This window comes from Pollachius pollachius, assembly GCF_949987615.1.
Source record: "Pollachius pollachius genome assembly, chromosome: 4".
Lineage (NCBI taxonomy): Eukaryota > Metazoa > Chordata > Actinopteri > Gadiformes > Gadidae > Pollachius > Pollachius pollachius.
The window spans coordinates 2,421,661-2,492,676 of NC_136937.1; the positions used below are offsets into that span (position 1 = coordinate 2,421,661).

Below are 71,016 nucleotides of genomic sequence, written 5' to 3' on the forward strand. Positions count from 1 at the left end.
TGCAAAGACATGGCCCCAATTTACACGGTCGAGAAACAGGGGTTTCGTGAGTTGGTGCGAACACTCGACCCAAGGTACTCAATGCCAAGCCGAAAATACTTCACTCGAGTCCAGTTGCCTCATTTATATCAAGAGTGTCGGGCCAAAGTAGAGGAGGAAATCCACAAGGTATTGTACTACGCTATAACAACAGATATGTGGTCGAGCCGAACGACACATCCCTACATGAGCCTGACGATACACTTTGTTCGAGACTGGACACTCTGCAATCGGTGTTTACAGACAAGCTATTTCCCAGATGACCACACGGGAGAAATTATAGCCAGAGGTCTCAGGGAAGCTCTTGAGTCGAGGGGACTGCGTGACGATCACCTAGTCTGTGTCACCATGGATAACGCCACAAACCAACCACTATTTTAATTTAAAAATGATATTTTATTGTTACTGTATTTTATAGAGGTGCGCACTAGGGGGTGGGAAAAATCATGACTTGATTGTTTGCAAAGTCAGGGGGAGTATTCTGTATTTTAAGCTTTTAAACTGGCTTTTAAATGCTCAGAAACTCAATTGCAGACATAGTTTACCATGTATGGCTGTTACTATAAAAATTCTTATTCTTGCTGAAATATATTTTTATATTGTTTTAGACCAGGGGTGTCAAACTCATTTTGGTTCAGGGGCCACATACAGCCCATCTGATCTCAAGTGGGCCGGACCAGTAAAATAATGGTAAAATAATAGCTAAATAACCTACGTCAACTCCAAATCATAAGCTTTGTTTTTCAGTACTATGCTTTATTATTCAGCCTACATTTGTAGCCTACATAATCACGGATCACAAGGATCTATATTAGCACAACACATTTATTCACAGATAGGCCAATGGAATTGAAATAACATGCATTTCGCATTCATTAACAACTGGTTTATTTTTATAGAGTTGAGTGAATATATTTTTACATCTGAACACCTGAACCAACTCACCACACTAAACAAACTCAAGTGGGAGCTATGAAGAAAGCTATCATACTGCCTTGAAAATGTTAATGTGCATATATAAATAAAATAAACAAACATAAAAGTTATAGCAGTGCATGAGCTATGAGATTAGGCTACATCAGATCAAACTGTTTTGTAGGCTACTGAAGCTGAGAATGATATGCCATATTCATTGTCGTTTACCATGAAACCTGAGTAAACCTATAAGATCTGTATTCATCAGAGTGCAAACATTTCTGATAGAGCATCACAAGAATTAGGCACAGGCCTACTTGCTGATTAACTTTTTTTTTTCTCACTGCAGTCTATTTGCTGCTGGCTCCTGAAACTTGGCATCTTTTAGCCTTTACAAGTGCATCAATATCAGGTGTCAAATCCTGAGTAGCAGCACATTTCACAATGTCATTCAAGTGTGTGTTTGTTAACCTTGAGCGGTGCTTTGTTTTATTTTGGTTCATTACAGAGAACACCTGTTCACAAAGATAGGTAGTCCCAAACATGGATAAAACCTTTGCAGCCAGGGATGTTAATTTGGGGTACCCTGGCAAGAGATAATGATAAAATGTGCCCAAGCCCACCGACGCAAATTTCTCCTTCATATTGGTATCACACTGCAAGTCAATTATCTCGAGTTGGATGTCAGCTGGCATGTCAGAAGGCTTGACTGTAAATGGTGAGAGAAAAATGGTGAATCCCTTCTCTAGTTCACTGAAGACCTTAAACCTCTGCTTGATCTCCTGTAGCAATCCTGTTGTCTTGTCTTTGTATTGATCCATATCAGCATTACGTCTGGTCGCACGCACAGCGGTTAGACATGGGAAATGGGCGGTGTCACCGCTAGATCGAGTGACAGTTTTAACTTGAATGCGCGTATGCTGTATGCGTTATACTGAGGTAAGATACTGTTAAGATTATTCAGGTGCTGTGTAATATCTCGGAAATTTATGCTATAGAAGTCGCGGGCCTGATCCAATCATCTCGGGCTGTATGTTTGACACCCCTGTTTTAGACACTCACCATGGCTAGATGAAGACGGTGACCAAAACATTGTAAGCGTGTCCAGTCATTCAGCCGAAGTGCAAGGATGTTGTTTGTGGCGTTATCCGTGGTGACACAGACTAGGTGATCCTCACGCAGTCCCCACGACTCAAGAGCTTTTTGGTTGGTTTTAATATTTTTGAATACCAAAAAAGTTTTTTGTATTTACCTTTTTATATTTATTCATTCATATTTTATATTTTGTTGCATGCATAATTTGCACAAAGGTTCTAAATAAAAGGAGAAAAATAATTATGAGTAAGTTATCTTTATTTGTAGAGTATATAATTCAAAATGTAATTCGAAATAGGCCTTTCCATGTGGTCATTTTATGTAAACTATTTATTTTTCATTGAATTTACAGAAAATGTGCTATATCGTGATATATATCGCTATCGGGATATGAATGACCTATATCGGGATATGATATTTTGGTCATATTGCCCAGCCCTAGTATTAGCAGTGATTCAACGACATTATACAAATTAAGGCAAGATAAATACACAGTAAATGTATGCATCGTTTTAGTTGCACTTATATGTTTCTCATTTGAACAACATGTTCATGTATCATGTACATCATGACTGCAACCCAATCCATTTCTGTCAAACCTAGTATGTTGACTCTGTGTCGCCTCTGTACCATAGCAAAGAGAAAGAAAAAAGTGTGTTATTTCCCTTGAGACAGATCTGGACTACAGGAAGTCTGTCTCCAGGGGTAATGGAAGTATGAAGAGTGGAGTGTTTTGGCTAATGTTGTTAAATAGTCAGCAAATATAGTGGCTTCATGAGAAATACGCAAATCAGACGTATTTTGAAATATCATGTTACTTGGCTGATGTGAACCGCTTGTTCTTGTAATCCGGATTTCTCTTGTCTTTAGTAAGTGATGGATTTAGTATGTATGTTGAAGCCTATTTAAAAATGTTTTATCTGATAGACCTTTAATGCATCAGCTTGTTTGCTTAAGATGATTAAATAGTTGAAAGGCAAACTACAGTTAAGTGTTTGTCTGAAATGTCTTTCCAGGAGAATCCCAGGACCTGTCCTCCTTCCCCTTTGAGCCTTTCGCGTTACCGACGTGATGTGGGTACTGTAGTCCAAACAATCAGGGCCGAAGACACTGTTTTATTTAAAAGTTCTTTATTTAAATGGGAAATAAGAATTAACAGCTTAGGATATCACAAAGGCCGCGTCTTAATACACAAATTTATATAGATAGATGTTTTCATAAATTTCATATGTAGGCTACATCGTCTGTATATTTTTTAACAATATCCTTTTGACCACGCAATGCGATGGCGTGCAATTCTCTATCTGGACACTGGGTTGAGACATTTACTTTAATAAAAAACATACAAAAGAAAGATATATTAATCAAATACAATCAACAGAAATCAAATGTAATGCAGTACTTCAACTAAAACAAAAATAAATTTGACCAGAAATACATACAGAAAGAAATCTGTAATTTATCTGTTGTTTCGAGTTTCATTTAGGCAATCAAAGTTGAAATGAAAAAAACATTTATCTATGAATGGGCCACACACATTTTTCATATTGGACTGCAGTCATCATTTTAACAAAGGAACCAAATCGTCTGCGATCAGAGACGCGCTTTTGGTTAACTCTAGGGCCATATCCTTCAGGATCCGGTGGTCCGCCACCTGTAGCATTGACCGAAGGTTGACCCAGAACACCTGCTGCTTTCGCTCATCCTTGGGCCACTCCAGGTACGTCTGCTGCATCAGCAATCTCCTCAGTTTCAAGAACTTCTTGGGCAGAGAGTTGGTCGGAATCGGCTCCAACAGGATGAAGACCAGGGAGTCTTGCTGGGCGTCCAGAGCTCTATGCTGGGCAAAGAAGAGTTCGTAGTTGCACCATTCACTCTGCACAAAGTGGTTGGACAGCACAAACAGCGTCTTGTAGCTCGCCTCCACGCAGTTGATGATGTTGTCCACGATCCACTGGCCGGGCACAAAGTCTCGCTCGTGGATGCACAGGGAGAGTCCGGCCCCTTCCAGGGACGGCACCAGCTTGCTCTCCACCCAGGCGGAGTCTTGGTGGCTGTAGGAGATGAACGAGTGGTACCGAAACATTGTGTTGTTCAGCAGGTGGGCCTGCTTCTGGCCTCTCCTCTTCACACGGATCCACACCCACAGCATCTTGGTGTACCACACTCCGTCACAGGCGTAGAACGCAGAGCAAAGAGCCAGCACGATGAGCATCGTCACGGGCAACGCCACGGCAGCCTGAAGCCAGGCCTCACAGGACATCCTGCTGGTTCTGTACTCGGACATCGGCAGGTCAGCCACAGATGGGGGAGTGCTGCAGGTATAATCCATGGGCCAGTCGGGCAGCAAGGATTTGTTCAGAGCAGTTATGAACCAAAAGGAGTCACAGGAGCAGACAAAGGGGTTCCCTCCAGCTTTGAGAGTCCTGAGACTTGGAAGACCCGCCAGAGACTCCCGGGAGATGGATGTAATAGTATTCTGGTCTATGTACAGACTGACCAAGGTGCTGGACAGATCCGTAGGGATGACCTTAATGCTGTTGGAGCTCAGGAAAAGGTGGGTCAACATGGGGAATTGCAAAAGGTCTTCTTGTGTTAGGGCTGTGATGCCTGTCTTTGACAGGTCAATTCGCTGTAAATACTGGGACAGGAAGGAAAATACTTTGTTCCCCAGGTAGTTGTTGCTCAGGCTCAGCGATGTGATGTGGATGGGCCAAAAGCACGGCTTATCCAAAAAAATGGAGTTGAAACTCAAGTCAAAAGACTCCAGGTACTTCATCTGGTGGGTCTGCTGAGAGATGAAGGAAAGGTCAACAAAGCGGTTTTTGCTCAAAGACAGGTGCCTTAGTTTGGGAAACACTGAGGTATAGGAGCACCCAGGCCACCAGAACCCTGTGTCAGACAGTAGGTTGTTTGAGAGGTCCAGGGTTTCCAGGGACGGCAAGGAGGACATAATGTTGCAAGGTACAATGTTCATTCCTGTGCCTGAGAACTTCAAATAGTCCATCCTGGAATATATGTCTACACTCATTTCTATAGTGGGGTATCTGTATTGGTAATGATTTACTCCATCAAATATAATGGAATTTATGACCATTGTGTGATTCAGAGTGGGGAACTTAAATCCATCAGGTGTATCTTCGTTGTAGGTTATGTTTGCAAATGTAATCATTCTAACATTAGAAAGAAAAACATTCTTTAAAAATATCACCATGAAACTGCTGTTCATCCAAGTGTTTACAATGGTTAAATGCATTACTAGTGGCATGGTTCTCAGGTTCCTGAAAGGGTCCCCGGTCACATTGCAGAGGTTAGGAAGCACGTTGACCAACTTTAAATCGGTTGTTTGCGTTTCGTTCACATCTTCCAGCAGGTTTTCAAATAAAGCAAGGTTCTCACAAAAAGGCACTTTGAGGGTTATCTTCTGGAGGGATTTCATCTTCGCGAGAGAACCTCGATCGTACCGTTGCCACTCAACACCTCCTCCAAGGATGAGATGATGCAATGAGCTATCCGAGAGGGAATCAAAATCATTGAAGTCCACTTGTAAAGCATTTACACTCCCCAAGTAGAGGGTAGACAGATTTGCCAACATCTCAAATGTGGCCGGTAATTGATAGCTGTCATATTGGTTGCCGGCCAAGTCAAGGATCTTCAGCAGTGGCAGCGATAGATCAGGGATATAATCTAACAAATTGTGAGATATGTTCAGGAACTTCAGTTTTGGGGTCAGAATAAATAAGCCAGGATTTATCAGCCTCAGAGCACAGCTAGTCACCTTCAGGAAGCAGAGTTGTGAGAGTCTTTGGAAGGGAGCTGCTTGCAGTTTCACAAGGGGGTTGTGAGAAAGGTCCAGGTACTGCAAGTCATTATTCAGATCCAAAGGAACATTGGTAAGATTCTGACCGGAGAGGTTCTGAGCTCGTCGTCTGGAAGTGACGCATAGTGCATACCCTTGGTCCTCTATCAGCTCGGCCAGGCAGAAGGTCCTCCAAGACAAGAGAGCTGCTGTCCACAATAGCTGTGCCACTTGCACACTGTAAACATTAAAAAAAGTCAGTAAACTGTTAATCATTATTGTATCAGAATATTTAACAAATTAACTTTGTATTAATATTAGCACCCACAAATAGCCGTTTTAATCCATGTAAATCATTTCATCACAGTGAAAAACAAATATTAAACCGTTTACCTTTTTCTGGCCATATCTCATAGATCCCAAAGCCATACAAGAAACAGCTACAAAGTCTTTCGTTGGTGCAATGGGAAGGAACAGATTTATATCTACCGTTTTATAACGAGGTGTGATAGTTAATTGCCATCAGCTTATTTCCTTTTTCTTTTGTTAACATTGAGCAATTCCTCTTCAGCTACAAATTCATTTCTGCATTCCTTTGTATTTATTCAGGGTGAAGGCTTGGTTAGAATCAAACACAAAAGATATTGATAAAGGTTGAAAGTGAATATAAAAATAGCTAAAGAAGTCAAAGAAAATACTGTATTAGCTAGGGCTGGGCGATATGACGATATATATCGTGTGACGATACAAAAAACGTCTATCGTTTCATATGATGCTCTATCGTTTATATCGTCTTGCCGCAAATCACACTCTTCATGGTAATATTTTTCGTCATTTGGACGACGCTTTACATTCTTCCACACGGCACGTGAAGGCAACACAAACAAACACGGAGGAGAGTGAACGTGACAATTCTGAACAGGAGAATGACTCCGACAACCAGCCAAGACAAAGTGAGCTTGTACCTAAAAGAGGGGCTACTTCTATCGCATGGACGTTGTTTTGGTTTGAAAAGTTGGACACGGACCAGAAAAAGGTACTTTGTAAAGTATGCCCCAAACCGGTCCCCTCACCAGACTCAAACACCACCAACCTATTTTACCCCCTACGAAAGAATCACGACAAACAGTACGGAGAGAGTCTACGGATGAAATCCAAAAAAATACAGTCGTCGAGTGCTCAAAACAAACCCCAGACCGTGCAAGAAGCTTTTGCCCACGGCACACCATATGACAAAGATTCCCGACGATGGAAGGAGATAACGGCTGCCATTGCAATTTACATCTGCAAAGACATGGCCCCAATTTACACGGTCGAGAAACAGGGGTTTCGTGAGTTGGTGCGAATACTCGACCCAAGGTACTCAATGCCAAGCCGAAAATACTTCACTCGAGTCCAGTTGCCTCATTTATATCAAGAGTGTCGGGCCAAAGTAGAGGAGGAAATCCACAAGGTATTGTACTACGCTATAACAACAGATATGTGGTCGAGCCGAACGACACATCCCTACATGAGCCTGACGATACACTTTGTTCGAGACTGGACACTCTGCAATCGGTGTTTACAGACAAGCTATTTCCCAGATGACCACACGGGAGAAATTATAGCCAGAGGTCTCAGGGAAGCTCTTGAGTCGTGGGGACTGCGTGAGGATCACCTAGTCTGTGTCACCATGGATAACGCCACAAACCAACCACTATTTTAATTTAAAAATGATATTTTATTGTTACTGTATTTTATAGAGGTGCGCACTAGGGGGTGGGAAAAATCATGACTTGATTGTTTGCAAAGTCAGGGGGAGTATTCTGTATTTTAAGCTTTTAAACTGGCTTTTAAATGCTCAGAAACTCAATTGCAGACATAGTTTACCATGTATGGCTGTTACTATAAAAATTCTTATTCTTGCTGAAATATATTTTTACATTGTTTTAGACCAGGGGTGTCAAACTCATTTTGGTTCAGGGGCCACATACAGCCCATCTGATCTCAAGTGGGCCGGACCAGTAAAATAATGGTAAAATAATAGCATAATAACCTACGTCAACTCCAAATCATAAGCTTTGTTTTTCAGTACTATGCTTTATTATTCAGCCTACATTTGTAGCCTACATAATCACGGATCACAAGGATCTATATTAGCACAACACATTTATTCACAGATAGGCCAATGGAATTGAAATAACATGCATTTCACATTCATTAACAACTGGTTTATTTTTATAGAGTTGAGTGAATATATTTTTACATCTGAACACCTGAACCAACTCACCACACTAAACAAACTCAAGTGGGAGCTATGAAGAAAGCTATCATACTGCCTTGAAAATGTTAATGTGCATATATAAATAAAATAAACAAACATAAAAGTTATAGCAGTGCATGAGCTATGAGATTAGGCTACATCAGATCAAACTGTTTTGTAGGCTACTGAAGCTGAGAATGATATGCTGCACAATATTCATTGTCGTTTACCATGAAACCTGAGTAAACCTATAAGATCTGTATTCATCAGAGTGCAAACATTTCTGATAGAGCATCACAAGAATTAGGCACAGGCCTACTTGCTGATTAACTTTTTTTTTTCTCACTGCAGTCTATTTGCTGCTGGCTCCTGAAACTTGGCATCTTTTAGCCTTTACAAGTGCATCAATATCAGGTGTCAAATCCTGAGTAGCAGCACATTTCACAATGTCATTCAAGTGTGTGTTTGTTAACCTTGAGCGGTGCTTTGTTTTATTTTGGTTCATTACAGAGAACACCTGTTCACAAAGATAGGTAGTCCCAAACATGGATAAAACCTTTGCAGCCAGGGATGTTAATTTGGGGTACCCTGGCAAGAGATAATGATAAAATGTGCCCAAGCCCACCGACGCAAATTTCTCCTTCATATTGGTATCACACTGCAAGTCAATTATCTCGAGTTGGATGTCAGCTGGCATGTCAGAAGGCTTGACTGTAAATGGTGAGCGAAAAATGGTAAATCCCTTCTCTAGTTCACTGAAGACCTTAAACCTCTGCTTGATCTCCTGTAGCAATCCTGTTATCTTGTCTTTGTATTGATCCATATCAGCATTACGTCTGGTCGCACGCACAGCGGTTAGACATGGGAAATGGGCGGTGTCACCGCTAGATCGAGTGACAGTTTTAACTTGAATGCGCGTATGCTGTATGCGTTATACTGAGGTAAGATACTGTTAAGATTATTCAGGTGCTGTGTAATATCTCGGAAATGTATGCTATACAAGTCGCGGGCCTGATCCAATCATCTCGGGCTGTATGTTTGACACCCCTGTTTTAGACACTCACCATGGCTAGATGAAGACGGTGACCAAAACATTGTAAGCGCGTCCAGTCATTCAGCCGAAGTGCAAGGATATTGTTTGTGGCGTTATCCGTGGTGACACAGACTAGGCGATCCTCACGCAGTCCCCACGACTCAAGAGCTTTTTGGTTGGTTTAAATATTTTTGAAAACCAAAAAAGTGTTTTCTATTTACCTTTTTATATTTATTCATTCATATTTTATATTTTGTTGCATGCATAATTTGCACAAAGGTTCTAAATAAAAGGAGAAAAATAATTATGAGTAAGTTATCTTTATTTGTAGAGTATATAATTCAAAATGTAATTCGAAATAGGCCTTTCCATGTGGTCATTTTATGTAAAGTATTTATTTTTCATTGAATTTACAGAAAATGTGCTATATCGTGATATATATCGCTATCGGGATATGAATGACCTATATCGGGATATGATATTTTGGTCATATCGCCCAGCCCTAGTATTAGCAGTGATTCAACGACATTATACAAATTAAGGCAAGATAAATACACAGTAAATGTATGCATCGTTTTAGTTGCACTTATATGTTTCTCATTTGAACAACATGTTCATGTATCATGTACATCATGACTGCAACCCAATCCATTTCTGTCAAACCTAGTATGTTGATTCTGTGTCACCTCTGTACCATAGCAAAGAGAAAGAAAAAAGTGTGTTATTTCCCTTGAGACAGATCTGGACTACAGGAAGTCTGTCTCCAGGGGTAATGGAAGTATGAAGAGTGGAGTGTTTTGGCTAGTGTTGTTAAATAGTCAGCAAATATAGTGGCTTCATGAGACATACGCAAATCAGACGTATTTTGAAATATCATGTTACTTGGCTGATGTGAACCGCTTGTTCTTGTAATCCGGATTTCTCTTGTCTTTAGTAAGTGATGGATTTAGTATGTATGTTGAAGCCTATTTAAAAATGTTTTATCTGATAGACCTTTAATGCATCAGCTTGTTTGCTTAAGATGATTAAATAGTTGAAAGGCAAACTACAGTTAAGTGTTTGTCTGAAATGTCTTTCCAGGAGAATCCCAGGACCTGTCCTCCTTCCCCTTTGAGCCTTTCGCGTTACCGACGTGATGTGGGTACTGTAGTCCAAACAATCAGGGCCGAAGACACTGTTTCATTTAAAAGTTCTTTATTTAAATGGGAAATAAGAATTAACAGCTTAGGATATCACAAAGGCCGCGTCTTTATACACAAATTTATATAGATAGATGTTTTCATAAATTTCATATGTAGGCTACATCGTCTGTATATTTTTTAACAATATCCTTTTGACCACGCAATGCGATGGCGTGCAATTCTCTATCTGGACACTGGGTTGAGACATTTACTTTAATAAAAAACATACAAAAGAAAGATATATTATTCAAATACAATCAACAGAAATCAAATGTAATGCAGTACTTCAACTAAAACAAAAATAAATTTGACCAGAAATACATACAGAAAGAAATCTGTAATTTATCAGTTGTTTCGAGTTTCATTTAGGCAATCAAAGTTGAAATGAAAAAAACATTTATCTATGAATGGGCCACACACATTTTTCATATTGGACTGCAGTCATCATTTTAACAAAGGAACCAAATCGTCTGCGATCAGAGACGCGCTTTTGGTTAACTCTAGGGCCATATCCTTCAGGATCCGGTGGTCCGCCACCTGTAGCATTGACCGAAGGTTGACCCAGAACACCTGCTGCTTTCGCTCATCCTTGGGCCACTCCAGGTACGTCTGCTGCATCAGCAATCTCCTCAGTTTCAAGAACTTCTTGGGCAGAGAGTAGGTCGGAATCGGCTCCAACAGGATGAAGACCAGGGAGTCTTGCTGGGCATCAATAGCTCTATGCTGGGCAAAGAAGAGTTCGTAGTTACACCATTCACTCTGCACAAAGTGGTTGGACAGCACAAACAGCGTCTTGTAGCTCGCCTCCACGCAGTTGATAATGTTGTCCACGATCCACTGGCCGGGCACAAAGTCTCGCTCGTGGATGCACAGGGAGAGTCCAGCCCCTTCCAGGGACGGCACCAGCTTGCTCTCCACCCAGGCGGAGTCTTGGTGGCTGTAGGAGATGAACGAGTGGTACCGAAACGTCGAGTTGTTCAGCAGGTTGGCCTGCTTCTGGCCTCTCCTCTTCACGCGGATCCACACCCACAGCATCTTGGTGTACCACACTCCGTCACAGGCGTAGAACACAGAGCAAAGAGCCAGCATGATGAGCATCGTCACGGGCAACGCCACGGCAGCCTGAAGCCAGGCCTCACAGGACATCCTGCTGGTTCTGTACTCTGACATCGGCAGGTCAGCCACAGATGGGGGAGTGCTGCAGGTATAATCCATGGGCCAGTCGGGCAGCAAGGATTTGTTCAGAGCAGTTATGAACCAAAAGGAGTCACAGGAGCAGACAAAGGGGTTCCCTCCAGCTTTAAGAGTCCTGAGACTTGGAAGACCCGCCAGAGACTCCCGGGAGATGGATGTAATAGTATTCTGGTCTATGTACAGACTGACCAAGGTGGGGGACAGATCCGTAGGGATGACCTTAATGCTGTTGGAGCTCAGGAAAAGGTGGGTCAACATGGGGAATTGCAAAAGGTCTTCTTGTGTTAGGGCTGTGATGCCTGTCTTTGACAGATCAATTTGCTGTAAATACTGGGACAGGAAGAAAAATACTTTGTTCCCCAGGTTGTTGTTGCTCAGGCTCAGCGATGTGATGTGGATGGGCCAAAAGCACGGCTTATCCAAAAAAATGGAGTTGAAACTCAAGTCAAGAGATTCCAGGTACTGCATCTGGTGGGTCTGCTGAGAGATGAAGGAAAGGTCAACAAAGCGGTTTTTGCTCAAAGAGAGGTGCCTTAGTTTGGGAAACACTGAGGTATAGGAGCACCCAGGCCACCAGAACCCTGTGTCAGACAGTAGGTTGTTTGAGAGGTCCAGGGTTTCCAGTGACGGCAAGGAGGACATAACGTTGCAAGGTACAATGTTCATTCCTGTGCCTGAGAACCTCAAATACTCCAACTTGGAATATATGTCCACACTCATTTCGAAAGTGGGGTATTTGTATTGATAATGGTTAACACTATCAAATATAACTGAACTTATGACCATTGTGTGATTCAGAGTGGGGAACTTAAATCCATCAGGTGTATCTTCATTGTAGGTTATGTTTGCAAATGTAATCATTACAACATTGGAAAGAAAAACATTCTTTAAAAATATCATCATGAAACTGCTGTTAATCCAAGTGTTTAAAATGGTTAAATTTTTTACAAGTGGCATGGTTCTCAGGTTCCTGAAAGGGTCCCCGGTCACATTGCAGAGGTCAGGAAGTACGTTGACCAACTCTAAATCGGTTGTTTGTGTTTCGTTCACATCTTCCAGCAGGTTTTCAAATAAATCAAGGTTCTCACAAAAGGGCACTTTGAGGGTTATCTTCTGGAGGGATTTCATCTTCGCGAGAGAACCTCGATCGTACCGTTGCCACTCAACACCTCCTCCAAGGATGAGATGTTGCAACGAGCTACCCGAGAGGGAATCAAAATCATTGAAGTTCACATGTGAAGCATTTTCACTTCCCAAGTAAAGGGCAGACAGATTTGCCAACATCTCAAATGTGGCCGGTAATTGATAACTGTCATATTGGTTGCCGGCCAAGTCAAGGATCTTCAGCAGTGGCAGGGATAGATCAGGGATGTAATCTAACAAATTGTTAGATATGTTCAAGAATTTCAGTTTTGGGGTCTGATCGAATAAGCCAGGATTTATCAGCCTCAGACCACAGCTGGTAGCCTTCAGGAAGCAGAGTTGTGAGAGTCTTTGGAAGGGAGCTGCTTGCAGTTTCCCAAGGGGGTTGTGAGAAATGTCCAGGTACTGCGTCCCATTATTCAGATCCAAAGGAACATTGGTAAGATTCTGACCGGAGAGGTTCTGAACTTGTCGTCTGGAAGTGACGCATAGTGCTAACCCTTGGTCCTCTATCAGCTCGGCCAGGCAGAAGGTCCTCCAAGACAAGAGAGCTGTTGTCCATAATAGCAATGCCACTTGCACACTGTAAATATATATTTTTAAAAAAATCAGTGAACTGTTAATCATTATTGTAGCAGAATACTTAACAATTTAACTTTGGATTAATATTTGCACCACCGAATTTCATCATAGTTAAAAAAGTACTTTTACCTTTTTATGGCCATATCTCCTAGATCCCAGAACCATTCACAAAACAGCTACAACGTCTTTGGTTGGTGGTTTGGGAGTGAGTGAATTTCTATCTTCCCTTTTTTAAATGTGCACAAAACAACCCTTTTGGCTCATTTCCCTTTTCCTTTTTTAACATTGAGCAATTCATCTTAAATTGGGCTGCAAAGAAACATTTTAGAATTTCCCAGATTTGTTTTGATGAATCGTTTGCATTCCTTTGCATGCTATTTAGTGAGGGTGATGGATTGGTTAGAAACAAAAGCAAAAGCAATTGGATAAGGATTAAAGGACATGAAAAAATGACGAAAGAAGTCAAAGAAAATAATGTATTAGCAGTGATTCAACAACATTATACAAAATAAAGCAATATCAATGTACAGTAAATGTATTGTATAATGTTGAATATTATAATGTATTTCTCATTTGAACTTCATTTGAACTGTATTTACATCATGAATGAACTTAATCTATTTCTTTCAAATGTTAAAAGACCTTTCCTTAGGCATTAGATCTTTTGGAGAGTATGCTAGAACTTCCTTAGAATTTAGAATAGATTACATTAAATTGGATAAGATAGAATAAGATAAGATTCAAATACACTTTCATTTGATTCATCAGATTACATAACAGTGGATCAGATGAGTCTAGATGAGTCCAAATAAACAAATAAGACACATCAATAAAAAAGTTAATAATAATAATAACGCTTTTAAGTGTCTGCGGCTATAGAGCTCCTGATTCTGGTTCAATTATCATTGCTCACAGTGCTTCTTTGTCGAGTATCTTCAGAAATTAATCGTCTATATCAGGGGTCTCAAGCTCAACTTACCTGGGGGCCGCTGGAGGTAGAGTCTGGGTCAGGCTGGGCCGCATCAAATATTCCACAGAAAAAAGGAGCACAACTGACCCAATCTAAGTTAATGATTGGGCTATAATTAGATCACGTTGGCTATGTAATCGCTGACAACAGGGGACATTTCATAGTGCTTGGTGGAATACGGGACATTTTAGCGTCCTTTGGCTTTTATCTGTACTCAGGACACGCAACTCAAAATTGGGACTGTCCAGGCAATACCCGGACATCTGGTCACCCTATCAGAAGTGATAAAAAAGCGTGGCAAGCCACTCATCAAAATGGCGCGTTTGGCAACAACGTGCGGGCCGCAAGTACGGGACCACAAAATATCATCCTGCGGGCCTCAATTGGCCCCCGGGCCGCCAGTTTGAGACCCCTGGTCTATTTTCAAAGCTAATAATTATTGACCTGTGTTGTAGGACTCGATGGAACCTCCTCACAGTGTGACCAACAGTGTGGATGGCAATGGTTTAAGAAGATTTTGGCAAATTCAGCAACAATCTTTGTCTTCTTTGATTTTCCATTTTATTTAATTTCCATTTTCTTACTTTTTAATTATGTTCATCTGTAATATTATTTTTAACCAAAAGCCCTACTAGGGACAAGGGTCTTAAATGAGTGTTTGGCTAGAAACACTATGATGCAATCATCAGATGTCTGTCTCACGCAGATGTCGGTCTCATTGTTTCTATAACGTTCTCTATTCAAATAAAGTAATGGTGCTTGTTGGAGCGTTGACTCCCTGCCAAAAGGTTCCTTGTTTTTTTCCTTGTTCGTACACCTTCCTCTGTACACCTTTAAAGGGGTAATATGTTCCTCTTTGTCTGCATGGCTGCCCAGTATGCATATCATGTATTAGGAACACATAAAAACAGAAAGGCTACATTTTATTAGATTAGTCTCACCTGATGATTAGAGATTTAACGGGAAGTGAATCTGTGAGCGACAATTGTGAAAGTTTAGGACTTCTGCAGCTATTATGAGAACTAAAAAGAGGTTAAAAAACACCTCTGATTTCAAATGGTATAGATCCAGGGGGGACTTTTTGCAGATTTGCCACATTTTGAGATTAATCTCAGGATCAAAATTCCTAAACAATATACGCAAAGAATAATGATAATATGCATATACGTTTATTATTTAAGTTGGGACCCCTGTTGGCTTGGGGGCCCTTAACAGTCTTCTATGTATCTCATAGTGAGAAACAGTCCTGCTTCATTCCAGGCAGACCAACTTCGGTTCCTCTTATTGTCCAGCTTCAAGGACCAATCAGATGACACTCCATCGCCTAGCAACCGTTCAGTTCCCTTACGAACAAGATGCCTCCCGTTATTGTGACATGGAATCACAAGACACTGTGACAAATGAGCCACACTTTGTAACTGCGTTCCCAATTTAAACAATTTAAAGCAGGGGTCACCAACCTTTTTGAACCTGAGAGCCACTTCAAGGGTACTGAGTCATACGAAGGGCACCCAGTTTGACACTCTTCTGAAATAACAAATTTGCTCAGTTTGCCTTTAGTTATTTATTATTATTATTGATACTCAGCTATGTGAAGACACTGATCATGTTAATGATTTCTCACAATAATTATCAACAATGACTTAAAAAAGGTGGAAAACAGTTGCTCCTGAATGAGTTGTGCTATGTTTAGAACAGGCCTGCGGGCGCCTCATATGGTCCTTGCTGTCATGGTCTGTCTGTTTCCTTGTCTTGTTTTGGTGTGTTTCCCGTTGTACTTTGGTATCTGTCTTGTTTCTCCCCATGTCCTGTCAAGTTTCCCTCCTGTGTGATTACTGCTCCCTCCCCTAATGTGTTTCAGCTGTTACTCGTTGCGTGTCCTGTGTTTGGTATTTAAGCCCTTGTCTTTCCTTTGTTCCTTGTTTGATCATTGTGGTTGGTGGTGAGTTGTGTCCTGTGTGTTACCTGTGTTACCCGCGTCACCTGTGTTCTCGGTGTTCCTTGCCTTTTGCGTTAATAAATTATCCTTTACCTGAACTGTCTGCTATTGGGTCCTACCTGCCTGCCTGCCACCCGCCAACCGTGACACTTGCGGGCGCCCTGGTGCACGCGGTCGCCGTGTTGGTGACCCCTGATTTAAACCATTTCTTCCTCCAAGTGGTCACGGTTGTTCCAAATCTATGACTGTTCCGCAATGAAATGTGGGGGGAAGTGGGCTATAGTGTTTGTCTGAAGAAGCTGACAAAGTTGGAATTCATGCACACGCACACACACAAAGAGATTTATAAACAAGCTCACACACCACATGCAACAATTTTCTCTCTCTCTCTCTCTCTCTCTCTCTCTCTCTCTCTCTCTCTCTCTCTCTCTCTCTCTCTCTCTCTCTCTCTCTCTCTCTCTCTCTCTCTCTCTCTCTCTCTCTCTCAGAAACACACACACACACACACACACACACACACCCAGGGTGCCTATGATGTACCCAGTTCAAATGTATACATCATGAGGCTGTTACATTCTGCATGTAGGCTGGAAAACGTAAAAAACATGCCCTATACCGGATAAGCCTTTACAATAGATTATATAAATATATATATATATATATATATATATACAGCGGCGGCTGGTGAAGGCGGCTGATTTTCACATACAAACTAAGCATTCTGGTGCATTCTGACAAAATAATAAAGACAAAAGAGAACATTTCCTTACAAAGACGAATGAAGCCGGGAACTAAGTTTTAACTTAATTGATTTGCCTTGTAGAATTCAGCAAGATTAAAAGTGCAAATGCATCAATAATAATTGGGAATTATACACGAGAGAGAATGCGATTCTAAAATGGGTGAGTTACGGCCAACCTATTGTGTTGGTAACTTCACTCATAAATCTATCTACAGTCAAGTATGCATTTAGACAAATACGATAAAATATCAATATAATATGTGCAACCTTTTATGCGTGGTTGTTCAAGACACACTGAAGGCACACTGAGAACTATATACAATATACACACTGAAGGCATGATGCCACCATAGGTTTAATAGAACTATATACAATCTACACTTGAAAGGGGTGGGGGGGTGGGGGGGTTGTGAGGGCCGCTGTAAGCCAGTGTCCATCCTCACGGGTAGGGTGACCAGATGTCCCGCTTTGTGCGGGACAGTCCCGCATTTCCACGACTTTGAACGCGTCCCGCAAATTGAGACGTTGTCCCGCATTGTTATTGACAGTCAGACTCGATTTTTTTTTTTTTTTGGAAATGCGTGATTTATCATCTAGCATTTATCAAATAGCTGCGTGCGGAGACAGCAAGGCTGTCATCACGGGGAGGGGCAGGTTGTTTGATCATGTCAATGAAACTTGGTCTCGGACGCAGGTTAAGGGCACGCCCACCACCAAGAAGCAATGCAAGGGCAATCCTAGTCAATCGCCTAGGGCGGCAAATGCGTTGAAGGCGCCCTCTGGTGGCGGCCTTAATTAATTATGAAATATAACTAAATAAGCGAAATAAAACACGTTTATCAAATATGTTTCTAAATAGAACGGACAAGGGGGGAACGGGGGATTATCTGTTATTGCGGACTGAAACCCCCACTGAAGGTCCCAGGTCGCCTACTCCCCCCCCACACACTTTGTCCCGCACAAACGTAGTCTTTGTCCCACTTCTGGTGAATTAGGATCTGGTCACCCTACTCACGGGAGGGGGGGGGGGGGGGTTGTGAGGGCCGCTGTAACCCAGTATCCATCCTCACGGGAAGGGGGGGGGGGGGGCACAGAGAGAGAGACTACATTAGACGTGTTCGCACTGTAACGACTGCCAACTGCACTGTTTTTATCACAAACATGAGGCAAGCATCATGTCCCGAATAAATTCAATATCAGGCCTCGAATCACAACAAATAGGATGCAGGAAGACAGCAGGCAATGGAGAAACGAAATGATTTTCCAAAATCACATCCGAGGTACAGTCCAGAGATACAGCACCAAGTTACAGCAATTAATAATGCTCTATAAACAATTAGATAAGTAGGCTACAAACATGTTCTGATGGCAAAAGTTTCTCACACACAAACAAACAAAACGTGTTCGCACTGTAACGACTGCCAACTGCACTGTTTTTATCACAAGCATTATGAAGCAAGCATCTTGTCCCGAATACAATCAATATCAGGGCAGCTTGGGCCTACCTTATTTGAAGAGAAGCTCACATCGACGGCCTTTCTGATTCGCAACCAGGTTAATCACCATGTCATTGAGGTCCGGTGATTTTTGGATGCGGTCCCGCTCAACAGACAGCATCGCTAGGGCGTTAAGCCCATCTCGTCCCGTGGCACTTCGGAGAAATGTTTCGATCCTCTTCAGTGTACTGGAGCACCTCTCTTGACTCTTCCAATGACACAGGGGTTGCAACTCGTTTGGGCTTGTCTTAGACGTGTACTTGGCAACATGTGCGTTTGACAGGTGATCTGCTAACTGGCTGTCTTAAAAAAAAAAGACAACTGGTCAACGAGGTCCAAAAACACGGCCCGCTGGAGTGAAGTTGCCGGTTCCTCAGAGCCCCTGAGAGCTAGCTCGTGTGCCCCACAGAACCTAATACAGTCCACAATCCGTGACAGCGAATGTCTGTCTCTGTGTACGGAGATGCGGTGGCCGTCATCCAGCTGACAGGCAATATTTACTTTGCCCAACATTGAAAGCTTCACAGTTTCCAATGTGAGTTGCACTGCATTCGTGTTTCTTTACTTTACAGGACACATGTTTTAAATCCGCAACCCCTTGTTGGGTCCAAGCTGTGTCTCCTCCGAACAGCACGCGAGGGAAACGGAAGAGAGCGCTCCTAGCTAAGCTAGCCGTTAGCAAGTCTTTCCTTTCGAACCAAGAGGTGCAAAATGAACGATTTTGTCGCGTGTCCTTTTGTTTTATCTGAACATCGTTTGGCCGATGTGCCCCCAGTCTTTTTATTTCTTTTTTTGCTTCTAAATACATCAACGAAAACGGATGAGTCAGTAGATAGTCCACTTCGTTAGGTAGATTAGCGCTCGCCATTGTGGTCAGGTTTTTTTTTCCACTTTTTTTCTCCCGCCTCCAACAGGGACCGTCACCAGTGAGTCACTGTCACTGTTGGTCTGGGCCAGGGATGGGCAACTGGCGGCCCGCGAATTTGTGCGGCCCGCGAGATCATTTGTATATATTATTGGTTTTTCAGTCATTTGAACCAAACTGTAATTAATTATGTCAGCCGCTAGATGGCGCTCCCCGAAAATGTAAAGGTATGTAGCCAAGTGGATGGTCTTGGAATTACCACGTCGACCTCACCTCCTCTTTTAGCGGGATTTACAAAAAAAAAGAATTTTACAAACATGAGCGCTCAAAAAAGAAAACTAGAAGGAGAAAATCGCGTTTTCCAGCCAAGATGGGAAACAGATTATCTTTTTACAGATTGCAAAGGAAAACCCATGTGTTTAATGTGCTTGGAAACAAAATCGGCAATGAAGGATTTTAACTTGAGCCGCCACTACAACACCGTCAGCAAAGCTTTTTTACCAAAGCTACGACCACACAGGAATCGTCACTGAAAGCATCTTATGTTGTTTCCCTTGAGCTTGCTAAAGCAAAGAAGCCCCTGTCAGATGGTGAAATGGTGAAGCGATGTGCAGTTGAGATGGCGAAAGCTTTTGGAGACGACAACATGGCTAAGAACTTTGAAACGGTCTCTCTGTCCCGACGCACAGTGACCAGAAGAATTTTTGATATTCAAAATCATGTCGAGGGAAAGCTCAGGGAAATCATGAACGACTGCAAGTACTTTTCCTTAGCGCTAGATGAGAGTACAGATGTGATGGATGTAAGCCAGCTCCTCATCTACACACGAGCAGTAAACAGTTAATTTGAAGTGCATGAGGAGTTATTGAAACTGGTGTCTTTGCATGACACTACCAAAGGACAGGACATTTTCAACTCTGTTGAAAGTGTTGTGAGTGAGCACGGAGGCTTTGACAAGCTATCAGCTGTTGTTGCTGACGGTGCGCCATCAATGCAAGGAAGACGCACTGGATTCGCCGGGCTTCTCAGACAGAGTGGCGTTGACTGTCCAATACTGCACTGCATCATACATCAGGTTGGTAACGTTATTTTCAGCTATTGTTATCGGTGATAAATAGGGCTGCCCCCAACTAAAAACTTTCCTAGTCGTTGCCACTTTATTCCGGTTATCGACGAATGGTTTGCGGTGCTGTCAGAGATCGGCGGCGGAGGCAGGCACGGAGCGGCCGGGCAAAGGCTTTTACTAATGATCCGTTATTTTCTGACTGAACAGCCTCCTGGAAATTATATTTTATCATTCATAAAATTATAAACTAACGAAACTCGTTAAAGCAAGTCATTTGGTGCTTTAAAAATCAAGATTTTAATCTGAGACAGATTCCACTTCTCTTCCCGTCCTTTCTGGTCGACTAACGTTTGTTCGCCTGTGAGGCAGCCCTAATTATCAATGTGTTTGTCTTAGTGAGATTTAAAAATAAATAATGACTACAATGTTGGTGAATCCAATTTATTTTATATTGCAGGAGGCCCTCTGTGCCAAGTCTATGAACTTCAGCCATGTCATGGATTTAGTAACGAAAGTTACCAATGTCATTCGAGGAGGAAACAGGTCTCTTAATGATCGGAAGTTTGTAGCCTTTTTGGAAGAAGTGTGCGCGGCGTACGGGGATTTACAGATGCATACTGAGATAAGGTGGATGAGCCGCGGGAAATGCTTGGAGAGGTTTTTTGCGCTGCGCTCTGAAACCCCTGTATTTCTCGAGGAGAGCATACGCTGTGACACCAGTGCGTACTGCAGTCAACTCAGGGACACTGATTTTCTCTGTGACATGGCCTTCCTTGCAGACATCACATCTCATCTCAATCGCCTGAATTTGCAGTTGCAGGGAAGAGGCCAAACTGTGTCGGATCTGTAAGCACACATGAACGCGTTTAATGCTAAACTAGCCCTGTTTAAAGAAGGCTTCCAATCCGACCGTCCGAATTTGGCACACTTCCCCTCATGTGAAGAGATGCGCAAAGATGCTCCCGAATGCGAGGAAACCATGCAAACCAAGTACAAAGCAGAAATCGAAAAACTGCAGCAGCAGTTTAAGAGCCGCTTCCAAGACTTCTACGCAATGCAGCCACGCTTCGCGTTGTTCACTGACCCGCTCTCTGCTGCTGTCAGCGAGCAGCCCCCTGAGCTGCAGCTTGAACTGTGCGAACTACAGGCAGACCCGTTTTTCCAAGCAAACCGCAACGAGATGGGAATGTCCTTTTGGAGACTGCTACCAGAGTCCCGATTTCCAATCCTCAGGGATTTTGCACTTTCGATGGCCAGCATGTTTGGGAGCACTTACATCTGCGAGAGCAACTTCTCAATGATGAAGCACATCAAGTCCAAAGAACGAAACCGGCTGACCGATGAGACACTCTTCCAGCTCATGCAGATTGGATGCACCAATATTGAGATTGACATTCAGTCTATTGTGCGCCAGCAGGAGAGGCCACAAGTGTCTCATTAAGACAGGATTTTACAGAGGTAACAATTTTAGAAATATCATTTGAAAAAAAAAGAATTGCACTATTAGAGATAGATATGTTTTGGTTTTTGTAGCAATATTAGATAATTGTTTGAGACCCCATTGCACTGAAACAATATATTCAAAGAATATGGATTTTTTCTTTATGTGTAAAGTTCACAACTCACCCATGGTGAAATGTTGATTTTTCTTATGAAAATATAAATGTTATTGTTGGAATATGGATTGTTCTTAAAAAATAAATATGTAAATTGAAATGTTCGAAATGTTGGCCCACTAGTGAGCCTTGTTTGGGTCATGTGTTCCTGACTGAAAGAGCCAAATTGTCTGTAATGTTTGAAAATTGGTATAATAAACTTTGATTGCCAGTATATTTGTTCTATTTATTAAATTAGTTAGCTATAGTAGGCCAATTAAGTGACAAGGTTATAATGGTGAAAGTGCATGTTGATATACGTGGCCCTCTGGTAGTGAGGTGAAAATTTGTGTGGCCCTCTGGTAGTGAAGTGAAAATTTGTGTGGCCCTCCCTTTTATCAAAGCTGCCCATCCCTGGTCTGGGCTATATCAATTTAGCTCAAATGGTCTCTAATTCAAGGGGGTATGTCATAACACCTGTCAATCACGATTGGACGACACCGATTGGATGCTGATTTTCTTAACCGTGGGCTTAGAAAAATCAGCCCAGACATATCGTCTGGGCTGACTTTTCTAAGCCCACACAACATATCTATATGTATCTCCTGCGTTTTTGTGATTATTTGGTGCTGTTGCTTCTCCGTTGCACCAAAATCAACCAATTCTCAGTTGTAGTAATTATTATCTTTTAATATTTTCATTAATTTAATAGTGTTCTCATGTTTATTCTAAAAGATAGGGAGGGTTTAGCCCCACTAGCCCATTGAAACCAGCCGTCCCTGTATATATATATAGAGAGAGAGAGAGAGAGAGAGAGAGAGAGAGAGAGAGAGAGAGAGAGAGAGAGAGAGAGAGAGAGAGAGAGAGAGATTTATAGTGTTTTTAGTTCATTATTATTCAATGTTACGTGTAATCTACTCTTGAATTGATTGAATATACAACACCAATTTCAAATCCAAAGCAGCAGTGAATCGTGACAGTCCTGCCCCCTAGCGGCTGCTGCCCGCGTTGCACGTTGTAGGCAGCGCGCTGGGTTTCCGATGATCTCCGAAGTGAAGTGCTGCTCTCAGGAAGATCCGGGTGCTGCTGGACTTCTCAACATAAACAGCAATGGCGGAGGCAGCAGCAGCGTCCACGGCGGCTCCGGCGATAACAGGAGGCTGGACCAAGAACGTTACCTGCAGGTAAAACGACACAGACAGCAAAATGACACCGTATCCGAAGGGCTTCGTCGTTGTCTATCCTTTTAAAGCTAAACGCCCGGGGTGCGGTCGTGGGCTGGCGGCTGACAGCGGTCGTATCTCGAGCCCAGCTGTGCTGTGTTGTGTGTTGCTGTGTTGTTTTGTTGTGAAGCGTCGGGCAGAAGGGAAAGTGCTGCGGGTGTCTCCCGGAGGGTTGATAAGAGTTACCCCTCTGGTGCGGGCGGACTGGTAATGGTTGACACCGACGCGCAAGCTAAAAAACAACAACAAAGGAATGTTATTTGGTACCCACCCGAAGCGTTCTGTGTCCCACCGTCTCGGTTCATCCTCCTAGACTATAACACAGTTGAAACATTTGTCAAGTTTAAAGCAAGGAGCTTTGACAACGTTTGACAACACGTCCTTTTGTGGGTGTTGTGTAAACTATTCAGGCGGTAGAGAGGCACGTCGAATTGGCATGGTGATTATTGATGCGTTTGTTGTGATCGACCACATGAGGGTCCAAGTTCAGCCTCAGCTGACGCCAGCAGCTCCACTGGTCTGTGTCTGCTGCTGGTGCATTTGTGTCAACCCTTTTGACACGAATGCTTCTACCCTGGCCTTCTTTTTAAGTAACTGTCTCTAATGCCATGTCCAGTCTGTTATTTTTGTATATCTTTACTAATTGTAACTTATTTTTATTCCTACCGCGATCTTGGTGTGGTCCTTTAAAAAACGCCATACATTTGTGTTTTTCGTCCTTACCATGCAATATTCTAATGAAAATTGTGGTATTTAAAATACCAGGCCTCGGAGGGTCATCGGGTTAACATAAGATTTGTGTATTTCCAGGTATTTCATGCATGGGCTCTGCAAAGAAGGCAACAACTGTCGATACTCCCACGACCTGGCCAGCAGTACCCCTGCAGCGATGACCTGCAAGTTCTTTCAGAAAGGAAACTGTGTGTTCGGAGATCGATGCAGGTGAACAAACCAACCCATCCTTGTGTTTAGGGTGACCACTGACGAGGACGGCTCGCACAGGTGTAACATTGCAATAAGCCAATGTTGATTTGTACAGTGCATCATAACCGTTATGGGGTACATAGGGGCGCTATAGGGGTACGCAAATCACTTTTAGCATGGTTTCTAAGAATGGCTGTGGGCATGCTCTTATGGATTGGACTCACGCGAGAATACCATTTCTTGCTGTTGTGCTAGCCACCTTCAGCGTCACTGCAGTGCATCAGCGGTGGTATTTCGTAAGGTTTGCAGGATTCATTCTATTTGGATTTCTGTGATCATAACTTGTACTTTTGTCTGCTTTGAACCTTTTGCGTGTGATTATGACCATGTTTGGTAGCTGCTCTACACTGCTGTTTTCACTGGACTTTAGTGAAGATTATAATCAGTGAATTTGTCTGCAGCCTCATTATGTAAATGGCCTGGCGGATAAAATTTGACTCCCAAAGCTATTCCATATTCGGTTTAATACTAAACGTCAAATATCTTTTGACACGGTGCCCTATTAATCCATCGATAATTAAAACATATTTGTGATCCATGTGAGATGGTTTAGTCTTAATCTGCTGGTGCCTTTTTAATCAGCTCAGCAAAAAAACAACCCTGACGATTTAGTAGTGAAGCGTAAGAAGGCCAAGATATAAAAGCGAGTGCTCTCACTATATCCATATCCCTATAGCACCCAGCTGTGCTCAGGCCTACTACCAATAACAATGAGTCCTGGCCAGCCCCCCGAGTGCTTCAGTCCCAGACGGGAGAAGTCAGCGAGCCCATGTCTGCACTGTGGTCCATCCCCATGGTTACAATGGCAGCTCAAAGCCCAGGCCAGACAGTAAGAGGGGGGGCTGTTTGGGTAGGATGGGGGGGCTCCTTTTGTTAGTTAATACTTAATAGTAACTCATCTAGCAGGGGGCTACCCCTGGGGCCCCTCTGACCTGTCGCTGAAGGGGGGGGGGGGGGGTGTAGTGTGTGTGTGTGTGTGTGTGTGTGTGTGTGTGGGGGGGGTGCCGTCCGGAGTTTTCACGTTGTCATGGTTTCTGACTGAGCCAACGCATTCCTTCATCCCTGAAGATGGGAGAGTGAGGGAGGGAGAGAGGGGCTCCCTCATTGTACAGGCGACGTACCCCCCCCCCATCCCTGCTCCTGGGCAGTCTCCTGTTAAGAGCCCCGGAGAAAAGGGCCCCCCCACTCTGGTCTCTATTATGGTCTGGTTCCAGCAGGGGCCTCGGCTTCCATTGTCACCGAGAGCTCTGTCTCACTCTCTCTTGTCTGAGTTTATGTCTCTCTCCCCCCGTGTCTGAGTGTATGTCTCTCTCTCTCTCTCTCTCTCTCTCTCTCTCTCTCTCTCTCTCTCTCTCTCTCTCTCTCTCTCTCTCTCTCTCTCTCTCTCTCTCTCTCTCTCTCTCTCTCTCCTTGTCTGGGTTTCTCTCTCTTCCCCCCCATCTGAGTTTATCTTTCTCTCTCTCTCGCGCTCTCTCTCTCTCTCTCTCTCTCTCTCTCTCGCTCTCCTTGTCTGAGCTTCTCTCTCTCCCCCCCCCATCTGAGTTTATCTCTCTCTGTCTCCGTCTCTCTCTCTGTCTGTGTCTGAGTTGATATCTCTCTCCCCCCTCTGTCTCAGTTTATCTCTTTATCTCTCTCTCTGTTGCCTCCCTCCCTCCCCCCCTCCCTCCCTCCCCATACAGACGGCGCTGCAGCCTCACTCAGTGCATTGCATAATCCTCTCTGTGCATATCCTCCCCCCCCCCCGCCCCCTCTCCTCTTCTCACCGTCCCCGCCAACACCTCCGCTGGGGAGTTCACACGGTTCGCCCCACCTCCTCCTTCTGCTGTCGCTCTCTCTCTCTCTCTCTCTCTCTCTCTCTCTCTCTCTCTCTCTCTCTCTCTCTCTCTCTCTCTATTTTTTTTTCTATTTGGTCTGCGTTTGTTGTGAAACAAGCACCAACGCAACCACACCCCACTGTGTGTGTGTGTGTGTGTGTGTGTGTGTGTGTGTGTGTGTGTGTGTGTGTGCTAGGACAGTGGGAAGATACCGTGGCAGTCGGAGGGAAGGCAAGGGACCGCCGTGCACAGTGTGACTGCCTGCCTCATAAGAGACATGCAGCGCACCCGTCTGTCTGTCTGTCTGTCGGCAGTCATCACTAATGTTGCATTGTGGGTGATTCTCTTCTTCTTTTGAAGTAAACCAACTAAGACCGGAACACATTCACTCTTAAGAGATAATGTGTGTGTGTGTGTGTGTGTGTGTGTGGGGGGGGGGGGATCTGTTTAATCATTTGCCGTGTTATTATGGCTTATTCAGTCTTCTTGCCCTCAAGGACAGTCTGGGAGTCAGCTGAAGAAGGCTTGTTTTGATGCATTTCAATCTTTTTTTAGAACAGTGTTTTGTTTTGTTTTAACAGGCGATGTAGTAATAGGCCGAGGACATTACTGAATAAGAAATGCCAACACCACACGCTGACAAACCTCCATTCTCTGCAGCGTGCGTATCTCATGTGTGTGGGTGGAGTGAAGCTCGGTTATGAATCAGAGCCCTTGTGTCTTCATGTTCGTGCATAATTTCTGCAGGGGAACAACAGTGTTTTCAACACGCAGGGGACATTAGATACTCGAGCTTAGTGAGATGACATTACATCTGGAGATTGGATGTGGGAGTTGAATTAGAAGACAAAATATACTAAAAACTGAAAGTTGACTTGTGCCAAGAGGAGGGGATTATTGAACAGCGATTCTTATTCTCTAGATCTGTCATTTTCTTCATTTCATGTTATAAAAACATTATAAAAACCTCCCACTGCATCTGTGTAACGATACTTACTTCGACTAGTTTGATCTTGGGCCTTGAAGCCACGGTTGTTTTAGGCGACTAATGATTACTGTTTTCGATTTGATTTTGTTTATTTAATGAAATGAACTGCTAAAAGGTAGAGCTGACTTCCCTATGTCAATATCCCCGGCGTTATCAAGAGTTTCAGAGTGGCCATACCAGGCTACCGTGCAGGAACCAAAAGCTGCTCGCTAACCCGGTGCTTTAAGCTAACCAAATGCTACATGCTAACCCAGTCCTTTAAGCTAACCAAATGCTGCTAGCTAACCCAGTGCTTTAAGCTAACCAAATGCTGTTAGCTAACCCAGTGCTTTAAGATAACCAAATGCTACATGCTAATCCAGTGCTTTAAGCTAACCAAATGCTTCTTGCTAACCCAGTGCTTTAAGCTAGCCAAATGCTGCTAGCTAACCCAGTGCTTTAAGCTAACCAAATGCTACATGCTAACCCAGTGCTTCAAGCTAACAAAATGCTGCTAGCTAACCCAGTGCTTTGAGCTAACCAAATGCTACATGCTAACCCAGTGCTTTAAGCTAACCAAATGCTACATGCTAACCCAGTGCTTTAAGCTAACCAAGTGCTGTGAGTGTCATTGCTAAAAGGACCCTCTGCATTCCACATGGCTTTAATTTTTGCTGCGTCTTTACAATGCCACTGCGAAACGAGACTGTCTGAGGCCTTGATTGCCTTTTTAAAATATAATTCTGTTTACTGGTCGCAGTGGAAGAAGCGGATGTTGAACAAACGATATCGGTTCTTTTTACAGACTGAGGTCACCAGAAGACGTACTTGTCTGTATTGCCGAGGACATGATGTCATAGCGTTCTGCTATCAGATATTAGCATTAGCATATTAGCTTTCTACATATTAGCATTTGATTTCATTGCAAGTTTTTGAATTTTTTATTCCAGACCATCGCTGTTGCCACATCTTGTTATAGTCCACTCCATAGGAATCACAAAACGTATTTATCGTCTTCATTATGATTCGATCTGCATACGTTGATTCTAGGATAAGGCCGTTAAACAACGTAGGTTCTCAGAATTACCCCGTTTGGATTCTTTTTTCCAATATCCACAGCTGCCAATAAAAGGGAATTCAATTACTGCCGGTTTGTTTTTGAACAAGAAGACGATGTGCTACCGTTTAAACAATCTCACACAGACCAGATGTGTGAACACTGATAACCTCGGGCTCCATGTGTTGAGGTTGATGTTGTGCGTTGAAGCTGATGTTGTGCGTTGAGGCTGATGTTGTGCGTTGAGGTTGTGCTTTGAGGTTGATGTTGTGCGTTGAGGCTGACGTTGTGCGTTGAGTTTGATGTTGTGCGTTGAGGCTGAAGTTGTGCGTTGAGTTTGATGTTGTGCGTTGAGGCTGAAGTTGTGCGTTGAGGCAGTTGTGTGGGGCTAAGGTGTAGATACAGCAGTGGAACCACCTTTAAACGCGGCCTTTCCATTCGTCATCTGTTTCCTGTCGGGGAAAAAGAGAACATCTCTATCCCAAGGCGAGCCTCAGACAGCGATAAGCCTTGGGTAACTCGCTTGTGAAAGATGGATAAGGTTTTGACACCCAGACCGGGTGTGGCACTTCACTGGTGTGGCGCTTCACTTCACTGGTTTGATGGAATAACAGGCTGGCTTACGTTTTTGACATTGTGTAACGTGGAATACCTGCAGGTGGCTTATGTTAGGGTGATTACTGAACTCTGGCTCCTATCGACGGTAATGCCATCATTGTTTTATTGGATTATTGATATTTTAAATGACAATATATGTATCACATTATGTTTATCATATGACTTTAAACGGACATTTTGCTCATAATAGTGTGTCTCACTTGTACCTTTTCGAATACTTCTTTAATTACCTTTTTTATACGCACACGCACGCACGCACGCACGCACGCACGCACGCACGCACGCACGCGCACACACACACCACGTACCCCCTCTAACCTCCACCTCCCCCCTCTCCGTCGGCGTGTCCCTCCCCAGGTTCGAGCACTCCGAGCCCCCCCAGCAGGACGACGTGAAGGGGTCCCCGGGGCCGCCGCTGCCCTCCGCCGCCCAGCCCCGCCTCCCCGCCGGGCCCGGGGACCCCGACCCACCAGAGGGCGCCGCGGGGGCCGTGGGCTGGGTCAACGCCGCGGAGTTCGTGCCGGGACAGCCCTACTGCCGACGGGGTAAGACACGGGCGCAGGAGCGCCTCCGAAGCGTTCCTAGAGAGCGGCGGAGCATCTAGGCCCGGCGCTGAACGCAGCGACCCGGGATCGAATCCTGCCCGTGGTCCCTTTGCTGCATGCCTTCCCCCCCATCTCTCCCAACACTTCCTGTCCTACTCTCAATAAGAAAGAATAGAATCCGTTCCAATCCGACGTAGGTGAGTCAGGAGGGGTGCGATCTAACAGGGAGGGATTTTGAAAACGAAACGACCAGAAATCATCGGCATCTTCTCTACTCCCTCCCTCCCTCCCTCCCCCTCTGTTACTCGTATCTGATTGAGCCTGGAGCGGTTTTAAAATGTAAATCGTCTCAATGTGAGGCAGTCAACTAAATACTGATGCCCTCACAGGGCATTCCTCTCGCTGATGGCTGAGGGATGGCCATCTCTAACGAATTACACTCAAACAATAGCTCTCGCACGTTACCGGTCTCACTACAGGAATGGAGGTCCTTCAAGTATGTATTTAGCCGTGTCCTTATTTGCAGGTGTTCCGTAGATTAGTTGAGCAGTAAATGTAATAATGGCCTGTCACTCGCGCTCCTGACGGCACGTTGTACCGTGAGTTAACACACAGTAGATCGTGCCTTTTCGACTCATTGACACACACACACACACACACACACACTTATTCATTAATTCGTCCTTTCCCTGGTTGGATTCACACTTTTAAAGAAGTGCACATTGCTAGCATGTTAAAAACCAACCACCTTCATATCGGCTAGTGTTACATACGTCGAAAATCGACCCTTCCTCTCGGTGAAGGATTTGGCAGCAGCTCAGGATGGGAGAGGAGTTCTGAGTAGGTTGTTCTGACAAGAGGGTGGAGTCAAGGAGCTGGGCTGTTCATTGGGTTATATATAGAAGAGAGAGTGGGTCCTGGATGCTTTGGCTGTGTTTCTCCCTCTTTAACACAGAAACAAAGCTTTAGGTACAGGCGGTGGAGATGGCACGCCAGGAATGCATCATGGACATTATGGTTATGGTTTAGTTTCCATTATGCTGTAAAAAAATAATTCTTATGCTCCTTAATAGTTCTACAAAAGTCCAGTTGCGCTTCATTCGATATTTACCCCTTGACATACTCGTTTCCTCCCGCTCTTATTTTGATATTCACCCCTATGCCACACTAGTTTCCTTACGCTCTTATTTTGATATCCACCCCCGGGCCGCACTCGTTTCCTTACGCTCTTATTGTGATTCCCCCCCCCCCCTTCCTTGTTGCGTTCCCCCTTGCAGCGGAGCCCGGTGAAGGGGAGGGGCCCCAGGCCGTCTCCAAGGAAACAGAGAAGGAGGCGGGCCCGGAGGACAAGGAGCGCCGGAAGCAGCTGTGTCCGTACGCCGCCGCCGGCGAGTGTCGCTACGGCGTCAACTGCGCCTATCTCCACGGCGACGTGTGCGACATGTGTGGCCTGCAGGTGCTCCACCCGACCGACAACGCCCAGCGGTCGGACCACACCAAGGTAACCACGGCGACGACGACGCCGCCATCAGGGGGAGGAGCCGGGCGTGGCCAGGATGCAGTCGCTCTACAGTTGTTGTTGTTGTCTCTTTGAACTGTTGTGTTGTGCACTACCTTTTCGTGTTGTCGCCACTGTAAGCGCTTTACAATATGGCCTAACATTCCCTCGTTCACACACACATTCACACACCGATGGCGGAGTCGGTCATGTAAGGCGACCGCCAGCTCGTCTGGAGCAGTTAGGGTGAAGTGTCTCGCTCAGGGACACCTCGACAATCGGGACACCGACCCAAGCTATGGTCCGGCAGCCGGTACCGGCTCCCGAACCATAGGTTGGGGACCACTGCGCTAAGTTACTGAATGTGAATGTTTGAGGGACTCTGGGGCCGTGTGATGGCAAGAAGGGTTCACCAAAAAGGGAGTGGAGAACCTTTGCGTGGTTTTTGTTTTGAAGGATATTGCCCAACACTACACCTGTGCAACAGTAGGAAGTGAGATATTACGCAAGATGACCTTAAATAGCTTCCAACCCGCTTTGGGTTTGCTGCCATCTACTGGGTTATACAGCTCAGGCTGTGTTCCTTATATTTTTCAACGATTTAATATAAAGCATGCGTTTCATTCATGTGTTCAGGCCAGCCTTAAGGAACTGGATGTAGCATAGAAGTGTAAAAGCGTCCGGTTCCACCTCAGATTCCCAGAACTTAAATGCACATCACCTGCACACCATACAAAACAAGACAGGTAAACTACAGACACACAACTTTGCTGAGCTCGAGGTGGCTGTGTGTGTGTGGCCCATTCATCTTTAAACCAAGCTGACACCTGGTTAGCCAATCAGCAGTGACCGCACCCACACATCCAACCAATCAAACACAGACATCAATTAAGTAAATCAATTAACACAAACGGCACCAGTTAATTTCCAAAAATTGCAATCTTTCAAAAGTTCAGTTGGAAGTGAAGCAGACATATTGTAATAAAAAAAATGTATTCTGAGGTGATTTCTGTTCAACTTTCAGGAGATCAGGACGGTCGTGCGACGCTAGGCGTCAACCACTAGAGGGCAGCAAAGTCCTCCAGAGTATTATACTCCCTCCCTCCTCATGGCCGCTTTCCTTCTGCTCTCCTCCCTCCAGGCCTGCATCGAGGCGCACGAGAAGGACATGGAGATCTCGTTCGCCATCCAGCGCAGCAAGGACATGATGTGCGGCGTGTGCATGGAGGTGGTGTTCGAGAAGACCAACCCCAGCGAGCGCCGCTTCGGCATCCTGTCCAACTGCAGCCACTGCTACTGCCTCAAGTGCATCCGCAAGTGGAGGAGCGCCAAGCAGTTCGAGAGCAAGATCATCAAGTGAGTTCGGCGTGGGCTGTGGGGACCCAGAGAGACCTCACAACGCCAGGAAAACATGGATGTGTACAATTACAATTACAATTAGGGCATTTAGCAGACGCTGTTATCCAAAGCGACTTGCATCGGTTAATACACACATTGACACACCGACGGCAGAGTCAACCATGCAAGGCGACAGCCAGCTCGTCAGGAGCAGTTAGGGTTACATGTCTTGCTCAGGGACACATCAACACTCAGCCAGGAGGAGCATGGGATCGAACAAGCAACCTTTTGGTTACAAGACAACTGCTCTACCTCCTGAGCTAAGCCGAGCGAAAAGGAGAATGATCAGTGAACCTTGTGTACATTACATGGTTTCTTCTTTGTTTGGTTGAACACGGTTACGTGTTTAACGCAAATGCGTTTACGTGTTTTTACGGGAATACGTTTACGTGGTCAACGGGAATACCCTATGTGGTTAACATTGCCATGTTAACCACGTAAACGTATTCCCATTTCCTTACCCTACATGTTAACGGGAATACGTTTACAAGGGTAACATGAATACGTTTTACGCGAATACGTTGACGTGGTTATAACAGGAATACGTTTTCATGGTTAACGGGAATACGTTTTTACATGTTTAACGCTGAATACGTTTTTAACGTGAATAAGTTTTACGCATTTATCGTCAAAATGGCGTCAATAGTTGAGGGATTGATAAATTAATCTATAAATAAATCAGTATTGCACCTGAATGATTGTGGGCATGACAGAAGGAATGCAGCCTCTTCACAGTGCTTTCTGCTTCCTCTCCAGGTCTTGCCCAGAGTGTCGGATTACATCCAACTTCGTCATCCCGAGTGAGTACTGGGTAGAGGACAAAGAAGACAAGCAGAAGCTGATCCAGAAATACAAGGATGGCATGGGGTAATGAAAACAGATTGTTCTTCCTACTTACCCACCAGGAGTTACAGCGAGTGCAAGTAGCTCAGTGAAACATGAATATGACTATATTTATAACTGTATATAATGACTGGCAGGTAAAACCAAAAGTTTGGTTAGGTAAGACATTCTGCACCCAGTTAATCTTTTTGTTTTGCCCTAGTTTCTTATTCAGCACAGGAAACCTTTGCAGGAAACTGCCTTTTGATGCATTGTGGTTGTCAGTTTTGAGGACCTCGTTATATTTGCAGACGGCTTATTGCATACAAATTGGAAGGCTAATTTTAGTGGCTATTCTCTCTCTTTCTCATCTATCCTTTTTTCTTCTCATCATGCTTATCTTTCTTTCTTTCTCATCAACCTGATCGGTTGTTTTGACCGTGCTCTAAAGGGAATGTGAGATGATGGTCTGATCCTACATTAACATTAACATTCAGGGCCTTTAGCAGACACATTTATCAAAAGTGATGGACAATAAGTACATTTGTCAGAAGAAAGAGAAACAACGATATATCGCTGTCTATAAAGTAAGGATGTTCATAGAACCAAGTGCCAAGCACTAACGATTGTTAGCTGACCCATTCCCCGTATACAACAAAGAGAGCTAGAATAGGATGCTACACAATGCTAAAGAGAGCTAGAATAGGATGCTACTAGGGGTGTAACGGTACACAAAAGTCACGGTTCGGTACGTACCTCGGTTTTTAAGTCACGGTACGGTACGTACGGTACGGTTCATAGTTAAGGGGAAAAAATTGTAAATCTGCTTGTTTGTCAACAACGGAGAATGGCCGTAGATCAGCAGCAATGAAAACACCATAAACTTGGTTATGGCATTTGCATTTCTGAATTCCCAGACAGGGGTTGTTGAAATAGTGTCGTGAGCTGCGTTTGCACAGCTCGTTTTTTTTTCCCACAGCAACAGTGATAGTAACACCTGGGTGGTGCCTTTCCCAATGCGTGTGCTAGCGATGTGCATTTCTGGCAAAAAATACTATTCGATATTCGTAGAGTAGTATTCGAAAATCGCTCAATCAAGAACCCCCCACGCACGCACGCACCTCGGACACACGCACACACAATGACACAGGAAGAGGCTTTTATGATTTGTATGAAATCAATCTGTTTATTTCAACAACTGCGCCATCAACATTCAACATCAAAATTATTTCAACGTGGGCTTATGCAGATAGACCTACATGTGCCGAAAACAGATCGCTATTTATTTAATTAATTATTTTACTCAACACAGCCTGCATGACGGTGAACTAGACACGTCAAAAATATAACTTAACACGGTGTGTCTTTTTTTTACAATTTATTTGTTAGCAGCATTCGTAGTGTTGATCAGCAGAGAAATAGTCCGCCAAAGGCGTTGACGTCGCTTAGCAACCGAGGACGCTATTCACCACCGGAAGTTGTGACGGCCCATGCCAGTCAACGGTGCGTTCAACAGCATTGAGAAGAGCCGAGTAATAAATAGCGATAGTCACATTCATTATTCGATATTCTACGTGACTCCGACTATTCGACGATCGTTGCCCGCTATGTACGCCACATTTACGTACCGCGGTACACCTCTAACTGCTCCGAAGTGCCTGTACCATGACGGTTCGGTACAAATACGTGTACCGTTACACCCCTAGATGCTACACAATGCTAAAGAGAGCTAGAATAGGATGCTACACAATGCTAAAGAGAGCTAGAATATGATGCTACACCATGCTAAAGAGAGCTAGAATAGGATGCTACAAAATGCTAAAGGAGCTAGAATAGGATGCTACACAATGCTAAAGAGGGCCAGAATAGGATGCTACACAATGTACACAAGTACTATTTTTAAGTGGCAGGACGTACAACTGTTGTACGTCCTTGCCACATCAATCTTAAGATGAATCGCTAACGTTGACCCCTGACCCCCTGACGTCTGATCCCCTGACCCCCTGAACTCTGACCCCCTGTTCCCTCGTAGGACCAAGTCGTGCCGGTACTTCGACGAGGGCCGAGGCACCTGCCCGTTCGGCTCCAACTGCTTCTACAAGCACGCCTTCCCTGACGGTCGGTTGGAGGAAGCGCAGCCCCAGCGGCGGCAGGCTGGCTCCAACGGCAGGAACCGGGTAGGAAAACAAGCGCCCACCCTCCCACTCTGATCCTCCATGAGCTTATGTTTCTGACACCGCCGTTGCAGCGACTGAACAGGCGCAGCTGTCCTGATTGGCTCTTGGTATGAATATATGTAAATATGTTCTAGAGTGACATATTATTTTCTTTCTTCCGTATTATTCTCGGTTTCTGGTGATTCTGATTCACCTGTCCTATGCATTAACCAATGCAGTATGTTGGGAACAGCTGTTGTTAAGGAGAATGTTAATTTAATTTGAAGAATTGAGGAAATGGATCACTCAGGTGAGAAGGGAATTTACCAAAGGTCAACCATTGACAAGGCAGAAACTCCTATTTAACGATCACTGTTTCCTTGTTCATACTTACACACCCCTTACGTGCAGACCTGTTTGACAACATATTATAGATTCTAAATACTAGAAAGGACCAAAGAAGGAAGGAAACTGAAATATTAACGTTTATCGTCTTTGAATGGTATTCCATGGTCATGAAATGAGGATAACCATGACGCCCAGTTTTATAGTATCAATTATTTACGATGAGAGAATATGCACTTCAAAGGATCAAACGCAAGGATTCAAACGTCAGAGCAAAGGAAAACTAGTTTCAATCCACTACCACACTTTAAACATCCAAACACTCCAACGTAACCACAGCACGGTTATTTCCGACTTGTAAGCTTAGATAGATAGATAGATAGATAGATAGATAGATAGATAGATAGATAGATAGATAGATAGATAGATAGATAGATAGATATACTTTATTGATCCCCAGGGGGGAAGTCACAGTCGCTTGAACACAGCATAAACCAGATTATAAAATAAAACATCCACATGGATATGGACGATAAAAGATATAAAAAATAGAAAAGATATGCTCATTGCTTATCGTGACATGCATAGATCCAATTCCATCACCGCCCAGCCCCTTGAGGGAACTAAACCTTTCTCCCCCACCCCCCGTTGCAGAGTGGGCGGCACATACCCCTCTGGGACCTCCTGGACGAGCGGGAGAGCTCAGACTCTCTGGACAACGAGGACGAGGAGATGGTGACCTTCGAGCTCAGCGAGATGCTGCTGATGCTGCTGGCCGCCGGCGCCGACGAGGACGAGGACGTCACCGACTCGGAGGACGAGTGGGACTTGTTTCACGAAGAGCTCGACGACATCTACGAGATCTACCTATAGCTGCCCCCTGGCCCCGCCCCCAAATCCCCCAAAAGCCCCGCCCCCAAATCCTTAAAATTATCTTTACCCTCCCCCTCCCCCTCCTCTCCCCGACACCTCAATTATGCTAGGCACTAGAATGAACTGTCTTGTGAGAGTGATGAACAGTAGCACCCCCCCCCCCCCCTCTCCCCCAATCTCCCTCCCTACTCTCCCCCCTCCTCACCCTTGTGTTGTGACTGTGCCTTTTTAGGAAGGCCAAATGACCCATGAATTGAATAAAACGTATAAAATACACACAAAAAAAAAACAGCCAAAATTATGGAAACAAGGGTCAAATAAACCAGAGCAGCTGCCGCAGTCACACACAAAGCAAACACACCTTTTGTAGACCAAACCCTATACCCTGAATCCATTACGATGTGTGGTTCGTTACTCAAGGAAGAAACCCTGTCCTGAATCCATTATGTGTGGTTCGTTAATACAAGGCAGAATAACATTAACATAAGCTGGGGGGGGGGGGGGGGGAAGGGGAACTGATATAGAAAATTAACAAAGTTAAATTGTATTATTTTGAATATTGCTTCAGAAATTATTATCAAGTTTATTCGTGTGGGTTCGACCTCATTGGTTTACCCAGGCACTTTCATGTACATATTTTTTCTTGAGAATGGGTCTGTGTGGGGGGGGGGGGGGCGAGATGACCCGTTGGCACACTGACCGCTGTGGTTAGTCCTGGAGATGGCTGCGGTCGTGTCCACCACCACCTCCTCCTCCTCCTCCTCCACCTCCTCCACCCTCTCCTCTTCATGCACTGATCTGAGCTGGGGCGGTGAAGTCAGGTTCACAAATTGTAACGCACAACTGCACTCTTTTCATCGGCCCCGATGCCTCCCTGTCCCGTCTCCTACACCTCCTCAGCGGGAGAGAGAGGCGACCGGTCAAACTGGAGACTTCCTCTTTATTATCGTTTTCCAAGTCCACATCTGTCTGTACGTGTGTCCGTCTGTCCCGTTACACCCCTGTTCCCGTGTCGCCTGAGGTAAACCCTTTAGCCCCTGATCAGACGCGTCGGCAACGCGTGCGACGGGCGACTGTTGTGATTTGGATGCTTTGACATCAGCCGACTTAAAATGCAGAAGATGACTATCTCCCCACCACCACCACCTCCTACCTTACCCAGTTTACCCATCCATGGATTGTAGATAACTTTCTATTTGCTTCAGTGATCGATTGCATATTAAGCCCTGCTGACAGAATACTAAAAATGCACAAAGTCTACTAGCTGGTCCGAATCTGTTGAAGTTCATCCGGAATGCATATGTTTATACTGAAATGTGTGTTTTCTATGTCCCACCACCACCATCCATGTTAACTTGAAATTAAAGTTTATTATCAACTACTTTGACGCGTGTGTGTGTGTGTGTGTGTGTGTTTGTGTGTGTGTGTGTGGGGGGGGGGGGGGGGGTCATTTAGGGAATCTCATCTAGGCATAGTTTATTTAAAATTTTTAAATGCATGAAAACTCATTTTCGTAAATTTAATGGATTTAATTACGAAGATAACTCGAATTATAATTAACTCTCCGGTCATAATGTGAGGTTATATGGGAGGATATTATACTATTGTTGAAAATAGGGATCGATTTGACATTCTGGGGGTATTTTCGCCCTTCATCACAGAAAGGTAAGACCATTCCATTCCGTTATCAGATCCCACTCCATGTCTTGCTTTCAACTTGCCCTATCGCTCCTCAGGCAGCCCCCCTATAAAGTATCTATCTGGGAATCAAACAAGAACAGAATACAAAGGGGCGAGGGGCACTCGCTCCAATACAATGATTGCACAAACTGGGAGGCGGCACGACCATCCAAACAGGGCCAACAGCAGCAGCATCAGTTTCCCGCGTTCCCCAGCGAAGACCAGTCACCGCTCGTTGTCCACAGCCGCGGAGAACGGCCAGCTGTTCCCCAGCAGCGCCTCGTCCAGGAGGAGACGAGACACCCCGACGTCCGCCGCCGCAGCCAGCCTCATTTCGGAGGGGAGCCGCAGCAGCAGCGCCAGGCCCCTGGTCTCCTCCGCCACCGCCACCTCCACCACCACCGCTACCTCCACCTCCATCATGACATCGGGGGAATTCATGCAGACCGCGCCACTGTTTGTGCAGAAGTCCAAGCGCGGTGCGCTGTACAAGGCGCTGTGCTTCCTCCTCCTCCTCTTCCAAGGAGGCGTGCTTGACTTCTACCTCATCGTGTTCACCGACCTGTACTGGTGCTCGTGGATCGCCACGGACCTCGTGGTCATCTCGGGCTGGGGGATCTTCTTCATCAAGAACGCCCGCAGCAAGCGCGAACGGGCCTGCGGCTTCCACCAGAAGAGCTCCATCTTCGGCTGCAACCTGGGCGAGTTCACGTACGCCTACCTGGCGTGGCTCATCTACGTGATCGCGTGCACCCCCAAGGTGGTGCTCGTGCTGGAGACGTCGATCCTGGACCTCGTGGCGCTCAAGGTGCCGTGCGGCGTCACGGGCTTCAAGATGGTCGTGCTGCTGTCGGCGCCGCTGCTCCACTGCCTGATCAACGCGATCATCGAGGACCTGAACGGGGCGACGCGGCACCACGCCACCAGCTGCTTCCTGGGCACGTGTCTGGACCTGCTGGACGGCTTCACCCTGGTGGAGATGCTGCTGAAGGGCGAGATCCCCACGCCGTACCTGAAGTACACCGTCATCGCGGTGTACTTCGTGGCGCTGGGCGTCCCGGTGCTGTGGCTATACGAGCTGACCGCCTCGGAGATGCGGTGCCGCTGGGTGTGGGCGCGGTTTCTGGGCGGCGTGGTGGTCAACGCGCCCTTGCTGGTGGTGCGGTGTTTTCAGGTGTACGTGTACAACATGCCCGTCTCCGTGTTTATGTTTAAGAACGTGTTTTTGCTCGCGTGCAAGTGTCTGGAGCTCGTGGAGCAGTGTCTCGCGGTGAGGGGCGCGAGGAGGTTCGCCAACGCGGGGAACACGGCGCAGTTTTCCCACGGTGTTTCTGAAAACGACATGTGCCCGCACGGCTATGTTAACACGCTGGCCGTCACCACACAATCATAAAAGTGAGACTTTTGCCTTTTTTTGTGAAGAATATCGTCGAAGGGGGGATGGGGGGGAGGGAAGATTATGATGGCGCTGTCATTTATTTCAGACCAAAACAAAAAGGTGCTATAAAGTTCCCGCGTAGTTTTCAGACAGGAACACGTGCAATAGAAGACATGTTTGGACAATTTCAAGTTGGGTAAAGTCTGTCGTCGAAACGTCGTTGATGTGCACTTGTACTGAAAGGCACTTTAACCGTGAACCGTGTTGGTGTGCAATGTTGGATATACTAACTATTTAAATGATATATATACACAGATATTGCTCTGAATTAGGCTGTCTTATGGTGTATATTTCTGCTCGTCTGCTGGTTTGTGGTGACTTTTGCAATGTATCCCAATCTCGCAAACGGCACTTGTGTTGACATCCACAAAACATCCAAATGGGCAAGAGGCCATTGTTGATTCACACAGGCCTACTTCTTTATTATCTCGCCACTAGGTCATCATAAAAGGTACAATCTGGATGGATTGGCTTATGTATGTTTAGTTTGTTGTGATATGATTGTAGGCTACTACTACTAAGTGGGTCTAGGTTGGTCCTCTGTCATCATGAAGAACATCCAAACATACGAATTGTGTACCACCATATTGGCAACGATTTATAAGTTATAGTTGTAGGCTAAACATGATGAAGAGTATAGTTTATTGTTTAGAAATATTGAGACAATCTGTGTCGGCAAAGGAGTATGATTGAGTTTCGTAAGCACACGGAAAAGGCTGCTGCTTCCTTAGCATACAAATATACAGTAGCTACATGTACAAAGAAGTATAGGTTTAAGTGATAGTATACCTCAGCACACGATATATAATAGAGTATTTCACAAGCTTGTGTTTTATCTAGCGGGAGTGGTCCGGACGGTATGATAGAGAATATATATATATATATATATATATATATATATATATATATATATATATACTACACAAGGACTTCCATTGTGCAATATGGTGCAAACATTCAGCGAAGATCCATTATTCAGATGGTTGTACGTTTAGTTTTTAGTGCCTAAACCCTGATGTGTTCCCCTTTCCCCAGCGGTGGTTGATTTGTGCCTTGTTTACTGGGTGGCCCAAAATCAACAGTGGACTGTTGATATCCACTTCTCAACAGGTGTTGCTCGTTACTCTAATTAGGGGTCTGCTCCTTTTATGGCATGGTCAGGCAGTAGACTTATCTACACTCGTTGAGTCGACTACCTGTGCTCTGGTCTGAAAAAAGGATCCATAATTACTCTTATGAGTGACACCTGTGTCACTCATCAGGTGGTGGGTCCATAAAAGGAACTATAATTAGTGATATGTGTTAGTGGCACCTGTGTTAAAGGTGTCACCCAACTACAGTGACGCCTCTGAAATGGGATTACGTGCAATTACTTCCCATTAGTAACAGTGATACAATTGTAGGACATTTAAACATGCACCATGTGACTTTTCTAGTGCAATTATTTACTCCCTCAAGCTATCTAATATAAAACGCATCCAAGATTCAATATATCAAGGGAATGTTTCTCATCATTTTATTCTGGTCCATCTCCCCCTCCCCCTTAAGGGAAACACTTGCATAGTCCAGGTTTAAATACAAGAATACATGTCAAATACATTACATATTGTGCAATCGATGGATCTATTTCCTTATTATTACCGTTCTATTCAGTCACAGAACGTTTTATGAAACTTTAACTGTTGGTTAATTGCATAATTCAGCATTGACCAACAGTTGAGGAATCATGAACTACAACTCCCTGCTTCTGCCTTCTGAATCACGTTAGATACTTACACCGCTGTGTGTTATTAGTCACATTCTGTATGGTGTTAGTTCACAATCGGTTCTGGACTTGACTAGATTCAGCAAGATGACTACACTGAGAGTTGTCTTTTTGTGTTTTTCTTGTCACTGGTCACATGCCAAAGTTGTTAAAGAGTTACCAAAAACTCAAAACCAAATCTCATGAACAGTACAAGACACGGTATCAAACACAACAGGTACTCTGACACTTGGTGTCTCAGTCGTTTGTATTTTGTATTCCCCGGCGAAATCACCTCAATTACAAGTTATAACAATGAAATTGAATTAGCAATGGTTAAGCAGATATGGCGCTGTTTCTAGAGGCGTGATTTAAGTGCTTGGTGACTCAAGAAAGTTTGACCCTTCTTTAAACCATGTCTTATTGATAGCATTATAAGTGTAGGCAGCATGCTATGCCATTTTTAAATCTCTGCTTTTCAACTGTTTTCTTTCCCGACTGCAGTTTTTAAACCGTAGCAGACCTGTGCTACGATTGATCAACCATACATTTAAATCACGATAATTGTTGTTTCAAAAGGCGTACGGTTCGTACTTAATGGGTCATTACTCACTCGGCTTAGCAAAAGAGGATAAATAATGAAAGGCTGAATAAGTTCACACAGGTTGGGTTTCTAAATTTCATAACAAACCACAAAATGGTGCATGCGGAGTTGTCGCTATTTTAAGATACACTCTTAGCTCTCATTTGACACTAAATCACTTCCAAGTCAATGACTCATTATTCGATTGGGTTCACAGAAAGCAAACATTCTACCTGTACAATGTGTGTTATCAATATTGATATGACCAATTGTATGTACTGTAGATTGTACAACAGAGTATTTATGTGGTTGAAAAAAAGTCAATAAATCTCGAGAGATAGCACCCGGTCGAATTGAGTGCTTTTTATTTCCTGCGGCCAAGATCCGCCAGAAATGAAGGGGGTGGGGGGGGGGGTCAATAATACAAGTGTTTAATATCTGGGCAGCAGTAGCTCAGGAGGTAGAGCGGGTCGGCTGGTAACCGCAAGGTTGCTAGTTCGATCCCCGGCCCCTCCTCGCTCAGTGTCGAGGTGTCACTGAGCGAGACACGTCACCCTGATTCTTCCCGACGAGCTGGCTATCGCCTTGCCTGGTTGACTCCGCTGTCGCTGTGTGAATGAATGGGTGAATGTCAGGCAATATTGTAAAGCACTTGGGATAAAAGCGCAATATAAAGGAGTCCATATCTATGTTATCTATGTGAGCGCAGTCTGAAACAGCTCCTGCTGCAGCCTTGCCAGAGCTACCAGCGGATCAGTCTCTGGTTCTGGCCGGCTCCGCCGGGACGGCTCCTTGGAGATGTAGCCCTGATCGGAGCCCGTGCTGGGGCCCTTGTTAGAGGGCCCCAACAGAAGCTCATTCTCCCCTACCTCGACGGGATGGGGCCCCCCAAGCAGCAGCTGAAGCTGCCGCAGTTCCTCAATGTCTGAGCGGGACGGGTACTGAGGGTCCGTTGGACCTTGGTCTGACCCAGGGCCGGGGCATGAGACCAGGGTTCCCTCCTCCTGCTCCTCGGACTCCTGCTCCTCCTCCTCCTCCTCCTCGTCCTCTTCCTCAACAGGGGCGCGACCAACGGCATCTTGCCGGACGCTGAGCCACTGCTGACAGACCTGTAGCAGCGACTCGTTGAGCGACGGCACGGCCAGGAGCATGCGCCCCTCCTCGGTGTCGCGGCCGTGCGGACACTGCTGGGTCACGACGCCTAGGGGCCGATTGACCAGCGGCGCGTTCACCCGGTACGGCTCCAGGGACGGGGGGTTGACCCACGGCTCCACCGCCGCCACGGAGGGGGGGCCACCGTCGTGGTTCAGCTCGGGCGTCAGCACGTACACCGAGTTGGCGCTCTGCACCAACGCCTCGTTGATGTAGACGGGGGTCCCGTCGCGGATCAGAGGGACGCACTCCAGGACCGGAGGGACGTCCGGGAGCTGGTTGAGCAGGTTCTGCCGAGCCAGCGCGTCCTCCTCGCCGGCGACGCATTCCGCCTCGAACCAATCCGGGTTCTCCGTCTGGAAGGCCTTGAAGGTCCGGATGGCGTCCCTCAGGGCCCGGCCCGACGGACAGGTGAAGTACTCCTCCTTGCCGATGCCCTCGATGTGGTTGACGCGGCCCGGCTGGTACTTCTCCATCTCCAGGATGCGGAAGTACAGCTCCTCGAAGTGCTTCATCAGCCGGTACTTGACGGCGATGTCAAAGACGGACGGCACGTCGCGCTCGTCGCTGACGTCCTCAAAGTACGCCACGATGTACTTCCCCAGTGCGGCGGGCTGGTGCATGTTTGGCAGGAACAGGTTGAGGAAGGGCACCAGCATGTCGTCGTTGGGCGAGAGCACGTCCTCCCTCAGTAGCACGCGCTCCTCGCCACACATGGCCCTCCACTTGGCCTGCACCCCCCGCGAGCACAGGATCAGGATCTTGTCCAGGGGGTGCTGCAGCTGCTGCCGCTGCCACTCCAGCCAGCGCGCGGTGCCCACCGTGCCCACCATGGTGGCGTCCAGCAGGTCCACCAGCACGTCCGTGCCGCACTTGGACTTGAGGAAGGCGCAGAGGTTCAGGACCACGGAGCGGAACAGCGGGTGGTCCTGGGAGTAGATGACCAGCAGCTTTGGGGGCTGCAAGTCCAGCCGGAGTCGCTCCTCTTGGATCGGTCGGGGGGTGAGATGGACGTCGCTGGGATCCACTGCCGAAGGGGGACGGGACGAATGACATGGTGGTATGAGATGAGATCAACTCGATTGTCATTAAGCAGAGGACAGGTACAGAGCCAATGAAATGCAGTTGACATCCAACCAGAAGTGCAAAAGAAGCATTAAATACCGAAGTGCAGGTTGAGTACAGTATTCTGTGAAGTTATTATGAGTGTCTTAAAAGGTAACATGTTATACCGCCAGGTGTGAGTGTGACTGGACGTAACAAGTCGTTTTGAAAATCGTCCTCTTCCACAGGTGGGCGTGTCTACCTAGATGTACGACGGATAGATGAGCAACGTTTGCTACAGTCCGCTGGTTAGGCCGGTAGACTGATCTATCCAGCACACATCTTGGTGGACACACCCACTTCTGATGTCAGAAGAGGCAGATTTTCAAAATGGCTTATTAAGGCTAATCACACTCACACCTGGGGGTATACTATGTGACCTTTAAAAGTGTGTTCAAACTGGACCAAATAAATAACCAAAGTGGCAATGCTTTTGAATCAAGAGTAAAAAGAATGCATGTATAAATAACAAGCATAACATTTGACTCACATTTTTTAGGTCTACGGATGACATATATACATATACATGCTATCACCACACACAGGAAGACCAACCCGAATCCAATCCATGAGTATTGAGCAAACGGCACAGGGGAAGTGGTTGGTGTCACTGTAAAATATGAACAGCGGTATAGTGACAACACAGTTACCAACACAGATTTGGCCAGTATGTCTATGGCTGTAGTAGCTCAGCCACTGATACCTCTACAGATAGAGAAGTTCTTTGTTCGCCTGCCGCAGTCGCGCTGACATTCTGGGAAGAAGGGCTGGATCTGTAAAACATATTCACATAATGAACAATACTGATTTTTACGATTTTAGTCAGTTTAATCAATAAAAAAAATGAAAAGGCAAAAGGGATACCAAAATGCAGAAACTGCTTTCACGCAATCTGTTATTGTCTTATTTTTATTAGTATTATTATTATTATTATTATTACAGAGATGAATTTATGATTCCTCGATCATGTTCTTCAGATGGTTTCAGATGTTACCTCTACAGCCATCTTGCAGCAGCTCAGAGGCCAGTCCTTGATATTAAATGTCACATTCAACGACGCCATTTTGTTCTGTAAAGAAACACATACAGTACTGGTTATGTACCGGCCATACCATCCCAACGTGCATGACCTTAAAAGAACTTACTGCTGAAATATATTCGCTGGGTTAACCATTTCAGTTAAACTCGTTTGATGTGCCTGTTGGGTTCACTACAACACCACATAACGCTGTTCCAACCATAGGTATTCGCTGACGGTTTGGTTTATCCGACTGTGAAACCAGCTCCTGTACGTTTTATCATTAACCACACATCTTTTGGGACCTTAGTTGAACCTAACTACAACGTCGCCCAGCCGACAAGGACAGAGAGCGGAGCACATATGGATCTGCTCACCATCCATCTCTCTGTGATCCCATATGTTTAAATCCTTTCAAAACAAACCACACAGCTCAACCCCGTTTTCATTCGACAGAAAGGCTTTTTCATGATGACAGTGAAGCGTAGTAAAAGGCTGCGATAGATCCATATAATTTGGCATCAGTTGCAAGGAGTGAGGGCTGTTGACTCTCTCTGGTGGTTTCTTCCCCACCGGTTTGGTTTTTCATTGACCTTCGAAGAACTTCAGGTTAGGGGATAATGTGTGGCCCTTTGAGATCTCAGCCTGTACCAAAACACTTGACATGAGCCCGCTTTGGATAAAAAAGGTGGAGACCCAAGATTAATATCTTACTGAGAACACAATGGAACCTGCTTGTGTACAAACACAGTCCTAACACTAATCTTTTAGAGAGGGGTAGGTATTCTCAATGATTTATGCAGTGCATTGTGGGCCAAACCGTGGACGGGCTAGTAGAACTGGTTTGACAAAACCAACCATCCAGACCGACGTGCAAACCATAAACACCATCCCAAGCCTAATATTATTATTGCTACATGACACTAATCCCAGTCACACATGTTTACATTGCCAGAGAGGCTATAAGAGAGAAGGCTTTCTCTTCTATTGTTTGGGATATCAATAAAGATCTGGTGTGTGTGAGTGAGTGAGTGAGTGAGTGACTGAGAGACTGAGTGAGTGTGTGTGAGAGAGACATAGAGAGAGCAGAGAAGATAAAGACGACCATAAAACACCAAGGTAATTTCCTGGCGAGGCGTCATGTGTTCTAAAGAAAACCGGCGTACACCATGCGTGGCTACACGGTACAAAACTCCGAAACATCGTTTTTCGGGTGTACAGCGTTGCTTTCGCTCACGTTACGCAGGGAGGAAACACATGCACAGGCTTTGATGTACCACATTGCACCACACAGGATTAGCAGAATGGCATCAAAAGGGGGCATGACACTAAAGTCACTGACGCACAGATTCCACAGACAAGAGAAGGGGACTTCGGGCGTCCCGGTGGTTCACTGGCTAGAGTGGGTACCCTTAAAGGTGACCTATCATACCGCCAGCTGTGAGTGTGGTTGGCAGTTACAAGCCGTTTTGAAAATCGGCCTCTTCTGACATCACAAGTGGGCGGGCCCACCTAGGTGTATGGTGGAACAACAGGTTCACCTTTAAAGGGGACATCTCATACCACCAGGTGTGAGTGTGATTAGCCATTACAAGCCGTTTTCAAAATGTGCAGCATTGTGACATCACAGGTGGGCGTGTCCATCTAGATGTGTGACGGATAGATGGACACGCCAACCTGTGATGTCACAATGCTGCACATTTTGAAAATGGCTTGTAATGGCTAATCACACTCAAACCTGGTGGTATGAGATGTCCCCTTTAAGGCCCAGTCCTTACCGCGGCGACACGCGTTCGATTTTTTGCCCGTGGACCTTTGCTGCATGTCTTCCCCTCCCTCTCCCATACCTTCCTGTCTTACTCACTTTACAATAAAAAAGGATTAAACCTTGAAAAAATAAGAAAATAAATAATTAGGGTACTCCACCATGTAGGCGTCCTTTTGTTGGTGCCTCCCTTCACACCGGACGATCACCATGTATCTTTCGGCCAGTCTGTCAGTGCTGAAGCACACAGACAGCGTGTGAGCGTCAAACACCTCGGTCACGTTGGGGCTCCAAAGGCTTCCTGTGTGGACCCACACATCGACCAATCACATCGACCAATCACACCACAGCTCACCCGGCGACAACAGGATTATTAATGAAGTGTGCGGTGATCGGGTTTCACTCACCGCGCTCGATACAGAACTTGCTCTTCTTTAGTACGGGATGTTGGCAACCTAAGGAACCAACGAATTGTGAGTGTGATAACAAATACAACGAACAGGAAGTGCTGTGACCATATATAGGCATGTCCTACCTGGGACAGTGATCTCCTTGTGGACGTTGTAACTGGTGTGGAGAGGCTCCGGTTTGGGGATGTTGAAGACCGAGACCAGATACGTCTGGCCGGGGTCCACCATGACAGTAGAGACTGAGAAAGACCACTAGAAGAAGAGATAAAATAACGTGAGTGTGTGTGTGTGAGTAGACTCCTTCTCTCTCTCTCTCTCTCTCTCTCTCTCTCGCTTTCTCACTCTCTCTCTCTCTCTCTCTCTCTCTCTCATGCTCTCTCTCTCTCTCTCTCACACTCTCTCTCACTCTCTCTCTCACTCTCTCTCTCTCTCTCTCTCTCTCTCTCTCTCTCTCTCTCTCTCACACACACTCTCTCTCGCTCTCTCTCGCTCTCTCTCTCCTTACCTTCTCCCCGTCTGGATTCCTGGAGGTTAACTGCTGGGAGAAGGAGTATCGAACGCAGAGGACCTGGTTGGTGTCCCTCACCAGGAGGTGGAGCTCCGTTCCCCTCAGGTAACTGATGCTCCCTGCGTGGCGGCAGAAGAGAGGTGCGAGTTGAACTTCGCAGAGTCTGATCATTCTTCTCCTTAATGTGAGCCCCCCCCCCCCCTCCCCCCCATCGACTCGGTCCGGGGGACACACGGTGAGCCAGGCTTACCATCGTCCACCATGTTCCACCTCGCGTGGACGACCGGGAACACGTTCCCCTTCTCGTCCTCTCGCGTCTCCCAGCGGGCATCGAGACCCTCGGGGGCCGCGGGGATGTACTCGGTCCTATTGGACAGACGCCTGCTAATGCAGTTATCTACACGAAAACAGAACGACGACGGTAAAGGTTGTTTAACATTCAGATCCGAGAACAGGCATACCCACAGTACACACAATAATGGAGCCTGTCCATCAAACAACGCGATGCTGAGTGGAAATGACGACGACGATTTGACCGTGAACATTAAAATGAGTGAGGGTGAACACGTTGACACTCACTTATGTGGACTTTACATCCCAAACCCTGCGGAAAAACAAACACAAAGGCCATATTGTTACAGGACAATTTCTACATGATCTTTTTTTATTATCATGTTTTGAGTGTTATTAATCATTGAATAGGGCCACGGTCACTGATAGGCCACTACACACCTACACATATGTATGTAGACGTATAGGCTAAGAGGGCTGGTATATTATTCATATTATATGTAGGCCCTACCTGTTGGGAACAGTCAGAGGACGACCCGGGGACGATCCGCAGACCGAGAGAAGCGTGGAGGAAAATCAGAACGAGATACCGCCGCATAGTTACTGTTGGACGGGGAGCGCCTCGTTAATCCCATTGTGCGCACTTTCGATCCATTTTACGTCCGATCCCCGCTTCAAAAGGTCAGCAAGTCGACGCCGAGAGGTTGTTTTGAAGCCGTGTCGTACAGTACAGGGCAGATCTGAACAGACAAGCGGCCGTTTATGAGTCAACTTCCTGGTACACAGGCAGTGTGTGTTTGTGTGTGCGTGTGTGTGTGTGTGGTTGGACTTCCTGAAAGCTCTTTAACCTGTAGGTAGTAACCTGAGGACGTGATTTTATGTAGATGAGATTACTTTACATTTTTTATTCCTGTTTCATTGCACTGGCTCTAGGATCTTGGCTGTATGTAGACAATAAAGATAAACAAATGTCAGTATCATGAATGCATTGAGGAGAATAAACATCTCAGCTGGCTATGGATAATGTTAGTTGGCTAACAGATCAATATTGATACACACATTTGTATTGAATAAATAATAATTAATCGGCTAAATATAGAGTTGAGTGAATAAAATAATATGACGGTGACGCACCGTCACAATAACTCAATAACCATAACTACAATACACCTGTTTTTCAATGTTGATTGAATAACAGATTGATGAATATCTATGCCTTAGTTTCTGAACTCCTGAATCTCTCAGGTGTTCGATGCCTGTACCAATATACCTTTAATAATTAACCAAATTAAAATGCAATGTAGCTTTTACACCACAAGGTGGCAATAAAGTACCGTTATATGAGATGCACGAATATCTGTCTCACACTGCGTGCGTGTCTGTCTGTCTGTCTGTCTGTCTGTCTGTCTGTCTGTCTGTCTGTCTGTCTGTCTGTCTGTCTGTCTGTCTGTCTGTCTGTCTGTCTGTCTGTGTGTGGTTGTGTGTGTTTAGGGGGGCGGGGGCTACAATGCCTATACGATGACATTTCTAACCACACATTTTACATGCTCAATGCATGTTCCCAAAATAATGAAAACGTTTTGCCTTCAAACTCCACCCTACATATGTGTACACATCACCCCAACTCAGCCGTGAGGATCACCCTCGTGACCTTGTCACCCAGACCTCATCGTGTCGTCCTACTACATAACCCGTGTTTTGTTTTGTTTTTTTACATCAAAGCAGGCTTCTATCACCATTCACGTCCTCGTGCAACAACACCTGCAGCACTCGACAGCGTGTACGCTACCCTCGATTACGCCCGATCAGAATCACCTCCCAGCAGGTGACGCAGAAACGTGTCACATCACGCGGCAAGGACGCCTTGGGTCGCCGTGTGACGGCATTCTGTGTGAACCCGCGCGGATCAACCGTCTTATCGCTGCGCCGCTCCAGTGGGCGCGTGACCGCATGGTGGTGGTCGCCACTACGGGAGCCCGCGCGCCCGCGCCCGTGTTTTAATGGTGGGGAATATTAAAAGTGGGAAAGTGAACGAGCATGTGGGTCCGTATTACCCTTCAGTGAATCCAGGTGTACTTCGCGCAGATGTTGTGTTCATGCGCTGGCTTACGGCCCGGGCGCTGGGTCGGTATTTTTTCTTTTAAAGGGGAGGAAGGCAGCGAGTGAGGCGTGCACAACGTGTTATGAGAGCGGGGGGTTGGCTGTTCTCTGATCTTCAATGAGATTTCTGGTGTGGTTGTGTGTGTGTGTCTGTGTGTATTTAAGGAAGTGTGTGTGTGTGTGTGTGTGTGTGAGAGGGATTAAGTAGTGAACCCATGTACAAACAGGCCTAATTTTTACAATAACTTGCACTTTGCATAAAATCTCACTACACTGCATCAACAGACGGTAAGTCTCTTTCCAAAACTCCTCATAGACTCTAGGCCTGTACACAAACATGTGCCTGTAAACCTTTACCCTCCACCCACCTCTACATGTGACGTACAGGTGACCTACAGCTCAAGTGGTCTCACAGCAGGGAGCATGAGGAACCTGAGAACAGTCACCCCATTGTGAGTCCTGGGGTCCTTATAACACACACAATGGATTCCCGTCCAGGATACGAGGTAAGCGTGCGGGCCGAAAAACGTGAAGAAAAAATAAAACCAAGTCGGCATTGATTTTTCCTTCCTGTAATTACGGACAATTTGGGGCGTTTACTGTCCAGTAACGGGGCATGATTGGACGTCCGCACACAGCAAGGACTTTGTCTTGTCCGCCCGCTTTCATCTGGGAACGTTCGGTCGGGGTTCAAACGGGGCCGCACGTCGGAAAAAAGGGTTCGGGCCTGAACTATCGGAGCCCTCACGTTAAGTTTTTTCTTTATGGTGATTACACCCAATTATTGGATTGCAATCGTCGGTGTGTATTTAGCATGGGACTGTGCGCTGACTTCAAAGGTCCAGGCCTATCGGAGATGGAAGTTACTGGAAGAATGTGTTTTGGAGGTACGGGGATGTGGATGAAGAGACAGGGTTCTCCTCGCTCTCATTTGGGGCCCGCTTCGGTTCCATGCGAGGGACGGTGATTAAGGGAATGAGAAACTGCTGCACCTGCAGTCCCAAGTCATCCACCGCTTTGACTTCTGGTGCGCTTCCATTAGCGTTCACTATGATGGCAATCCCGGTTTAAAAGTAGAATTTACATTTTCAGGCTGTATGTATTAAAAACCGTAGTTGCGGACTGGACTGGAGTTATGGAATGTTCAATTGCATCATGGATTACATTTAAGAATGGCATTCACGTTTCGGGTTAAGTTAACTTATTGCTAAAAATAGGATTCTGTGCCATCCTCACCTCAGTAACAGATCGGATATCATCATCGTCTAACAGTGTGACTTCATGTTGCATCGTGATGTATCTCGCTAGTGTGATTCTCAACAACACTTCAACACTTCCTCACTCTTCTCTTCGCTCGTTCCAGCAACAACCGTATGCCCCTTGTCAAATTAACCACCGGTGTATTTCACCGCTTGCTCTATGGGTGTGTACCGTTAGCAGTAACCCTTTAGCAGGACGCTAATAAAACCTACAGACTGTAGACAAAGCTGTAGACTTTAAGGGGCTGGCGTTCTGCCCTGACCAAGAACGACACACACAAACACCAGGCCAGTGTGCCCCATACAGTATCTAACGACACCGGGCGGCATGTGGCTCAGGAGGTAGAGCGGTAGTTGGCTGGTAACCGCAAGGTTGCTGGTTTGATCCCCGGCTCCTCCTGTCAAGGTGTCCCTGAGCGAGACGCCTCACCCTGACTGCTCCCGACGAGCTGGCTGTCGCCTTGCATGGCTGACGCCGCCGTCTGTGTGTTAATGTGTGAATGAATGGGTGTATGTGAATGCGCTTTGGGTGGCCACTGGTTACAAAAAGCGCTATGTAAATGCGGTCCATTTAATATTTACATACCGTGTCTATTTACAAAGCCGGACAGTCGATCCAAACACGAAGCAGAAACAACGTGATGCACGTTGGTCGGGATGAAAACCACACTGCCTGAGAGGAGCTGAGACTACGGTGATTAGTGCCTAACGAGGGACAGGTGAGAGTGATGAGCAGGGGAGGTGGAGTGGTAGAACAACAAAGGGTGGAGTTGTGGTGACAGGTGAGTGAGTGGTGTGATATTTGAGTTTGGATGCCTCATCCCCATCAGACCAGCAACTTTACAAAGACTTCCTGGTACTTAAATGTAACTCATTTATCCTGCACCGAAACCCGGGGCTATCTGAGAGGAAAACCAGTGTATTGCATGCCTTTAATGTATTCAGCAATCTTCTTAGTTGAGGGACGCCACACCACTTCCAGTAGTATTCACAGTGTAGCCTTCCATGTCGCTGAGGCAGTACATTATTCAGGTGTTGAGTTTGGCCAATCATTTACAAGTCAATGGGGTTGAGATAAAAAAACTTGAGGTGAGATAAAAACCTTTTTTGTAAACAGCGCTGTTTATTTGAAAATATTAAGATATGGCTTATTTATTGTCCTTGGTGGAAAAAAGTAGTGAGGAAATAGTTTGGTATTGTACAAAATATTATATTTTGTTATGTTAAGCGATTTTATCGGTTTCGACTGGTGTGGGAATGAATAGAGCATACGTCTCATGTTATTGTAATCTTAAAAATCGATTCTTTACCACAAAGATGTGAGGAAATAAGGCTGGTCAACTTCTATCTCTCAAAAGTACCATCCAACCTTTTCATTGTTGTTGGAGAAATTCACTTGTTCCAGAACAAGTTTTGTCAGCACTGAAGAAATCGTATACGGACAAAGAAAAGAGCCCCTAGTCATTTTATAAAATGTTCTCCTACAGTTACGATAGAATTACTTGTTTGTCGTACCAACTGACAGATGGTGATCTGCTCCAGGTGTGATGTTCAACATTTACATGCTTTAACGGCTGTGTTACTGTAAATGTAAAGTGACCAGGGGGTGTTCACTAACAAGTGCGTGCGTAGCTAACCTGTCAAAGCGGGGAAACCATCCCTAAGCTTCCAGGAAGTCAGCCAACATAAAAAGGCCGGAGTTTCCCACCGCTGTAAACCACTTATGTTCATGTTTTTGAGCCCCTATCTTTGGCAAGGTTGGCCCTTGGAATGTGGCACTTCAGATCCTACTGGGTCCTGCTAGACATTCTTCTGACCACAATGGGTTCTGAGTTGTCTGGACTCGATTCATGTATTGAGTTTTTATACCTCAACGGTAGATAAGCAAACACAACAAAAAAAATCAATATGCAAAGACAAAAAAAGCAAATTTTGGTCGGGGAGAAGGTCGACTACAGTCCAGGAGAAGTCCACAGTCCGGCTGGTTTTGTACTTGACGCGTCAACGGCTAAAATTGCATCAAATGTAAAGACCAGCGTGGCTACTTGTCTTACTATGTGGACGCTTCGGCCAGCCAGCTTGTTGCCATGCGGTACCACCTTTCCCGGTTATGTCTTTCCATGACACCTTTATGCCGTGCAGAGTGGACCCTCACACCTTTGTGGACGCGTCAAGCATAAGGCTAGCTTTACACTATGCTCAACCAGAGCAGGTGCGTCTAGGATGTTTACAATGTTCACAGCTTTCCCTGACTCTGTCAAATGTAATGGGCCACAATGTCGGACACATTCTTTCCTAACATGTACTGTACTCTCCCCATGCACGGTTTTATCGCGTGTCATTCTGTTCCAGATCGGTACAAATGGAGCAGACCAAACCCAAAACTCTCACATATCACTGGAGAGGGTCACGTCTGGCCCGCTCAGATCTGCTCCTCAGATCTTGACAACATTGAGCCGGGCTCTCAGGAGAGGGGGACGGGGGGACGGACGGGGGGACGGACGGTGTCAGGTAGCTAGCACGAAGAGGCTAGAGACAAACTCAGCTAGCAACCAAGAAACAAAACAAAAGAGGTACTTTCTGGGAAGTGCCGGTCTCACAAAGGGAACGTCTCGTGGACAGCTGAACACTAACGAGCAGATAATGAACCACTCCAACCCCTCTCCTCATTAATAAAACATCGCAATTTCTTCGGTGTAGATATATATTACAAAGTGGCAGTTTGAATTAAATAAGTGCCAAGTACATTTGAAGTATAATCCCCCCGAGAAGGTTAATTTTCCACCTTTTGACCCGGCTAGCCTTGCGAATGGATGGCACGTCCATTAACGTTAGCATGTTTCTTATAGCGAGTCATTAAAACGACTTATCTCTGAATAAAATACTCTTACCCTCAAAATCTGTCTCAATTACATTCAACCTGCACTACATTCCTGACATACCTTCCCCTGACTGTGTGCAGTTATATCTCCCCAGACTGTAATGCAGTTGGACACTGTTGTATCTCACATGCACCTTCGAGCTATCGTCGGGCAGAAAATGCCTGCAGGGCGTACTGGCTGGGAAGAATGCTGGCAGGTAGCCAGGAGACGCAGCTTTTTCAGTGTCTCGGGTAATCTCTGTTATCGGGAAGGCAGTTTTATTATTGTGTTTTTTTTTCTAGGGCCGAGGGGGGGGAACTCCCACAGCCATCTATGTCCCATGTGTCTTTGTCTAGCTCCGTGGAGAGTCAGTGAAGCTCTTTAGCAGTTAGTTATTAGGCCTGCAGCACATTGTGTCCAGTCCTTTGGAAGAACCCATTTGCTACACGTAATTAAAAAAATCTTCTTTGCTAAATTGTTGAACACAGTTAAACTTTGCTTAAAATAAACAACTTTATTTTTTTTACATAAATTTTTTAAAATAGATTCGTATAGATTATTTATAAACACGTGTATTTTTCATAAAAAACTAAAATGTGAATGTAACATGTGAATATTCATAATCACATGTGTTTTTTACATTAACTCTAAGTCCACATGTGACCACATTAACATCAGGCCCATTACATTTATCCTGATCTTTTGGCCACCTTCCAGGCAGTGAAACGGACACCTTAATGAAAGCCATACAAACTCACACACGCGAGGACTGTGGGGTCCTGCTGGAGTCCTTCATTTACTCCAGATTTGTTTCTGTTTGGGGCCAGGCGATGGCTTTGTAGGGTGAGTGTATGTCACACGGCACACACTCTCCCTAGCATGCCTGCATGGTGCAGGCTGCATCATCCACGATGAGGCTGATGGGAATCGAGAAGGTTGTTAGGGTCTTGGGCCCTCGCCCTGCCATGACAACCCCGCGCAACAATGTCCTGTTCACCGGCCGGGCTGGGATGAAATCCTAAACCCCCAGTCGGGTAATTAGAAGGCATGATGTGTATAGGGGTCCAATCCCTCCAAAGGGGTTTTGGCCTTCCAGATGTCTAAATCCATGTTTAATATTTATGTGTGATCTGTTCTATAACGATAGGTGGATTGTCAACAGCGAATTCCTTGAAATATTGAATTATATGCCAGTGCGGACAAACGTTGATGTGAGTGAAGAGAGGTTTTGTTTAGTTGAACTTTGGAGGTAGCAGATGGGGACGCACTGAACTGAGTTATTTTCTTGGTGAGCTCCCGTTTCTCGGTGGTCAAGGAGAATGTGGGTGAAATGTGTCGCATCGCTTTTTCGTTTATGAACGAGAAGGGGGTGGAGTGTGTGGTTGTGTGAGGATGTGGAAAACATTACACTTACATTTGGGGCGTTTAGCAGACGCTTTTATCCAAAGTGACTTACATAAGTACATTTGTCAGAAGAAAGAGAAACAATATACTGCTGTCGGTACAGTAAGGATGTTCATAGAAGTGCCAAGCACTAACAATTGCTAGGTTAACCCCCTCCCCGTATACAATAAAGATAGCAAGGACTAGATGCTACACATAAATGCCAGGACGTGCCACACACAATAAGTGCGTAAGAGGGGGGGGGGAAGGCTATGCAGAGTCTAGGTGAACTCTGAACAACTGAATCTTTTGCGAAGTTGGTGAGCGATGTGGATGGTACATTCAAAGGAACTTTATTGACTATATAAATACTACACATAAACAGAATAAGACTTTATTGATGGATGCGGGAGGACATTGTTTGTAACAGTTGCTCAGCTCGAACCGAAACATCCAGAATAAATAGAACTCAATGAACACCACTAATGTCAACACAAAATATAGCATCAATAGAGCTATTAACCACAGATGAAATTTTAACCAGCAACAGAACGTAACAAAATAGGCTCGCATATGTAATAAAAGCTAAGCAGTAAGAGTAAGTGACTCTAAAGTAAAAGGTCTCAGGTAAATCGCCGCCACATTGCAGGTCATCTGGATATGATAAGAAGTAAAATGATCAAGGTTCAAAGAAACTGGGTTAAATTGACCGTACGGAGTTCAGAGCGAGTTCCCTCGGTACCAGTGCTGAGTGGCGATAAAGAGCTGGACGGCCAAAGGAACGAAAGAACACCAAAGTACTTTTTAGTTCTACGAGCTACGACAGAAGAGCAGCACCCACATGTTTCCATTGAGATAGAGATCTTTGTTTCTTTTCATTGTCCTGTGAATGCGGTGGATCCCTTTGAGGTGGCGTGAGAGACGTTTAAAGATGGGCTTTCTAACGGATTAGCGTGCCCCTATTGCTCCTCTTGGCGATGACGTTACTTTAATAACACACCGCGGCCGACACTGTGGCCATCACTGGAGGGAGACCGGCCCAACACACACACACATGCACACACACACACACACACACACACACACACACACACACACAAGAAAGCCCACACAGAAACACATATATGTACACATACACATGTGAAAGCACATACACGCACACAAGTAAGCACACACACGCACGCATGAACACAAACGCACAAGAAAGCCCCCCCCCACACACACACACACACACAAACACACACACACACACACACGCAAAAGAAAGCCCACACAGACATGCACACACGTACACACACACACGCACAGGAAAGCCCACACAGACACACACACAAGAAAGCACATACGCACACACAGATATAGGTGTGCACAGACAGATGTAAGCTCTCTCACACACACACACACTCACACACACACACACACACACACACACACACACACACACACACACACACACTAGCCTCTAACAAGGCCTAATAGCCGCCACGTGTTGGTCCCTTCAGACCTGTGGGGACATCAAACAGATTCCAGTCTCCAGCCCCAGGCCTGACCCCTGACCCTATCACCCATTCAGCCCGGCAACCGTCGCTAGGGTCGGCCATCCTTCACATCACACACACAATTTTGAATTGTGATACATTCATATACATTGATACATAAAAAGGGTCTCTCTCTCTCTCTCTCTCTCTCTCTCTCTCTCTCTCTCTCTCTCGCTCACTCCTGGTTAACTTCCCATCCATGTGTGTGTCGACGCCTCTCCGCCTAAAAGATCAGCTTTAGAGAGCAGATTAGATCAATCATTCCTAGCATTTCACCTGGTGCCCACGTTTACTAAAGGGATTAAGGCTGCATGTTGTCAACCATTAGACGGTTTCCCTTACCTGAGTGAGTTAATCCCATGGATTTACTATTAGGATTATTTTACAGTCATATCCATATGATCTGTTTGGTATGTAAAATGGAAAGCAAGTGAATCCATGTGCTGAATACAGGCTTAAGTTATACGCTATGACGGTCGGCTCCACGAAAAATGTGGTGTCAAAACGACATAATGCACTAAATATATGATGTACTAAGCCAGGAACGAAGATGCCTGATAACAATTAAGCAGGCCCTGCTAAATTGTTATGCCATTATGGTAGCTCCTGGCCGATGTTGCCAGAATAGGAACATACATTGTCCGACATGAAATTAAACCACTGGATCACATAACTGCCTCTCGCTGGCCACGGGATCTCCCTCTCCGTCCTCTAAAGATAAGATAAGACCCGTCATGTGGTCGTTCATTTCAGCCAACCGGAATCGCCTGTCCCACCTACAGGCGTGTGTTTCAACAGAGACGTTGCTTGTGGTTCCACCTCCTTACAGTAAGTGTAAGAAAATGGCTTTCCTCCATCTGTAAAAATAATGCCAGTTATCTCTCTGTCCCCTTCTGCTTTCGGGATAATATCGCGCTGACTGTGAACAGTGATTATGAGGCGTAAAATCACCCCCCCCCCCCTCCACACACACATAAACTCACTATTATTATTTTTAATTAAAGAGCATTCCCATCGTTCTGTGATCGCTCTCATTACACAACGTGAGGAACCTCCTCACTGTTTATTTACCCAGGTGTGCGATAACGACAAGCGTGTAATAAAGTGTAATAAAGAACGGAGCGAACGCACCATGTGTAAACAATATGAGATTGTGATGATTTTTTAATGAGGTAACCATGGAAATACAGCGGTAGGAAAATTGGATCACGCTGCTACGGTTACTGATTGAACAGTTTTTTAATTAAAACTATGAAATTACCAATTTACCATTACCAATCGTTAACCAAACGGATATGCCATCCTGTATGGCATCAATGCTTACGTATTGGTTTTATATATTTGTGTTGATGATTGAAAATGTGATAGTGCTTGCATTAATGAACGGTATAAAATTTAATAACACACAATGCTCACAGTATCAAGCAATACAAATGTTTAATTCTTGGACCAACATATTTACACTCATCACTTTCTCAGGCTCCTTCTGTTAGACTCCAATAGTAACACATTCTTTGTCTGTGATAATTTTCTGTGAACTCAGTAAAAGGATCAACCACTATGTACAACAAAAAAAGAGTAGAACAGATAATTCCGTGGGATTTCCGTTCCTTTCATCGCCCGTTGGATTTGCCCTCAGATGGAACGAACTCTGAGGGGTGTGACCTGACCAGCGACCGATTAATCCCAGAGATTAATCGGAAAAAGAGCAGAACAAAGCCAAAGAAATAATCCCTCATCGCTCAATTCTTCCAAAAGGGTAGCACAATACTTTGGTTCATTATGTCTCACTAGGATTTATAATTAACTCTTCCAAGACAATATCACTGCGTAAAAAGCATGTTTTTAACCCACAGCAGTATTGGGGTTGTAGCGAGAGATTCAGTCAAATAAGTGCTATAGAATATTGCCTCAGGAATATGAAATAAGTACGGACATAAATGAATCTTAAATTGTCACCAAACACTAAATGGAAATCGCAACAGCGCCCCCTCTGGTGAGAGGATGTATTGGATCCAAGCGTCAATCACCACACAAACAAACGATAGATCAAATTACTTTGATGACCTGTAGGTGGCACTGTGGCCGCACTTTTCCTTAAGAGTTTAGCGTTGCTTTTTGAATATAAACGCCATTAGCATTCAGAAGCAACTGCATAGGCAACGGGTTGACACAGGGCAGTGGGGTTTATTCTAGAACGTCTACATCAGGGGATTCCCACACCTGCTTCACGGCGTGACCCACTTTTGGGTCTCCACCCGATGACCACTGGGTTCCAACCCCAACTGACGTTGAACCCTGGACCCAGGCTGGGCGGGGGGGGGGGGGGCGACGGACGGACGGACAGATGGAGGAGGTAGGTCGGGGCTCGGACCCCTCACACCGACTTCCTCCTCTTCCCGAAGACGTTGTTGATGAGCTTGGCCATGGACTTGGAGCCGCTGGGCCGTCGACGGCGTTCCTTGGCCTTGCTGCCCGCGCAGACGCTCTGTACCGCGTTGGAGAACACCAGCGCCACCTCCTGGCTGTGCTCCGCCGCCGACAGCTCCAGGAAGCCGCAGCGGTGGTCGGCGGCGAGGCGCTGGCCCTCCTCGCGGTCGACCTCACGCATGTGACACAGGTCCTGCTTGTTGCCCACCAGCACCACCGGCCGGCCCGCCGCCGCCTCACCGTCCCTGGGAGACACGGACACGGAGGGAGGGTTAGGACCACCATCAGAGTTGACTCGGTTGGGTTGTTGTAGCGCTAACTTTGTTGTAGCACTGATTTTGTCGAGCTACAACAGCAGTAACTTGGTTCTGCTTGTTGTAGCTCTAACTCGGTTGTGTTGTTGTAGCGCTAACTCGGTTGTGTTGTTGTAGCGCTAACTTTGTTTTGTAGCGCAAACTCTATTGTGCTGTTGTAGCGCTAACTTTGTTTTGTAGCGCTAACTCGGTTGTGGCGGTATAGCGCTAACCTCATTGCGCTACAACAGCAGTAACTTGCGCTAACTTGGTTCTGCTTGTTGTAGCACCAACTCTTTTGTTGTCGCGCTAACTCTGGTTGTAACTTTGAGCTACGTGTTAAAGCACTACATTTGTTGTGTTGTTGAAGTGCTGACTTTTGTTGTAGCCCTATCTTTGTTGCGCTACAACAGCACCAACATGGGCTAACTTGGTTCTGCTTGTTGTAGTGCTACCTAAGGTGTGTTTTCGTTGCGCTAACTCTGTTCGCTCTTGTAGCGCTGAATTTGTTGCGTTGTTGTTGCGCTCACGAGCGTAATGAGCTCATTAGCTAACGACTGAGTCAAACCGCTCTATCATGGGAATTAAACTGCAGTCGGGGTAAGCGACCCACGCAGTTCAGTGTGACCCTGGACTGCAGTGGATTGAGAGGAGATTGAGGTGAAAAGCTGCTATGCTTTGGGGGTTGATGCGTGAAGACAGCAATCAGAGCTCATCGATTGCACCTGGTGAAATAAAACGCTGTCGTGGTGCTAAATGTTTCTGATTGGCTTAGTGAGTAACACAGGTAATCGCTCAAGTCTAATTTGAGGCAATCAGAGTCTATCAAAGAGCCGGTTTGGGGCCTTTTCAGTGGATTTGATTTTGCTTTCTAGTTATCGTTTGAAATAAAAACGTTGTTCAGATTAGCACCATTTATGTGAAGGACCATCATTGAAATCGTTATGACTAGAAGAGTAAGTAAAAAAAAGGGGTTTGTGAACAGCTCATGAAAGACTATCATCAGTCCCATGTAGTGACTTCTGTGTGTGAAAGCATTTTCACAGAAACTCAATAGTGCGGTAAAGTAACAACTGGTTCCTGTCATTCTAACCTAAGGTTTCTTCTATTTATGTCTGCGACAGTACCAGCACGCTCAACGTATACACACTTGACTCGTTAGGTCTGTACTGCTGCACTGCCATACCTAAGCACGATTTTTCCTTGCTAATTAAAGGAGTTTTTTCTTGCCCTCTGGGGGGCTAGGGTCATCAATATTTGGCCTGTTAAGCCCTTTGAGAGTGTACCTGGGATTAAGGGCTCTACAAATAAAATGTAATTGAAATCGAGTCACCTTTTGCTGGCCCCAGGGTGCATCTCTCTCATCAGGTGAAGGATGTTCTTGGCAGCTTGGAAGGAGGACCGGTCGCTGATGTCGTAGATGACGAGGAAACCGTCTCCCCAGTGGATCTGGTCGCTCAGCGCAGACTTCCCCGCACACACCTTCACACGGGGAGAACAACAAAGACGTTGTTACTCAGTGTGAACACTGGGGGAAGTAGAGTTGAACATAACCACAGCCTCAATGGTTTCACAGGCCTGAATTAACATCAGCTCTGATGAAACCAAAGACTAGAACCTTGAACCCTTGAAAGTCAACCAAAACGTGGGATGGATCTCTCGAGGCAGGAGAGGATCCAAGCTAGGAAACACAGGCTCTCGTGACCACTTGAGATATTAAAGTGTGGCTATTATGTAGCTGTGTTCAGTACACAAGGCGAGGCCGCACCCACAGTGTGGAAGGCCGCTGTGGTGAAGGCAGGGACAACACCGCAGTTATCAGGACAGTTTAACACAAGGTCAGGTCCCGCTTTACAGAACGCACGCTTCAGAAAAAAAACCAACAGGCACTGCAGTTCCTCTATGTAGCAAACAATTAACAATAATAAAATGAAAAAGTGTTGAGCGTTGTTGAGATGGACAAAGGTCAGCAGCTGGTGAAACTTGTTGTTGCCATTTTGTTTCTTGCGTTCGTAGTATCCTAATGTGTCAATCAATATGGTGCCAGCTGATTGGTTGGCAAGCGATTGATCGAGACGGTGTTATCAGGTTAAAAACGCCTGTTGTTTGACCACCGATAGGTGTGCGATGTTCCAGGCTGTTTCTGTTAATAAAGGTTTGTATCATTGTAAGAGCGTCAGGTTGTGGTTCTCTAGTGGTCTTTACTCTCACCTGTGAGCAGGGGTCATACAACTCCACGTTAAGCTGTCTCCCATCCAGAGTTAGACGCTTTCTGTAGATACACTCTGGAGGGGGGGAGAGAGAGGGAGAGAGAGAGAGAGAGAGAGAGAGAGAGAGAGAGAGAGAGAGAGAGAGATTCAAACAGCTGATAGTACATAAACATTGTGATTGAAACCTGTGTAGCAGCAGGCCAGATAACCTGAAGGCACATTGGGAGAAACTACACAATCTCTGGTGAAACCCACACTTGACTCTTCACTTCCCTGTACTGAACTACTGATGACTCATTTAGTTTCCTTCAAAGATAGGAACGACACGTGACACAGGAACAAAATATGGGAATATTCCATGCAGTAGGAATAGTATCACAACTTCATTATACTAAATACCTAAATCGATGTCGAATTGAATTCTAGTTAAAGATAATCCCAATCACAAAAAAGTAAGATGTACCCCATGAATCGATATGTAAATTATGTTTCTCACTTCAGTATATGCATTTTATCCTACTGTATATCGCCAATTCCATATCAAGTGTTTCACCTCAATTCATCTATGAGCAAAACAAGCAAGCCTTCAAAAAGGGGTCTAAATAAATAGTCTCCAAACTTTAGGTGTCTTACCGGTCAACGAGGCGTACTCCCCGATGAATCTCCGCGTCAGGAACCGAACGATGAGAGCTGCAGAAACCGGGCCAGAGCAAATGGTTATTAATATGAGTGTCATGCACAAGGTGCGCTCTGCGCTGTCCGTCCACGGGACACCTGTCCCTCCGCGGGACACCTGTCTCTCACCAGGGCGCATCCTCACCTGACTTCCCCACTCCCTCGCTGCCCAGCACGGCCAGCTTGATGTCATTCATGTCCGCGTCCAACCGTTAGTTTCGATAACCGCAAACTAAATACCAACACTGAACGTCCTGCAGAATACAATAAAACAAACGATTGCTAACATTAACGTAGCATTCTTTTTGGGCTTTAAAAACTACAAAAGGCAAATAACAGCCTACACGCAACACAGAGCCACTGCCCGGGGTCTCGGCCAGACTGCACTGAGCGCTCGCTGCTCGGAGCGCGCTGGGTCTTTTCTCAGTGCGTGTGACGTCACCGCCCAGCCCACATGGGCAGGACCGTCCACACTACCATGGACCCATTATTGTATACAGGGCCCCGGGAAGAGTGCATACTTCCGCAATCCACCAGTGCTCAGCGGCCAAAAATCGTGCTTAGGTATGGCAGTGCAGCAGAACAGACCTGATGAGTCAAGTGTGTCTACGTTGAGCGTGCTGGTACTGTCGCAGACATAAATAGAAGAAGCCTTAGGTTAGAATGACAGGAACCAGCCGATATCTCTGTTCAGTCCAATACATTTCTGGATATCAATCAAATGCTCATAATTATCTTTATACCATGTACTTATAAAATAAATTTAAGTTTTCTCTTTTCAAAACGCCACCTCGTTTTATTAGCCGTTTTATTTATTTATTTTTTGCGGGAGAAGGAGGGGTGGGCAGCTGAAAGGAGTCGTAGAGAAACAAATGTTGTTTCGGCCCGGCATCCGAGAGGGCCTAGTGCACGGCTCCGTTAACTTCTCGTGTCCGAGGTTTTTCCTTTTACCTAACATGAATGACGTTGAGGGTTTTTAGGCACTGTGTTTACTTTGTATCGCTTAAAGCCGTCGAGGAATGTGTAGACAAACCTCTTGCTTATGATGCTACAATGCTAGACAAGACAACGAGAATATTTCTGCATTCGGCGCGTCATGCCCTAGGGCGTGGCTAGGCTCCCGTGATGCGGAAGCAAATCTCTCCTTGATGTTGCCCTGCGCCATTGAGCAGTTTTCATAGGAATTAATGGGCGCCATTTTTTAATCCGCTGTCCTTTCTTTAATAGGTCCATGCTGTATACAGCTGATGGTTCATGTTGTGTTCTTGAATCCTGGGACGCCAGCCTTCCGAGTCGGAAGACGGAAAATCTCCCAGCTTTCTTGCGGCACTCCTCGGAGGCACGCCCCCTATTTGTCTTCATCCCTCGGAGTTCTGAGAGTAGACCGAGGCTGTTTCCCAATGTGAAGGAAGCATGCTCAACGGCTGCCCTTTTAAGGATGCTTTGCCATAGGACGCCGACAAGCACTGTTCCAACGTTGAGAACAATCGGAAATTCGCGCCCTTTTCGCATCCTTAATGCGAAAAGGGTGCAGAGACAACGCAGCGATGTCAACATTATTAGTTCTAGCTCGAGAAGGGCATGTGTTCATTCTATTGAAGTCTACGCAATAATTGTAGAGCCTACTATTGTTGGTTTTATAATTGCCATTTCCCTATTTTCCTCAAATTCATGCGCTGAATAGTGACCTGGTTGTGCGTGCGTGCCTGCGTTTGTATGTCTGTGTGTGTCTGTTTAGTTGTCTGGATTATATAGGATGTAGCAAGCAAGTGATAACCAGTGACAACCAGATAAGTGAAAACCGCGAGCTGCTGTCCATCATGGGAGAGATGGTGATGCAGGCGCATTAAATGAAGACGGGGAGAGATGGTGCGATATATGAGAAAGACGCAGAGGAACTTTCCTTACGAGAAGCCGTGACCGCACCGGCTGGGCAGTGTAAAAAGGAAGACGTATGTTGGGAGGCGGTACCGAAGTGGGAATTTAACCCTTTGTGCACCGCATGATGCGCTTTTTTTTCGTTTCAACCCGAATATTGGTGGGGACATTTCAGTCGTCATTTGACATTGGTGGGGACACGTCCTTAGGTCCCCACGCAAATCTACGCCCTTGACCACGTTGGTCATTTTAATGTTGATTTTAAATGCTCTTACACACTTGATTACATTGCTACTTTACGGTCACCAATTGATGCATTACACGGTCTTGCTGTGCATAGAATACAATGTAAAGTTGTGTTGTTCGTTTTCGAGCTGGTTTGCTAGAGGCTAATGTAGCTAACAATGACTTGCCAATTTCATGACACAATCAAAAAGTCGCACTGGAAAGCAATAAATGCTCCGAGACCGGAAATTACGTCAAAAGTGCAGCTCGGAAGACACACCATGAATTGACAGAGCTCAGAGCTCTCTGTCAATGCTTCATATTTTAATGAGCTAATTATTATTCATCACTGAGTGAAGTCATGGATCAGCCGCCTATAAGAGGTTAGTCTGGGAGGAGTATGAACTGGGAGGGGAACTGGTCCAACAGGAAGAAGACTAAGATACTGTAGTCCACTCTTATCATTTTTAAGATACCTGCTCTGTAGAATGCTACCTATTGGACTGAGGGCATTAGGGATCAAACCCAGAACCTTCCAGCCTGGAGTCAAGCGTCAGGTTGACGTTAATAATGACTTTTTCTTCTTTTCTTCTTGTGACTCCATCTCCACATCTTTCCCCTCCTTGGGAATGAGAGGGTCTATGAATCTGCGTCTAGGAAAAACACCCTGCCTCTCGTCCAAAGTTAACAGAGACCACAGCGCCCTGTGCCTGGGAATACGCAGTTCATATAAAAGCAGAGGCTGGGAGGAGTATAAACTCGGAGGGGAACTGGTCCAACTGGTTGGTTCATCATTTCCTTGTCATGAGTCGGACGGTTTGGTGTGGCTCACTTCATCACAGCAGGAAGACGACGAAGGTACTGTAGTCCACTCTGATCCGTGATAGACCATAAATATGAATAACTTTGAATCTTATCAATAGGTTGATCATTTTTAAGATACCTGCTCTGTAGAATGCTACCTGTTAGACTGTGGGCATTAGGGATTGAACCCAGAACCTTTAAAGCGTCAGGTTGACGTTAAGAATTAATTTTTCTTCTTGTGTCTTCTTGCGTCCTTGGGAGACTTTAAAGGTTCTTGGGACGGAATGAACTGTTGTTATATTTGCAGTGCGGTATTATGATTACATTATTTAGACACTAACAACATCTTGTTTAGTGAAGGTGGTTAAACGTCATCATGTGCTGGGTCCTGTTCTCTGTGGGCCTGCATCACAGATCTGGTTGTAATGTCATACCAAATGAGGAAGTCCATATATGGTCCTGCCTTCAGAGCGGTTTAACCAGCACAGGGAGCAGTTGGTATGATATCCGCAGGGTGAACTTGATCTTATCAGACACATTTGAAGCCCTTTGAGGCCTTCTGTGTGGAATGATGAATAGTTATTAAATAGTGCAATAGAAACGTCCGGGCAGCATCTCCACATCTCTCCACTCCTTGAGAATGAGAGGGTTTATGAATCTGCGTCTAGGAAAAACACCCTGCCTCTCGTCCAAAGTTAACAGAGACCACAGCGCCCAGTGACCGGGAATACGCAGTTCATATAAAAGCAGAGGCTGGGAGGAGTATAAACTCGGAGGGGAACTGGTCCATCTGGTTGGTTCATCATTTCCTTGTTACGAGTCGGACGGTTTGGTGTGGCTCACTTCATCACAGCAGGAAGACGACGAAGGTACTGTAATCCACTCTGATCCGTGATAGACCATAAATATGAATAACTTTGAATCTTATCCGTAGGTTGGTGACAGTTGTTGACAGGTCATTATGGATCAGGTAGGGGTTAGACAGTACAGAGACGGGTCATTAAGGAGCAGGTAGGGGTTAGACAGTACAGAGAAAGGTCATTAAGGAGCAGGTAGGGGTTAGACAGTACAGAGACAGGTCATTAAGGAGCAGGTAGGGGTTAGACAGTACAGAGACAGGTCATTAAGGAGCAGGTAGGGGTTAGACAGTACAGAGACAGGTCATTAAGGAGCAGGTAGGGGTTAGGCAGTACAGAGACAGGTCATTAAGGAGCAGGTACAGGTTGGACAGTAAAAAGACAGGTCATTAAAAAGTAGGTAGGGGTTAGACAGTACAGACACGGGTCATTAAGGAGCAGGTAGGGGTTAGACAGTACAGAGACAGGTCATTAAGGAGCAGGTAGGGGTTAGACAGTACAGAGACAGGGGTTGGGGTCATCTTGAAGACTCCAGACATTGGGGATTGCACTCAGAACCATTCAGCTACGAGTCAAGTCACCCGGTGACCCTGGGTGGCTTTAACGCTAGGAATCTGGTTAGGTAGTATCTGTGGATACCTGTTGTTATTGTTGCAATTATTATTTATATTTGTACGACCCATATCTCAACCTCTGAGTGGTAAAATGTTTTCAAATTTTGGTGTCCGATAATGTCAGTCAGGATGATTGTGCTGTAAAGTGAACATTTTGTGAAAACTTCAGAAATCTTTCTGAGGGGGAAAAAGTATAGCAACCCCTATGTTAAATTCCCATAGAGGCAGGCAGATTTTTATTTTTAAAGGCCATTTAGTTATTGGATCCAGGATCGATGCATCCTGATAAAGTCACCTAGGCCTTTGGAATTGAAATAGCCCCACATCATTACATACCCTTCACCATATCTAGAGACTGGCATGGTTCTTTTCAGTTAGCCTAATAACTGTTAGTTAGCCTAATGATTTCTCACTGCAAATCAAACCAGCTCATAAGCTAACTGAAATAAAACCATGCCAATCTGCCACTTTATTTAGGATACATTATTCATTCACAAAGAAAATTGGTGGCCTAAAAGGTTGGATATTTCCTCAGTTGTTTAATTAAGTCATTAAGATAGATTTCTAGAAAATGATTTTGTATTCCTCTTTTTAGTCGGCTTTAGCATGGGTGCATAAACTTATCTTACCACTGTACATATTTATCGATTTGCAAAGCTGTTTCCATTAGCGATAGTTGTAACACATTGCGTTTGGGAGTTCAAAGTTTTGAATGTTTGCCTACCAGGAAGAGAACAAGCAAAAACATACAATCGTAAACAAAATTGGCAATGGCTGGAGGAGAATGGTTATATACTCACTTAATGCAACCGACCTGTCAGTCAGGAATCCTGAAGTAATAAATGTAGCAAAAGTATTCAAAGGTGGAATGTAAAGGTACTTTCTTCGCCTAACTTGTTTTGAAGTTACAGTCAACCGTCCCTTGGAACTATTTCCTTGACACACCTTACTAAGAACATAAATGACAATGCAATAATTACGGCAGATTTATTTATTTATTATTTAAGCTGTATTCACAGTGTAAATACTTGTTATGACCGTCCCGATGGATAAAACATTCTGAAACTTGGTGTACACTTGTTACACTTGAGGGGTTAACTAACTGGGTCATATAGAAGCCACCTTCCTGAACTGAGGTCAAAAAATTAGGTCACAGCATCAATTACAGTAATTGCAGACTAAAAATATGCTGTCATTTACATCTGTAAAATACACATGCCATTTGTGGTTACTATTACTATACTATAGGCTACTTTATTTAATTTATAAAGATTCATCATTATTTGTAACTTGTACTTTAAGTTCATTTTATATCAGCTACTTTTTACTTTTACTTAAGTAGATTTTTTAGACCAGAACTTTTACTTGAGTAAAATTTGATCCAAGTAATTATGCTTTTACTCGAGTAGAATATTTTTGTACTCTTTCCACCTCTGATTAAATGCTTCCCATGTTGTAGATAAGTGTGGCTTTGTGTCATTTGGATAACATTGTATTTGACGCTCTAGATGGACTTTAGGGACAGAAAGAGAGCTTCCCTGTTAACTCTCTCTCTGACCTCTGGACATGTAGCGTTGTGACGTCATCTGTTTCAGCTGGGCTGGAGTCAGAGTCCGCTCACCCCATGCTAACGTGGTTTAGACCCATACGTATCTTATTTTAGACAAATGATAGAAATGTGCTTTGAGAGTGAATTATTACTTTAAGTGGAATGCAAAGTGGAGGCACGTCTCTCTGTCTGGGGACAAAGAACAACAATTTATAGATTTAATAGTCAGATACAGGTTTACTGTAATCGTTATTATAAGGTGAATCAACCAGGTTTGCTGTAATCCTCATTATAAGGTGAGGCCACCAGGTTTACTGTAATCCTCATTATAAGGTGAGGCCACCAGGTTAACTGTAATCCTCATTATAAGGTGAGGCCACCAGGTTTACTGTATTCCTCATTATAAGGTGAGTCCACCAGGTTAATGTAATCCTCATTATAAGGTGAGGCCACCAGGTTTACTGTAATCGTCATTATAAGGTGAGGCCACCAGGTTTACTGTAATCCTCATTATAAGGTGAGTGCACCAGGTTAATGTAATCCTCATTATAAGTTGAGTCCACCAGGTTAACTGTAATCCTCATTATAAGGTGAGGCCACCAGGTTTACTGTATTCCTCATTATAAGGTGAGTCCACCAGGTTAATGTAATCCTCATTATAAGGTGAGGCCACCAGGTTTACTGTAATCGTCATTATAAGGTGAGGCCACCAGGTTTACAGTAATCCTCATTATAAGGTTAATGTAATCCTCATTATAAGTTGAGTCCACCAGGTTAACTGTAATCCTCATTATAAGGTGAGGCCACCAGGTTTACTGTATTCCTCATTATAAGGTGAGTCCACCAGGTTAATGTAATCCTCATTATAAGGTGAGGCCACCAGGTTTACTGTAATCGTCATTATAAGGTGAGGCCACCAGGTTTACAGTAATCCTCATTATAAGGTGAGGCCACCAGGTTTACTGTAATCCTCATTATAAGGTGAGGCCACCAGGTTAATGTAATCCTCATTATAAGGTGAGGCCACCAGGTTTACTGTAATCCTCATTATAAGGTGAGGCCACCAGGTTTACTGTAATCCTCATTATAAGGTGAGTGCACCAGGTTTACTTTAATCCTCATTGATGCTGTTGGCAGGGCGCCATGTTGAAGATTTCTGATTGAAACAAGGAATATACAATATTAAAAACACTTGCATTAGAACTAAGAGTTGTAACCCACTTTTGACCATTAATATACAAGTTAGATACAGGACTCGCTTGTTCAGAGTTCACCTATACTCTGCACAACTTCCCGCCGTCTGCTAAATGCCCACAATGTAAATGTAACAATAAAGTAATGTTTGAAAACTTGACATGTTTTCTAGGAATGGCCTCTGCTACATCTGGGTCTGAGGAGGTATCCTCCTGTCCCATCTGTCTGGATGTGTTCAACAGCCCAGTCTCCACACCATGTGGACACAACTTCTGCAGAACCTGTATTACAACGTTCTGGGATGACCAAGACCGGTACAAGTGTCCCGTTTGCAACGAGCTGTTCCACACAAGACCTAATTTACGGGTCAATACCCTTTTCTCCGACATAGTTGATCAGCTAAGAAGGTCTATACGAGTCAAAGAGCAGCCTTGTGTTGAGCCAGAAGTTCCCTGTGACATCTGTACTGGGACCCAGCTGAAGGCCGTGAAGTCCTGCCTAGTGTGTTATACCTCTTACTGCCAAACCCACCTGAAGCCACATCAGAGAGTCGCTGGCCTAAAGAAACATCGGCTGGTCGACCCTTTGGACAGTCTGGAAGACAGGATGTGTAAGAAACACAACATACTTCTGGAGCTCTTCTGTCAGACTGACCAGGTGTGTGTGTGTGTGGTGTGCAAAACGAGGAACCACAAGTCCCATCCTGTTGTACCTATGGAGGAGGAATATGAAGTGAAGATGGCCCAACTGGGGAAGATAGAGGCTAAAGTTCAGCAGATGATCCGTGAGAGAAAACAAAAGAGTCAGGACATCAATGACACAGCGAATCACAGCAAAGCAGAAGCAGACAGAGAGATGGCTGATGGTCGGCAGGTCCTCACTGCTCTGAAGCGCTCTGTTGAAAAGTGTGTTCAAGAGAAACTGAAATCCACAGAGAAAGAAGCTGATGACCTCATCAAAGAGCTGGGGCAGGAAATAGAAGATCTGACCAATATAAGCTCAGAGGTGAAGCAGCTCTCAAACACTAAAGACCACCTCCACCTCCTCCAGACCTTCAGATCCCTGAAGGATCCTCCAGCCACCAGGGACTGGACGAAGGTGGAGTTCCGTCCTCCGTCATACGTAGGGACACTGAACAAGGAGATGAAGAAGCTGGTTGTCCAAGAGCCAATGCTAAAGAAGTGTAAGTGTCTGTTTAGTTTGATTCATCACAACACACAATAACTTTTGGGATGGAAAGTCCATCCGCACAGCAGG

The 71,016-nt window shown here is 45.2% G+C and overlaps 7 protein-coding genes across 11 annotated transcripts in view; 3 read left to right on the forward strand and 4 right to left on the reverse strand.

Annotated features, from left to right (window-relative positions):
* Positions 1-3,610: 3,610 nt before the first annotated feature.
* On the reverse strand, positions 3,611-6,124 carry LOC307075117 (toll-like receptor 1; the record flags this gene model as incomplete). Its single annotated transcript, XM_079735622.1, has 1 exon — positions 3,611-6,124. One exon carries the CDS (start codon positions 6,122-6,124, stop codon positions 3,611-3,613), a length of 2,514 nt encoding a protein of 837 aa, XP_079591748.1.
* A 4,320-nt stretch (positions 6,125-10,444) lies between these two features.
* Positions 10,445-13,417, reverse strand: LOC307075371 (toll-like receptor 1). The gene is made up of 2 exons (XM_079735947.1): positions 13,353-13,417; positions 10,445-13,224 (listed from the first exon to the last, which is right to left on the reverse strand). The coding sequence occupies exons 1-2, from the start codon at positions 13,364-13,366 to the stop codon at positions 10,749-10,751; spliced, it is 2,490 nt and encodes an 829-aa protein (XP_079592073.1). The 5' UTR covers positions 13,367-13,417; the 3' UTR covers positions 10,445-10,748.
* Positions 13,418-22,961: 9,544 nt separating this feature from the next.
* Positions 22,962-36,676, forward strand: mkrn1 (makorin, ring finger protein, 1). Its single transcript, XM_079735562.1, has 8 exons — positions 22,962-23,080; positions 23,930-24,061; positions 28,917-29,104; positions 30,382-30,605; positions 31,744-31,958; positions 32,757-32,867; positions 34,855-34,999; positions 35,978-36,676. The coding sequence occupies exons 1-8, from the start codon at positions 23,007-23,009 to the stop codon at positions 36,194-36,196; spliced, it is 1,308 nt and encodes a 435-aa protein (XP_079591688.1). The 5' UTR covers positions 22,962-23,006; the 3' UTR covers positions 36,197-36,676.
* A 1,336-nt stretch (positions 36,677-38,012) lies between these two features.
* On the forward strand, positions 38,013-39,269 carry tmem121b (transmembrane protein 121B; the record flags this gene model as incomplete). The annotated part of the gene is made up of 1 exon (XM_079735582.1): positions 38,013-39,269. One exon carries the CDS (start codon positions 38,013-38,015, stop codon positions 39,267-39,269), a length of 1,257 nt encoding a protein of 418 aa, XP_079591708.1.
* Positions 39,270-40,816: 1,547 nt separating this feature from the next.
* On the reverse strand, positions 40,817-48,679 carry il17ra1a (interleukin 17 receptor A1a). The gene is made up of 11 exons (XM_079735538.1): positions 48,401-48,679; positions 48,178-48,202; positions 47,849-47,995; positions 47,596-47,717; positions 47,216-47,342; positions 47,088-47,135; positions 46,842-46,981; positions 44,892-44,966; positions 44,601-44,670; positions 44,388-44,507; positions 40,817-43,820 (listed from the first exon to the last, which is right to left on the reverse strand). The coding sequence occupies exons 1-11, from the start codon at positions 48,485-48,487 to the stop codon at positions 42,337-42,339; spliced, it is 2,445 nt and encodes an 814-aa protein (XP_079591664.1). The 5' UTR covers positions 48,488-48,679; the 3' UTR covers positions 40,817-42,336.
* Positions 48,680-58,459: 9,780 nt separating this feature from the next.
* Positions 58,460-63,008, reverse strand: rergla (RERG/RAS-like a). Its single transcript, XM_079734933.1, has 5 exons — positions 62,784-63,008; positions 62,597-62,653; positions 61,965-62,038; positions 61,087-61,235; positions 58,460-59,705 (listed from the first exon to the last, which is right to left on the reverse strand). The coding sequence occupies exons 1-5, from the start codon at positions 62,833-62,835 to the stop codon at positions 59,408-59,410; spliced, it is 630 nt and encodes a 209-aa protein (XP_079591059.1). The 5' UTR covers positions 62,836-63,008; the 3' UTR covers positions 58,460-59,407.
* A 3,415-nt stretch (positions 63,009-66,423) lies between these two features.
* LOC307074747 (uncharacterized protein) overlaps positions 66,424-71,016 on the forward strand; it is a 21,848-nt gene continuing 17,255 nt past the window's right edge. For all 5 annotated transcript variants that reach the window (XM_079735031.1, XM_079735032.1, XM_079735033.1 and 2 more), the window contains exon 1: positions 66,424-70,942. In XM_079735031.1, the coding sequence (XP_079591157.1) occupies positions 69,904-70,942 (1,039 nt within the window). In that variant the 5' untranslated portion in view covers positions 66,424-69,903. The remainder of the gene's footprint in view (positions 70,943-71,016) is intronic.

Excerpts from the sequence above, each read along its gene's own strand:
- il17ra1a (XM_079735538.1), bottom strand. The coding sequence starts at position 48,487 with ATGCGGCGGTATCTCGTTCTGATTTTCCTCCACGCTTCTCTCGGTCTG. Across the intron at positions 46,982-47,087 it reads CAAGTTCTGTATCGAGCGCG|GAAGCCTTTGGAGCCCCAAC; the intron begins GTGAGTGAAACC and ends GGGTCCACACAG. Across the intron at positions 44,967-46,841 it reads AACAAAAGGACGCCTACATG|AACAAAATGGCGTCGTTGAA; the intron begins GTGGAGTACCCT and ends GTTTCTTTACAG.
- rergla (XM_079734933.1), bottom strand. The coding sequence starts at position 62,835 with ATGAATGACATCAAGCTGGCCGTGCTGGGCAGCGAGGGAGTGGGGAAG. Across the intron at positions 62,654-62,783 it reads CGAGGGAGTGGGGAAGTCAG|CTCTCATCGTTCGGTTCCTG; the intron begins GTGAGGATGCGC and ends CGGTTTCTGCAG. Across the intron at positions 62,039-62,596 it reads GGAGTACGCCTCGTTGACCG|AGTGTATCTACAGAAAGCGT; the intron begins GTAAGACACCTA and ends CCCCCCCTCCAG.
- mkrn1 (XM_079735562.1), top strand. The coding sequence starts at position 23,007 with ATGGCGGAGGCAGCAGCAGCGTCCACGGCGGCTCCGGCGATAACAGGA. Across the intron at positions 24,062-28,916 it reads GTGTTCGGAGATCGATGCAG|GTTCGAGCACTCCGAGCCCC; the intron begins GTGAACAAACCA and ends GTCCCTCCCCAG. Across the intron at positions 35,000-35,977 it reads GCTCCAACGGCAGGAACCGG|AGTGGGCGGCACATACCCCT; the intron begins GTAGGAAAACAA and ends CCCCCGTTGCAG.